Source organism: Medicago sativa, chromosome 1, assembly GCF_051527215.1.
Source record: "Medicago sativa cultivar Bolivia chromosome 1, Bolivia_mono, whole genome shotgun sequence".
Classification (NCBI taxonomy): Eukaryota; Viridiplantae; Streptophyta; class Magnoliopsida; order Fabales; family Fabaceae; genus Medicago; species Medicago sativa.
The window spans coordinates 20,585,417-20,657,505 of record NC_140749.1 but is presented as its reverse complement, the minus strand read 5'-3'; the positions used below and the strand labels follow the sequence as shown (position 1 = coordinate 20,657,505).

Sequence of the window (72,089 nt, the reverse complement as noted above, 5' to 3'; positions counted from 1 at the left end):
ACATTGCTCACGCATCACTATGAGCATCATATGAACTTCCTATTTGATTCTCTTCACCGGCTGTTCTTCTTCCTCTTCAACCTCTTCTTCTTCAACAATCTAAAGCTGCTTGATCTTCCTTTCCTTGGAGGCTTCAATAGCTAGAACCTTAGGACGAACACTAGATGCACCACTTCTGGTCTAAGTGGGCATCAGAGTTATCCTCATCTAATATTTCCCCAGCTCCTGTTTGGGTTGTCAAAATAAGATTGTTTATGAGATCTATCATATTTTTATGGAGGTATTGAGTTAGACTACTAATTAAGTGTTTATTTAGCGCATTAATAATTTTTTCCCTAATATATTAAGCATTAATATTAAAAGGGTCATGTTAACCAGTGCTCCGGGGCACTGGTTAAGGAAGCCAAAAGAGGAAATTTTAAATAAAAAAACATATTTTTTCAGCTTTTAAATCTCTGAATGCAAATCCTACTATATTTGACCCTTAACCGGTGCCCCGGGGGCACCGGTTAACATTTCCCATATTAAAAAAAATATAAATTGATGTGTACACGTGAATGAGTAAGCGTCTATTTCAACCTTTTTTGAAGAAGCGTCTATATCAAATTAAATAATAAAATCTTTTACCCGACACGTTTCAGATTTGAATTGCTCCTTAAAAAAAAGGATTTAGATTGTGTCCATTGTGACTGCATAAAGTCAATCATATATGATTCATCTGATCAAGATCAAATAATTTAGATTTTAATGCATAATTTAATCGAACAATTCAAATGCGTGTAGTGACACAGTTGCGATCGCACCAAACACAATCTAGATCCTAATTAAACAACTTTTTTAGGTGAAACCTAATTAATCAAGTGTTAAAGATGCGAATCCATAACCGAAGACATAACTATAAAGTAAGGGTAGTGTTAACTTGTGCCCTTAGGGCACATGTTAAGAAAGTCAAAAGAAGAAATATTCTCTAAAATTTTGTGCATTTAATGGATTAAAAAGTTAAAAATTAAATGCAATGCACATATTCCAATATATTATTTCTATATTTGAATCATTAACCTGTGCCTTTAGGGTAAAAGTTAACATTTCCCATTAAGTAATTAAACAACCATCCATTTATTTATATAGACCCTCGCCTACTTTAATGCGAATCCACTTAAAATCTTGACTAAACTATGACCTGCCATCATATTAGCAAATAAACGTATTCCTAAGCTTAATGCGCGAAAACTATAAGAGATTAGCTCAAGGAGTACTAAAAAAGGTGCTAACGGCAGTGGTACTCCTGCGGGATGTGATATTGACTCGTAGATTTACAATCCAACAACTCTAATTTACACAATCGAGATTGACCGTTGTTTCGCAATATTTCAATCTCGACTATTCATTTTCGATCAGACGATCGACTACAGTTACAGCCGTGGAACCCACATTCGCACATTTACAACGGTCAAATTCCACATTACACTTGGAAGTAGCAAATTCTTACCCCACTTCCTTAATGTGTGTATCTACCTACTATCACAATCATCATTGCCTTCATAACTCACTCACATCACTAACTTTCCGTTTTTAAACTCACCGTCGTTTTTACAAATACGCACCACCGAACATGACCGCACCGCCAACACCAAATGCCGCTCTCACACCCGCCGCCGCGCACGCTACCATCTCATCGCCGACGATCCTCTTCGTCGTCGTACCTCCATACCGCCACTAACTCCGCCTCCTCCATGTCGCCGCCGGAATCCCCCTCCCTCCATCCCCATCACATCCTCATCGTAGCGCTGTTTTTCGCCGCCGTTTCTCTCTCCACCTTACTCCTCTTCAGAGACGCTGATTACTCTCACTTCGCTTCCTCTTATTCCTTCCGTTTTCCAACCGTTTTTCCCTCCGCTTCCAACGATTCCGCCACGGTGAGTTACATCGTTTTTTTTTTCCTTCTTGTTGTTGAAATTGTGATTTAGAATGTGTATTGATTAGATTATCTTAATTTGATTTTAGTAACTGTTGTAAGAATAAAATGTGATGGTTGTTCAGGCTGAAATTGGATAAATTGAAACAATACTATAGAATTTAGATTGTAGTATCATTTTATAATATGATGTGATACTATAGCGGAATTTGGGCAAATCATTATTGTTCTTGTGATACACTAATTAGTATACAATATTGTAAAACAGAGGCTATAGAGGTACTACAATACTGTTGCATAGCGGAATTTGAACAAACCGCTATTTTCTGCGATTCACAATTGATAACACTACGAAAAACACATACGAGGGTCGTACTGGCTAACTACTAGTACTAACAAAAGACATATTTAGATACGTTTTTAGGGTAAACAGTCATTTTGGTTTTGAATGTGAAAGACGTTATCAATCTAGTCCTCAAGTGTATCGAATTTTTTTAGTGGCTTAATGAGGAATGCGGTAACTTTAAACTTGTTTGAGGGTTTTGAGGTGGGTAACAATGGGTTGACGGTATCTCATTTGCAATATGCGGATGACACTCTTTGCATAGGTAAAGCTACGGTGGCTAATCTTTGGACTATGAAGGCTTTGCTTCGGGGTTTCGAAAAGGTGTCGGGGTTGAAAATCAATTTTTCAAAGAGCTCCTTGATAGGAGTGAATGCTCCTTCGGAGTTTATGGCGATGGCTTGTGATTTCTTGGATTGTAGAGAAGCCCATCTTCCGTTCATATACTTGGGTCTCCCGGTTGGGGCGAGTGCAAGGAAAGTTTCTACTTGGGATCCGATGTTGGAAGTTCTAAGTGGGAGATTGAACTCTTGGAGCCATAGATATATTAGCTTTGGAGGGAGAATTGTGCTTCTCAACTCGGTGTTAAATTCGATTCCTATTTTCTACCTCTCTTTCTTGAAATTGCCGGTGAAGATGTGGAAGATTATTGTCAAAATCCAAAGAGATTTTCTTTGGGGTGGAGTGGGAGGGGGTAAGAAGATTAGTTGGGTGAAATGGAAGTCGGTTTGTCAAGACAAGAAGATTGGTGGCTTAGGTGTCAAAGATGTGAGGTTGGTGAATGCGAGTTTATTAGCAAAGTGGCGTTGGAGATTGTTAGATGGTGAAAATACTTTATGGAAAGAGGTGCTAAGGGAGAAATATGGCACTAGTTTTGATAGTTTGTTGGAGGGGGTGAGGCGGTGATTCAAAATAATCCATTTTGTGGTGATTCAAAATAATATGGCACTAGCTTTGATATTTTGTTGGAGGGGGGTGAGGTGGTGATTCAAAATAATGCATCTTTGTGGTAGAAGGAGATAGTGAGATTAGATGATTTTGGGGGACAAAGGTGGTTCACATCGGAGCTCCGAAGAAGAGTGGGTAATGGTTTAAATACAAGCTTTTGGAAGGTTAAGTGGTGTGGTGACATGCCCTTTAAACTCAAATATCCTAGACTTTTCTCCTTATCAAGTCAAAAGGAGGCTTCTATCGGAGATTTGGTGTCGAATGGGGAGTGGTCTCTCCTTTGGCGAAGAACACTTTTTGTTTGGGAGGACCAATTGGTGGTGGAATTATTGGCGGAGTTGGAGGGAAGGACATGGAGTGACGAGGAGGACCGGTGGAGGTGGGAGCTCGAAGATATAGGGATATTCACGGTTAAATCGGCCTATTCAAAATTAGAACGTTTGTTCTTAATGGATGATTTACGGCGGGAAGAGGAAAGAATGGTGTTCTCTAATTTATGGAAAAGCCCGGCTCCCTCTAAAGCAATAGCATTCTCTTGGAAACTATTTCTTAACCGGGTGCCAACTAGAGATAATCTTAGTTTTAGGAATGTGTTACCGGTGGATGCTCCTAATTCTTGTGTGATGTGTGATGAGGAGGTCGAATCGGCCCGTCATCTATTTATTCATTATGAGGTGGCCATGGAGGTTTGGCATGAGGTGATGAGGTGGTTTGGTAATTCCTTTATAACTCCTCCGGATTTTTCATTCATTGGGAGTGTTGGAGTGGAATGGAAAGAAACAAGAAAATCCGGAAGGGTCTTTGGCTTGTTTGGCATACTACTATGTGGGTTTTGTGGAGAGCTAGAAATGACAAAATTTTCAATAATTTGAATTGGGAGGTAGGGGAACTCATAGAGGAGATTAAAGTATTATCTTGGCGTTGGTTGTTGACTCGGATTAAAACATCGATTTGTATGCATTACGAATGGAAGTGGAATCTGAAGGCGTGCCTATTAAGGTAATTGTGAGCTGCTGGGTTTTAGGTGGTGGTGAGCGCTGTTGGCGTCTGTTAGGGTGGTTTTGGAGCTGCTGTCTAGGACGTTCAGCTTCTGCAGGTAGGCTGCTTTGCGCCTGTGTTGTGCAGCAGTGGTTTCACTGGCCAGCGGTTGAGCTTTTTTTCCATTTTCTGGTGGGGTAGGCTAGTCAGTTGCTTGTCTGTGGGGTGCTGTTTGGTGGGCAGTTCTGTTTAGTCTTTGCTTGGTGCTTGCGCCTCTTTAGCAGTTTCGTTTTTTGGGGTGTGTTTTTGGTAGAGGTTCCTCATATATACGTTCCTACCTTGTTAGGTGTTCCGCATATATACGGCACCTTTGTATTGTTTTCTTTGTGGTCCAAGATTTTGTGATTCTTTCACTTGCTTGGCTTAATAAATTTTGCCGTTTCAAAAAAAAAAAAAAAAAAACACGTCCCAAGTGTCTCTTTTGTTAGTAATTTTATGGACTAAATTGGCCAACGAAAAACACATTCGACGACTAAACTAACTAACTAAAATCACATTTGAGGACCAAAATGACTAACAAAGGAAACATTTAGGTATGGTTTTGTAATTTTCATACATTCAAGGGCTACTGTGAAAGCGCTTCGCATATTCAGGGACTGAAATAAATATTTACATTGTGTTTTTATAGTTCTAATACACTCAAGCACTATATCAACATCGACTCACTCAAATACCAAAATGGCTAGTTACTAATTGTTTGCTTGAGAAAGATTGATGACTGTCATGAAAATGGAGAATTTTTTAATTTTATTTTTTGGGATTTTTACACTTCTAATGATTGGTTGTGGTTGTGGAGTAGTTGAAGGTGGAGGATGGGTTATTTAAGTACAGTATTTAAAATGCAATCAAATGTGAATGATTAGTTAAGTGTATATGCCGATTTTTGTTATAATTTGTCAAGCCCTTGGGCCGCATACTGAGTTTTTAAAGAAAAAAAGATTGCTGCTTTGGAATATATTGATTTCTTCATTGCAAAATATGAGCAAGACTAGATGTTTTAAATCACTTTAATCATTTTTAGATACATCAATTTTTAAGTTATGTTTTCCTGATATTGAGTTCTCGTCAGTTAGTTGTATTGTTGGTCAGTAAGATGGGAAGTGGACGGAATTGTCCTTGCAAGATGCAAGAGTTTCTATAATTAGGTCACTTTTTGGTCTTGTGAACATAGTCAATTCAATATTGTTTGTTTTTCAACACAATTCTTTCTTGCTCAATTTAGGTTCATAAACATCGCATGCCTGACAAAACATTATTTCAACTAGATTGTAATTATCATTGACACTTTTATATCCCATTCCCTCTCCTCCACTACGGTTGAATCAGTCAATCATGGGGCATGTTATTCAGTAAAGAAGATTAGGCTAGCCTGACAAAATAACATGCTTTTGAAAAGTTGGCTAGGCCAAGTGAAATTATTGGGCCGAACTTTTTGGTAACCGTAAGGACAAACTGGATTGTCCTTGACCCTTTTTCATGTTTGAAGTTTGGGAAGATCTACCAAAATGGACAGTCTGAGCCCAACTGACAGATCTTATTGTTATTGTGGTTTTTTTGTGTAATTCACCCACACAAGAAGTTTTCGCATATTTTATTCTTTTGGAATTGATTGTTCTGCAGACTAGGAATGAATATCCACTTGAAAAGATTCTGAATGAGGCTGCCATGGAAGATAGAACTGTTATATTGACCACATTAAATGAAGCATGGGCAGCACCAAATTCAGTCATTGATCTTTTCCTGGAGAGCTTTAGAATTGGAGTTCGTACTCGTAGGCTTTTGAATCATTTAGTAATTATTGCATTGGACCAGAAGGCATTTGTACGCTGTCAGGCTATACACACCTATTGCTTTTTGCTTGTTAGTGAAGGTAATGATTTTCATGAAGAGGCATTCTTTATGACTCCTCTCTATTTGAAGATGATGTGGAGAAGGATTGATTTCCTGCGTTCAGTTCTTGAGATGGGATACAATTTTGTGTTCACGGTATGTATTTCAATTTTCAATCACTGACCTTTTGTGTGTAGTCCTTATGGCCTTGTTTTGTGAACCTTGGGAACATTAAATAGTTCCATTGCAGTTAAATTTACAGCTATGTTTTTTTTTTTTTTTTTTAATATCATTGTATCTTGGGTGTTTATTTTGTTTTTCAAATAACTGAAAAAATCTATATAAAAAGCTAGGTACATTCCTAAGGTGTCTTAAAAAATCTATAAAAAGCTAGGTACATTCCTAAGGTGTTTTAATTAGAAACCTGTTCTGTATTTCTCTTCTAGGATGCCGATATCATGTGGTTTAGGGACCCATTTCCACGGTTTCACGACGATGCAGATTTCCAGATAGCATGTGATCATTTCACAGGTTTCTTTGACGATGTACATAACAGACCCAATGGAGGGTTCAACTTTGTCAGGTCCAATAATAGGTCAATAGAGTTTTACAAATTTTGGTACTCCTCACAAGACACCTATCCCGGATACCACGATCAGGATGTCCTCAATTTCATCAAGGTTGACCCTTACATTTTTGATATTGGGCTGAAGATGAAATTCCTGGATACAGCTTATTTTGGTGGGCTTTGTGAACCAAGTAGAGATTTAAATCAAGTTTGTACAATGCATGCAAATTGTTGTTATGGTATGGATAATAAGCTTCACGATCTTAAAATTATGCTTCAGGATTGGAGACACTATTTGACCTTGCCTCCAAGTTTAAAGAGATTGTCAATTATATCCTGGAGAGTTCCTCAGAAATGCAGGTTGGCCATGTACTCCAGCTTTTTCATACTTATATTTTAATCTTGTTTTTGTTTACCATTCTTCGTATGCTTTTTTCATTAATGGGTTCTTATTGGGGTAAAATTTCACTCAGCCTTGATGCCCTCAAGCCCAGTGATTCACCAGAAAAGAGTGTTCAAGAAGATTAAAGGTCTCATTGCACATGTTAGTTTCCAATGCATCAATTGGACATTCAGCTGAAATGCGCTACACGAAAGATTTTTTTTATTTTTTTTTAGGTTAGATATTTTTTCAGCTTAGCTACTGTAAACGATAAGAATTGGATTATAATGCTATTAATGTATAGACAGCTCTAGCCAATATAAATTTGAAAAGAAATGTCAATTTTGCTAAACTAACTATTGAAGGAGGTATCTTTACACTCACGATTTAAAAGATATAACATACTCTTCAATTCATTGAATATGTCTGTGTTTTACCCAGTTTTGTACAACATTATGGTGATTGTCCATTTTGTATCCTCCTAATTATATAGTACCACAGAAGATCCAAGAGAGTTATAACTAGTTAAAATTTGACTACAACTAGCTGTGGCGAACAATTGTAGTGATTTGATAGCTAGTTTTTGAATATGTCTGATGGTGAGCAGAAGCTGATAGGAAGGAAGGCCTTCAACCACTTCGGGGAGAATACCCTGAAGCAAATTCATATCAACGATCATGATGGCCTTTGGTATGCAGATGCCATTGGGACGTGAACCCTTCTCTTGCTTATGTTTCCTCACTCTGAAGCTTGTAATTCAAACATGTCTGGATAAATGTAGCCATTGTAGACTCCATTCTACCAGGAATTTTTGCCAAATTGATTTGCCATTATAAAGATGTTTTCAAATCATATCTTATTCAATGTAAAACTCTCAACTCACATCCCTCACGCCAAGTTCTAGACATCTGGCGCGTGATCTGAGTGACCTGATAGTGGGTGGCCTAATAGATATTAGGAGGGCTATGATATCATCTCAAAATTTAGGTCGAACCAACTTAACCATACAAAACCTGCTTATAAACTGAGATGTCTTCCATCTGTACGAGACTTTCAACAACATCAAAGAATTCATTTACACACTGCTTGAGTGATCATTATAATACATGAGTCATAAGTTGTTGAAATGTGGTTGGCCTGTTTGTTAGTCCAGAAGGCTTCACAAGTCATTCAAAATGGCCCTTGCGTGTTCTTTGCCGCAAACACGGTGCCATTGAAGGCCTTAATGCAATGTGGGTGTGCCTTGTGGCCGTGTTTCACTTTGAAATTGCTCGATTGCGATCACGAGAGCTTATCTACTAATCTACAACAACCATGTTTTGGTGTTTTCTAGGCACGACTCATCATTTATAGGCCATGAATTGTAAGTTTTCATCCACAACCTCATGTTTTTCCAGCTAAAATCTAATAGACTTGAAGAAATTGACAAAAGACCCGCGAAAAAGAAGAAATGAGCGGCTATCATGTTTTAACACTAACCGAAGAAAAACTTTAAATTTAGGGTTTCCCATGCTTGACAATGAATCAAAGATGATGAGAATTTCGCTCCTCACAAGTGAAACATAATCTCTTCTCTCACTTGACATGCACTTTAGCAGGGGTTAATTTAGTGTTTTTTATTCTTTTTCGCAATCAATCAAATGATGAAGAGGTCCATGCAAACCAACTGTCTTATTTTCTTAATGTATCGAATAAAGCTTAATCCCATCCCTTAATCAATTCACAACTGAGTTTCAGAGGCAAATTCTCATAAATGAGGATCAAAATCTTAAAGCCCTTTTTAAGGTTTGATCTTATACAAATATAAACATTTATGTGGTCTAAGTTTACCACATTTCTTAAAACCGCAAATAATTTTAGAAAGGGTCTTACTATTAGAGTTTTAGTAACAATAGTTAATTTTCCAGCCCTTTGTTAGCTTTTCACAGCTGTATGTTACAGCTCTTAGTTAACTTTTCACAGCTATTATACATCAGCTGCTCTGCTATATATAAGCAAGAGCCTCTCTATTGTAACCAAGTGAAGAATATTTAATACAACATCAGAAACAATATTTCTTCTCTTTCAATTTTCCTTTTCTGTTTTCAATATGATATCACAGAGCTAGGTTTCGGTTATGGGGGATTCATCGCAAAATTCTCCTCCACCACCACCACCACCTCCTCCACCGTCACCACCCTTGGTTCACAACACTGTTCCTCTTAGTACGGTGCCACCACCTCTTATTACTTTTCAATTGAAGATTTCCGAGAAATTAGATGAGAAAAATTTTCTCGTGTGGCAACAACAAATCGAACCAGTGGTAAACGCTCACAATCTTCAAAGTTTTTTGTACTATGCTGAGATTCCTGATGAATTCATCAAGGATTCTATCACGAACTCTTTCTCTGAAAATCCTCCGTATTGCACATGGATTCAGCAAGATCAGTGGCTGTTATCATGGCTTCAGTCTACGATCTCAAGTTCTGTTATGACACGTATTTTTGGATGCACACATGCTTCACAATTGTGGCAACGAATTCAAGATCACTTTCAGAAGCTCACGCGTGCGAGAGCTCGTCAATTACGATCTGAACTACGTGCAACGACGCTTGATGATCGATCTGTTGATGATTATCTTCAACGTATCAAGCATCTGGTTGATTCATTAGCCTCTGTTGGAGATTCAATTCCCTCGCAACAACACATTGATGTTATTCTTGAAGGGCTTCCGCGTGATTATGAGCCCGGTATCTCTGTTATTGAGAGTAAGTTTGAGGATATTCTGTTGGAAGAGCTTGAAGCTCTTCTCATCGCACATGAGATGCGTATGTCTAAGTTTGATAAACAGATTAAGCTTGATTCTGCTTCAATTAATCTTACTCCAGCGAAATCTGTCATCGGGTCCATTCCTTCGCCTTCGCCTCCCGGTTTGTCTTCTCAAGCTAATCTTGTTGTTCACACCGATTCCATTGATTCAACCTCCAACTCCCATTTCCCTAGCTATGGCAGTGGTTTTCGTGGACGTGGCGGTCGAAATGGCCGTGGACGTGGGCGAGGACGCTTTGGCAACGTTCAATGCCAAGTATGCTTCAAGTTTGGACATCTTGCTTCCATGTGTTATCATAGGTTTGATCAACAATATCAGGTACCAATTCCCCATGATTTTTAGGGTTATGCACGGGGTCCCTATGGTATATCTTCTCAAGGTGGAGCTCCTCTTTATGGTTATACCAATCCTCTGATTCGTCCCCAATTTCCCTCACCTATTCGCCCTCAAGCCAATCTGCAACCCAACGCTATGCTTGCTAATTCCTTTCCCTCATTCAACAATGCTTGGTTCCCAGACTTTGGAGCCTCCTTTCATGTGACCAATAGTTCTCAGAACATTCAACAACAGGTCCCCTTTGAAGGTCCTGACCAGATCTTCATAGGGAATGGCCAAGGTTTGAAAATTTTATCCTCTGGTTCTTCTCAATTTTGCCCACATACTAACCTAATTCTTCTCTAGTGCTACATAATCTTCTTCATGCTCCTTCTATCACCAAAAACTTAATCAGTGTTAGTAAGTTTGCTAGGGATAATCATGTTTTCTTTGAGTTCCATCCTAACTTTTTCCTTGTCAAATCTCAGGCCAACAAGGAAGTTCTTCTTTATGGCAATGTAGGTCGTGATGGACTTTACGAGTTCCCTCATCTCAAACTCCAGTCTCCAGCTTCATGTCTTGTCAGCAGTTCTTCTAGTTTTGAACCATCTAGTTATCCTTCCCCTGTAATAAATACTCTCTGTAAGAGTGCTCAGTTTAATTGGCATCTCAGATTAGGCCATCCCAATCCCCACTCTATGTAAACTATCTTAGATTTTGTAATATTCGTTCTTCAAATAAGAATGATATTTTCTGCTCTGCCTGTTGTATGGGAAAAGCTCACCGTTTACACTCTCCTCTTTCCACTACACAATACACTGCACCTTTAGAATTGATTTACAGTGATCTTTGGGGTCCTGCTCCTGTTGTTTCTTCTAATCAATTTAAATATTACATTTCATTCATAGATGCTGCTACTAGGTTCACATGGATATATCTTTAAAAAAAAATCTGATGATCTTAATATTTTTAAACAATTTAAATCCATGGTTGAGCTTCAGTTTGGTTTTTCCATCAAATCTATTCAAACTAATTGGGGGGGGGGTGAATTTCGACCCTTTACTAAGTACCTATCTGATTTAAGCATCATTCATCGATTGATTTTTCCCCACACACATCATCAAAATGGGGTGGTTGAGCGTAAACACAGACACATTGTTGGTTTAGGATTAACCTTACTCAGTCATGCCTCCCTTCCCCTTAAATTCTGGGATTATGCTTTTCTTACAGCAGTATATCTGATCAATAGGCTTCCTACTGCTTCTCTGCACAATGCTATTCCCTACACTGTTTTATTCAAGCAAACACCTGACTATTATTTTCTTAAAGTGTTTGGATGTGCATGTTTCCCTCTATTAAGACCCTACAACACTCACAAGTTCGAATTTAGGTCCCATGAGTGCCTTTTTCTTGGTTATTCTACCTCTCATAAGGGGTACAAATGTCTCTCACATAGTGGAAGACTTTTTATCTCCAAAGATGTCCTATTCAATGAGTCTAGATTCCCATATAACGACTTATTTGTTCCCAACTCTGAGTCATCTCAGTCTTTGTCCAAAGTCTTTATTTCTGTTCCTCCCTTTCCTGCAGTACCAGTTCCACCCATTGCCCCTATTCTTGTTTCCACTCCATTCTCTCCTATGGTCAGTACAAATCCTATTAATATTTCCTCACCATTGCAGCACTCCACCAATCAATTCCCTACTTCACCACTACATCAGTCATCTTCTACCTCTTCACCTAGACCTCAACCTACATCCTTACCACTCTCTCCCACCATCTCTCACCTATCCCTAGATTCTTCTCATCTCCCTTCCGACTCTTCAGTTTATCCAGCTACTACAATAGCCAATTCCCACTCATAATCACCTAGCCCTCCACCTCTTCAAACCATTAACCCTGCCAACACTCATCCCATGCAAACTAGACTCAAAACTGGCATCCCTTTACCTAAACTACATCCATCTATCTTTCTTGCCCAGACTGAACCTCACACAGTTAAACAAGCCCTAGAGGATCCTAAGTGGTTGGCAGCTATGCAAGAGGAATACTCTGCCCTTGAGAAAAATAAAACATGGTCCCTTGTGCCTCTTCCCCCCAACAGGCAAGCAATTGGCTGCAAATGGGTGTTCCGCGTCAAACAAAATATTGATGGCACAGTGAACAAGTATAAAGCAAGGTTGGTTGCTAAAGGCTTTCACCAACAACATGGTTTTGACTTTCATGAGACATTCTCACCAGTCATCAAACATGTTACCATTAGACTAATTCTCACACTGGCTCTCACAAATCATTGGAAAATTCAGCAATTGGACATTAACAATGCATTTTTGAATGGGTTTCTTGATGAGGAGGTCTACATGGATCAACCTCCTGGCTTCTCTAATGGTAATTCTCAATTAGTGTGCAAGTTGCACAAGGCTTTATATGGCCTCAAACAGGCCCCACGTCAGTGGTTTGAAAGACTCAAAGGGACTCTTATCAGTTTTCATTTTGTGGCCAACAAATGTGATTCATCTCTTTTCAGCTACAATTCTAATGGTTGATGCGTGTATGTTCTTGTATACGTGGATGATATAATCATCACATGCAATTCTTCTTCCTTCATTCAAACTATTACCAACAAGCTTCACAAGGTTTTTGCTCTCAAGCAATTAGGTTCCCTTGATTATTTTCTTGGTATAGAAGTCAAAGCACAAACTGATGGCTCTTTGTTGTTATCTCAGGGCAAGTACATATGTGACTTGCTAACCAAGACTAATATGACTAGTGCTAGCCCTGTTTCTACTCCTATGGTATCTACTGCAAAGCTCACAAAAACTGACTCTCCTAATTTCTTTGACCCTACCTTGTATAGGTCTGTAGTTGGTGCACTTTAGTATGTAACCATTACCAGACCCGAACTTAGTTTCTCAGTAAACAAGGTTTGCCAATTCATGGCTAATCCTCTTGATATGCATTGGCAAGCTGTCAAAAGGATACTCAGATACTTAGCCGGTACTCAACATCTTGGCCTGCATCTTTCCCCAACCTCTTCATCCCTACCTCTTCCTTTGTATGGTTACTGTGATGCAGACTGGGCTGCAGATCCAGATGATCGTCGTTCTACCTCTGGTGCTGCAGTATTTTTAGGACCTAATCTTCTCTCTTGGCGGTCCAAGAAACAGACTGTTGTTGCTCGCTCTAGTGCAGAAGCAGAATACCGCAGTCTATCTCTCATCACTGCAGATGTAACACCCCGTTTTCCCAACGTAGAAATTTCATAAATAAATCAGAGTTTTTCAACATAAAACGGAATGTCACATTCTTTTCTTAAAAATCATAAATGGAATAAATAATAATTTATCCTTCAAAAATCATTCAACATAAGTATTTCTAAACTTTGCAGCGGAATTAGTTCAACATCATAAAAATAGTCTTTGGCACAAGGGCCTCAATATAAAATTTCATAAAACTTATTTCAACATCAATTCTTGAAAGATTCATAAAGTAATACGTAAGGAACAGAAAGTAAAGACATAATCCCATCCCGTTACGTATCAGAGCACCTAAGACACACTTGTGAGGAGTCCACTCACGACCGCAACTAATCCTGGTTACCTGCAAGTTACCCATACAAAGAGCAACATTTCCAAGCAGAGGGGTGAGATTTCTCAAACAATAATATAAAGCATATAAATCATATAAAATACATTCAACAACTTAAACATCTTATAATTCATTAATCATATCTAACAACTTAAACTTTCTTAACTAGTGTCACTATTCTTCCTATATTAGTCATATACTTCATCTTATATTATCAATAATATCACATACATCATCACATATCATCATTAGTAAACATGTAACATCATATCATAAATCACATAGCTTCCTACCATAAATCACATAGCATCTTATCATAAATCACATAGCATCTTATCATAAACAACTTCATAATCAATCATCATAAGCAACTTCGTAATCAATCATCATACACATCATAATCATTCATCATCTTAACCATCATAATCATTCATAAAGCACTTCATTAATAGCTCATCAACTTGACATCTTAACATCTCGATAACTTGACATCTTAACAACTTGACCTGACAATGCATCTAGACTCGACTATGCAACTTTTAACGTCTTAAACCATCTTTGATCATCATGAAAATGCAAATGCATGTGGTACCATTTTAGGGCATAAGCCCTCATCATCGTGGTTGAGCATAAATATACTCCTAGGGCATAAGCCCTCATCGTCGTGGTTGAGCAAAAGCTCCATCGTCGTGGTTGAGCAAAAAGCTCCATCGTCGTGGTTGAGCAAAAAGCTCCATCGTCGTGGTTGAGCAAAAGCTCCATCGTCGTGGTTGAGCAAAAGCTCCAGGGCATGAGCCCTCATCTTTAAATGAGTATGCATGGACTCAACATCTTACGTCTTAGAAACTTTATGAACATCTATGACATCCTAACATCTTGATATCTTGACAACATAACATCTTAACAACTTGATGACTTCATAACGACTCGACGACTTAACAACTCTTATCATCTTAACGTCTTAACATCTTAACATCTTGACAACATATGGATCACATAAATAATTCATGTCATATCATAATATAACAATATCAAATGATAATAAACAACATCTTAAAACATCATATTCATCAATCATAAACAACTTCATATAACATCGTATTTAAACATCGACAATAATTCACTATGTATCTTTGTAAAAACATAATAAATTATCCACAACATATTTTCATGTCAAACCAAAGCTACTGGAAAGATATCACAAATATCAACAACTTTCATGTTTAGAACAAAGATCAATTCAAAACAGAAACATATGAACAAAACGCAAAAACATGAAACAGAGAATGCTGTCACCGTACAATTTCGCGAAGACCTCCCTGTAGTATTTTAATCATAACTCAAAGACCAAACATTATTTTCACGTCAAACCAAAGCCAATAGAAAGCTAACAAAATTATCTAAAACTTTCATGTTTACGCCTAAGACCAATTCTGTACCGATCAATACCAGTTTTTATTTTAAATTCGGAAAAGTTGTGCTGAAAGTCCATAAAAATTCACTGTGACCTACGTGTAGTAATTTGACCATAACTCAAACTCTATAAATCCTATTGACGTGAGACCAACGGCATTAGAAAGCTAACATCCATACCTACAACTTTCGTGTTTACACCTAAGACCAATTCGGCACCGATCAATTCCAGTTTTAATATCAAAATTCGGGCTGAATGTAGATTTTCTCCAAGTTTCACCTAATCTCATGGTTCTAACCTCAAAACTACTTCCAATAATCATCCTATGGATTATCTAAGGTCTGTACATAATTTCTACATCAATTCAATAAGTTTTCATCTTCTAATCATCAAATCTCTTTCAAAACCCTAATTCTCAAATTCTCACAAACTCTCCCCAACTTGTTAGATGTAATCTAATAACAACTTAATATTAATATAAGATAGTCTCACCCTCACCTTAGATTAATTCCTGAATCAGCAGCAGCGTTCTTTTCCTAAGGTCTTCTCCTCTTCTCTTGACTTTTCTCTTCTCCTCTCTTCTTTCTTGTTCTCCTCTTTTCCAAAAAGCGGTTTAAGGTAAACTCTTTCCAATCTAAGCTTCTCTATTTATAATACTAAAATATTCTTCCCAAATCTATTTAGGCCCAACAACTTATTCTTCTTTCTATTCTAACCCCCAATTCCACTCACACTAATAATCCTCATAATCTTATTTATTTCTAAATTAAATATATCTCTCACAAATAACAAATATATTTCTACACCAAATAACAAATATATCTCTAACAAATAACAAATATATTTTTACACCAAATAACAAATATATCTCTAACAAATAACAAATATATATTATTCTAGTAAATACCAACTCATCAAAATAAATCGACTAAATCATAAAAAGATATCTAATCTCAAAATTACCTTCAAATCTACTTACTCTAATAATTCTCATATTCTAATAAATAATAGAATAATGCCACATAATAAAATACTAACACCTCATATAAATAAATAAATCACATAAATAGACTCTAACTTAATAAAAATAATTAAATAAAAAGGAGGGCGTTACAACTCTCCCCAACTTAAAAGAATTTCGTCCTCGAAATTCAAGCACAATAGAAAATAAATTTAGTCATTACTTTTTCAAACAAAACACAAAAACCACATCAAGTTAGTCAGTTAAACATGATCACATAAAAACATAACTACTAACTAGAAAACACGACGACACGACTCAACGACTCACCTACTTGGCCGGACGGACCGACCTGCTCTGATACCAATTGTAACACCCCGTTTTCCCAACGTAGAAATTTCATAAATAAATCAGAGTTTTTCAACATAAAACGGAATGTCACATTCTTTTCTTAAAAATCATAAATGGAATAAATAATAATTTATCCTTCAAAAATCATTCAACATAAGTATTTCTAAACTTTGCAGCGGAATTAGTTCAACATCATAAAAATAGTCTTTGGCACAAGGGCCTCAATATAAAATTTCATAAAACTTATTTCAACATCAATTCTTGAAAGATTCATAAAGTAATACGTAAGGAACAGAAAGTAAAGACATAATCCCATCCCGTTACGTATCAGAGCACCTAAGACACACTTGTGAGGAGTCCACTCACGACCGCAACTAATCCTGGTTACCTGCAAGTTACCCATACGAAGAGCAACATTTCCAAGCAGAGGGGTGAGATTTCTCAAACAATAATATAAAGCATATAAATCATATAAAATACATTCAACAACTTAAACATCTTATAATTCATTAATCATATCTAACAACTTAAACTTTCTTAACTAGTGTCACTATTCTTCCTATATTAGTCATATACTTCATCTTATATTATCAATAATATCACATACATCATCACATATCATCATTAGTAAACATGTAACATCATATCATAAATCACATAGCTTCCTACCATAAATCACATAGCATCTTATCATAAATCACATAGCATCTTATCATAAACAACTTCATAATCAATCATCATAAGCAACTTCGTAATCAATCATCATACACATCATAATCATTCATCATCTTAACCATCATAATCATTCATAAAGCACTTCATTAATAGCTCATCAACTTGACATCTTAACATCTCGATAACTTGACATCTTAACAACTTGACCTGACAATGCATCTAGACTCGACTATGCAACTTTTAACGTCTTAAACCATCTTTGATCATCATGAAAATGCAAATGCATGTGGTACCATTTTAGGGCATAAGCCCTCATCATCGTGGTTGAGCATAAATATACTCCTAGGGCATAAGCCCTCATCGTCGTGGTTGAGCAAAAGCTCCATCGTCGTGGTTGAGCAAAAAGCTCCATCGTCGTGGTTGAGCAAAAAGCTCCATCGTCGTGGTTGAGCAAAAGCTCCATCGTCGTGGTTGAGCAAAAGCTCCAGGGCATGAGCCCTCATCTTTAAATGAGTATGCATGGACTCAACATCTTACGTCTTAGAAACTTTATGAACATCTATGACATCCTAACATCTTGATATCTTGACAACATAACATCTTAACAACTTGATGACTTCATAACGACTCGACGACTTAACAACTCTTATCATCTTAACGTCTTAACATCTTAACATCTTGACAACATATGGATCACATAAATAATTCATGTCATATCATAATATAACAATATCAAATGATAATAAACAACATCTTAAAACATCATATTCATCAATCATAAACAACTTCATATAACATCGTATTTAAACATCGACAATAATTCACTATGTATCTTTGTAAAAACATAATAAATTATCCACAACATATTTTCATGTCAAACCAAAGCTACTGGAAAGATATCACAAATATCAACAACTTTCATGTTTAGAACAAAGATCAATTCAAAACAGAAACATATGAACAAAACGCAAAAACATGAAACAGAGAATGCTGTCACCGTACAATTTCGCGAAGACCTCCCTGTAGTATTTTAATCATAACTCAAAGACCAAACATTATTTTCACGTCAAACCAAAGCCACTAGAAAGCTAACAAAATTATCTAAAACTTTCATGTTTACGCCTAAGACCAATTCTGTACCGATCAATACCAGTTTTTATTTTAAATTCGGAAAAGTTGTGCTGAAAGTCCATAAAAATTCACTGTGACCTACGTGTAGTAATTTGACCATAACTCAAACTCTATAAATCCTATTGACGTGAGACCAACGGCATTAGAAAGCTAACATCCATACCTACAACTTTCGTGTTTACACCTAAGACCAATTCGGCACCGATCAATTCCAGTTTTAATATCAAAATTCGGGCTGAATGTAGATTTTCTCCAAGTTTCACCTAATCTCATGGTTCTAACCTCAAAACTACTTCCAATAATCATCCTATGGATTATCTAAGGTCTGTACATAATTTCTACATCAATTCAATAAGTTTTCATCTTCTAATCATCAAATCTCTTTCAAAACCCTAATTCTCAAATTCTCACAAACTCTCCCCAACTTGTTAGATGTAATCTAATAACAACTTAATATTAATATAAGATAGTCTCACCCTCACCTTAGATTAATTCCTGAATCAGCAGCAGCGTTCTTTTCCTAAGGTCTTCTCCTCTTCTCTTGACTTTTCTCTTCTCCTCTCTTCTTTCTTGTTCTCCTCTTTTCCAAAAAGCGGTTTAAGGTAAACTCTTTCCAATCTAAGCTTCTCTATTTATAATACTAAAATATTCTTCCCAAATCTATTTAGGCCCAACAACTTATTCTTCTTTCTATTCTAACCCCCAATTCCACTCACACTAATAATCCTCATAATCTTATTTATTTCTAAATTAAATATATCTCTCACAAATAACAAATATATTTCTACACCAAATAACAAATATATCTCTAACAAATAACAAATATATTTTTACACCAAATAACAAATATATCTCTAACAAATAACAAATATATATTATTCTAGTAAATACCAACTCATCAAAATAAATCGACTAAATCATAAAAAGATATCTAATCTCAAAATTACCTTCAAATCTACTTACTCTAATAATTCTCATATTCTAATAAATAATAGAATAATGCCACATAATAAAATACTAACACCTCATATAAATAAATAAATCACATAAATAGACTCTAACTTAATAAAAATAATTAAATAAAAAGGAGGGCGTTACAACTCTCCCCAACTTAAAAGAATTTCGTCCTCGAAATTCAAGCACAATAGAAAATAAATTTAGTCATTACTTTTTCAAACAAAACACAAAAACCACATCAAGTTAGTCAGTTAAACATGATCACATAAAAACATAACTACTAACTAGAAAACACGACGACACGACTCAACGACTCACCTACTTGGCCGGACGGACCGACCTGCTCTGATACCAATTGTAACACCCCGTTTTCCCAACGTAGAAATTTCATAAATAAATCAGAGTTTTTCAACATAAAACGGAATGTCACATTCTTTTCTTAAAAATCATAAATGGAATAAATAATAATTTATCCTTCAAAAATCATTCAACATAAGTATTTCTAAACTTTGCAGCGGAATTAGTTCAACATCATAAAAATAGTCTTTGGCACAAGGGCCTCAATATAAAATTTCATAAAACTTATTTCAACATCAATTCTTGAAAGATTCATAAAGTAATACGTAAGGAACAGAAAGTAAAGACATAATCCCATCCCGTTACGTATCAGAGCACCTAAGACACACTTGTGAGGAGTCCACTCACGACCGCAACTAATCCTGGTTACCTGCAAGTTACCCATACGAAGAGCAACATTTCCAAGCAGAGGGGTGAGATTTCTCAAACAATAATATAAAGCATATAAATCATATAAAATACATTCAACAACTTAAACATCTTATAATTCATTAATCATATCTAACAACTTAAACTTTCTTAACTAGTGTCACTATTCTTCCTATATTAGTCATATACTTCATCTTATATTATCAATAATATCACATACATCATCACATATCATCATTAGTAAACATGTAACATCATATCATAAATCACATAGCTTCCTACCATAAATCACATAGCATCTTATCATAAATCACATAGCATCTTATCATAAACAACTTCATAATCAATCATCATAAGCAACTTCGTAATCAATCATCATACACATCATAATCATTCATCATCTTAACCATCATAATCATTCATAAAGCACTTCATTAATAGCTCATCAACTTGACATCTTAACATCTCGATAACTTGACATCTTAACAACTTGACCTGACAATGCATCTAGACTCGACTATGCAACTTTTAACGTCTTAAACCATCTTTGATCATCATGAAAATGCAAATGCATGTGGTACCATTTTAGGGCATAAGCCCTCATCATCGTGGTTGAGCATAAATATACTCCTAGGGCATAAGCCCTCATCGTCGTGGTTGAGCAAAAGCTCCATCGTCGTGGTTGAGCAAAAAGCTCCATCGTCGTGGTTGAGCAAAAAGCTCCATCGTCGTGGTTGAGCAAAAGCTCCATCGTCGTGGTTGAGCAAAAGCTCCAGGGCATGAGCCCTCATCTTTAAATGAGTATGCATGGACTCAACATCTTACGTCTTAGAAACTTTATGAACATCTATGACATCCTAACATCTTGATATCTTGACAACATAACATCTTAACAACTTGATGACTTCATAACGACTCGACGACTTAACAACTCTTATCATCTTAACGTCTTAACATCTTAACATCTTGACAACATATGGATCACATAAATAATTCATGTCATATCATAATATAACAATATCAAATGATAATAAACAACATCTTAAAACATCATATTCATCAATCATAAACAACTTCATATAACATCGTATTTAAACATCGACAATAATTCACTATGTATCTTTGTAAAAACATAATAAATTATCCACAACATATTTTCATGTCAAACCAAAGCTACTGGAAAGATATCACAAATATCAACAACTTTCATGTTTAGAACAAAGATCAATTCAAAACAGAAACATATGAACAAAACGCAAAAACATGAAACAGAGAATGCTGTCACCGTACAATTTCGCGAAGACCTCCCTGTAGTATTTTAATCATAACTCAAAGACCAAACATTATTTTCACGTCAAACCAAAGCCACTAGAAAGCTAACAAAATTATCTAAAACTTTCATGTTTACGCCTAAGACCAATTCTGTACCGATCAATACCAGTTTTTATTTTAAATTCGGAAAAGTTGTGCTGAAAGTCCATAAAAATTCACTGTGACCTACGTGTAGTAATTTGACCATAACTCAAACTCTATAAATCCTATTGACGTGAGACCAACGGCATTAGAAAGCTAACATCCATACCTACAACTTTCGTGTTTACACCTAAGACCAATTCGGCACCGATCAATTCCAGTTTTAATATCAAAATTCGGGCTGAATGTAGATTTTCTCCAAGTTTCACCTAATCTCATGGTTCTAACCTCAAAACTACTTCCAATAATCATCCTATGGATTATCTAAGGTCTGTACATAATTTCTACATCAATTCAATAAGTTTTCATCTTCTAATCATCAAATCTCTTTCAAAACCCTAATTCTCAAATTCTCACAAACTCTCCCCAACTTGTTAGATGTAATCTAATAACAACTTAATATTAATATAAGATAGTCTCACCCTCACCTTAGATTAATTCCTGAATCAGCAGCAGCGTTCTTTTCCTAAGGTCTTCTCCTCTTCTCTTGACTTTTCTCTTCTCCTCTCTTCTTTCTTGTTCTCCTCTTTTCCAAAAAGCGGTTTAAGGTAAACTCTTTCCAATCTAAGCTTCTCTATTTATAATACTAAAATATTCTTCCCAAATCTATTTAGGCCCAACAACTTATTCTTCTTTCTATTCTAACCCCCAATTCCACTCACACTAATAATCCTCATAATCTTATTTATTTCTAAATTAAATATATCTCTCACAAATAACAAATATATTTCTACACCAAATAACAAATATATCTCTAACAAATAACAAATATATTTTTACACCAAATAACAAATATATCTCTAACAAATAACAAATATATATTATTCTAGTAAATACCAACTCATCAAAATAAATCGACTAAATCATAAAAAGATATCTAATCTCAAAATTACCTTCAAATCTACTTACTCTAATAATTCTCATATTCTAATAAATAATAGAATAATGCCACATAATAAAATACTAACACCTCATATAAATAAATAAATCACATAAATAGACTCTAACTTAATAAAAATAATTAAATAAAAAGGAGGGCGTTACAGCAGAGATTCTTTGGCTTACTACTCTCCTCACCGAATTGAAGATTCCCACTCAATCTCCCCTCATCTACTGTGACAACCAAAACACAATTGCTATGGCCCACAATCCTATGCTTCATTCCAGAACAAAGCACATGGAAATTGATTTGTTCATTGTTAGGGAAAAAGTCTTAAACAAACAGCTTGACATCCTGCACATTCTTGATGTTGATCAAAAAGCTGACATATTCACAAAACCCCTCTCCTCTACGAAGTTTCTGGAGCTTAGAGACAAGATCAATGTGGCTGCTTCCTCTTTAGCTCTACAGCCACCATGATCTTGTTGGGGGGGGGGGGGGGGGGGGGGGGGGGGTATTAGAGTTTTAGTAACAATAGTTAATTTTCCAGCCCTTTGTTAGCTTTTCACAGCTGTATGTTACAACTCTTGGTTAACTTTTCACAACTGTTATACATCAGCTGCTCTGCTATAAGCCTCTTGCCTATATATAAGCAAGAGCCTCTCTATTGTAACCAAGTGAAGAATATTTAATACAACATCAGAAACAATATTTCTTCTCTTTCAATTTTCCTTTTCTGTTTTCAATACTTACTAACAAATGCCTCCAGAATAACTCTTTAAACATTTTAACTTAAGGAATTATTTTTTTAAAAATTAAATATTTTAATTTTCAATGCATTAAATAAACAAACTTTTTAAAAAGCTTATCATTTCAAGTTCTTAAAGAGTGCCCATTGAATGGGAAAAAAATTGTATTTTCTTTCTTCTTTTCGGATGTGTACTTTCAAAATGCTTTTGGGCGGGTAAAGTTGATCACATATGAGAGGAAAAATATAGAGAATTTTGTTTCGATCCTATACATATCTCACGCAATCCAAAATCCTTGTTATGTTTCCGTTTGAATTATATCATTTGAAATGGTTTTTCGACATTTTAGATTATATAATTTGAAAGTCTTCATAATGCAAAAAGAGAAAAATTTGCCATTATATAATCTGAAAGTCTTCATAATGCAAAAAGAGAAAAATTTGCCATTAAACCACAGAATTTCAACAACATAATTTAACCACAACAAATTTAACAACAAAATACAACAAAGTAAAACAACAATGATAATAATTGAAAGAGTTGTGTTATTTGAACAACCATTTAATTGACAACTTTTGGGACAACCATAATTTTACAAAGAAAAAGAGGTATTGGCACAAAAACCAAAACAATAGAGAGAGAAAGTAAAAACATAATGTGAGTATGAGAGAGAAAGTTGTCACAAAAGTTGTCAAAAAGTGGTTGTACAAATATCATTTCTCTAATTGAAACAACATAATTAAACACAAGCAAGATCATGAATCCACCAAACTAAATTCTTCATCGGATCCATCATTGTCTTTTACAATTTTATAAGACAGGTATGCCATTTTTCAAGATTTTGAAAATGTTTTGTTCTCATTATTTTTTGAAATGCATTCTTCCCATTTTTTCTCTTTTCTTATCAATTTTTTTCTTTTATATGATTCTTTCATCTTTTTATTAGCAATTTAAAATAAACACAAATTTTAGAAAATGAAAAATCGAGTTTGTTTCTAGAAAGTAAACAACCCCTACTACATTAATGATGTAAATTTTGTAATTTTACTTATTTGCATATCACATTCTGCTTCAATATATTTTTTTTTAATCTATATATCAACTTTGAAATTTAATTGGTCATACATATTTAGTGATGCCCATATCTATCATACAGTGAAAAGTCGTTCAATGTAGTACAACTGATTCTATAATTTATATTCATGTCTCAAAATCATTAAAACATAAAAATCAACTAGAAATTGTAAAAGAAATTTGACATGTTTGTAATAATTAACTTGTGGGATAAGGTAGACGATTCTAGGTTAGGCTAGATAAAGGAGGTAGTATCTACCTGCTCCTTCAACATGCATTTTCTTGCACGTCTTTATTCAACAAATGTACTTTATATACTTTGAATTTATTAGCAGTGGCAAGCATTTTGTTACCATAATTCAAACGTTGAAAATTCTACTAAACTTTTTTCTGGTGAAGAAATGTGTGTCGAGTTAGAATTCTCTTTATTTTCTCTTCTTTTATTAGTACATCATCCGGTCATTATTATAAGAAAAAATCTACATTTTACATTCATTTATAATGATATATATGGTATTTATTATGGACCACATACATTATTTAATGAATGAGTCTAAAATATTGATTTTTGTTTATAGTAATAGTGACCAAATGATGTATTTCTTTGTTATTACAATTTTTTAATATAATGTTTGGACTCATTTTATGTTACATTATTGTGCTTATACTTCTAAAACTATAGTGATTGAAAAAATGGGAATAATAAAAAATAGAGAGGATACTAACTCCATTAAGCACCCATTTTCTTCCCCTTTATTTATTTGTGTGGCTCCAAGTCTTTACTATATTTAACAAAAGTGACAACATAATTACATAATTAAATTAAACTATTTGCATGGTGGAATTTTCACCAAACAAAGTATGTTGCAAAAGTTTCAAGAGCTGCTAAAAGTCTTAAAGATAGAGAATATGCATCTTTTTTTTCCTTTGTGCACTGTGGTTTGTGGGTTACTTGAAGGCAAAATGGGATAAAGCTAAATATACGAATGATATATGTTATAAGGGAATCACTTACAACACACAATTAATAATTGGGAATCACTTTCAATGACACTTAGTCAAGTGATTGAAAAAGAGGCATCAAATAAAAACATTTTTCGTCCAATATATGCTTTCCAACTCAAAACAAGTATAATCATACATTGTTTGGAATACAAATTTTTTATGAATCTGACAAGTTTGGTTAACCAAAAAGGTTTCTTAATTTTATCCCAAAGAAAATGGCCCTCTATTTCTCCTCAGAAAATTCTAACTTTGGTGGCAAGGTATCTCAATTATATCAACTAACTCAACTTAGAAGAAGAAATCTTTGGTGGCAAGGCATCTTATTAAATTATTCCCAAGATGGCTTTCCATGTAACATAACGGTTTGTTTCAACCACACTTATTTCTTTTATCTTTATAATATTTTTGATGTATCTATTTTTTTTTGCTATATCCAATAATTTTGACAAATAAGATGAAAATTAACTCCCCTTTATACTAATCGATGTCGTTCCTATTGCATGAGATTCTCCCTGTTACAATGAAATTAAACTGTTTTTTTAATTAAATATTTAGATAATATTTTTAAAATGATAATAGTGTAAATAAAATAGTTAAAATGAAATATATAATTGGAAGTAAAAGTATCAAATATAAACTAAATATTCCTTTATATATATAAATATAGATAAATAGATAATTGAAGCTAGTTTTCCTTGGGTCTGGTTATGGTGCATAAGCAAAATTTATGCACCATGCATAAGCCCAAACCGGATCCGGCCCAGTAAACCAAGCCCAGACGAATATTGCTTTCTCCACCCGCGAAATTACTTTCTCCACCCGCGAAACTTGCTTTCTCCACCAGCGAAATTACTTTCTCTACCTAGACCAAGACAAAACAAAAAATAACGGACACTTTTTTATTCAATGCGCCTGTAACAACTTCTCCGACGCCTGTAACAACTTCCGGCACCGGCGTTACCAACTTCAAACACACCGTCGACGTTTTCCACCATCATCATCACCGTCGTAGTTCACATTCATCATCTCCGTCGTCCTTTTCTGCAAATTTCATCATCACCGTTCGCATTTCCTACTTTTTTCACCGTAAGTTCCGTAACCGCCACCGTAACCGTTTTCATCGAGAATCATCACCACCGCACTTCATCTTCTTCAACATAAACTTCGTGCAGAAACTGAACTTCATGAAACCATCTTCTTCGTCATTACGGTTTTGAAACTGAACTTCAAAATCAACAAAACTCATCAAAAATGAAATATAAACAGGTTAGAACTTATCTTGTGCTTTAAAATAATTAAAATGTGTTTTGAAAGAGATTTTGTTAGTTGAAAACCATTTCTGTTTAGTTTGGAAAGTAACTGAATCTGTGAAACCCTAAATTGACATTCTAATTTTGAATTGTGGAAAATGAAATAATATTAATGGTTTCAGAGTGATTAAATATGCTGATTATAGTATGTTTTGTATAAAAAATATGCCAAAACCATTTGCCTGTGGAAATGGTTTCTGCGAGTTTCACTCTGAAACCATTTTCCTGTGGAAATGGTTTCAAAGTGTCATGATATAAATTGTGTTGTAGATCTTGTTCAATTATACTGTTGTTGTTGTTTGTTTGTTCATGATATAAATTAATCATGTAGATCTTGTTACTATTGGAAAATTGTTCATGTAGATCTTGTTCATGATGTTAGTTGTACTTTGTAAGCACTTGTGATGGGCAAATGGTTTTGGTAAACTCTGGAAAATATGTTAAAATCATTATGCTGGGCAAATGGTTTTGGTCCGTTGTACTTCAAAACCATTGTGCTGAGCAAATGGTTTTGGTCAGTTGTACTCCAAAACAATTGTCTGTATTTAATGGTTATATTTGTTCATCCAGGTGGAAAAAACTACAGAGGAAGATACAATTCCATCATTCAGTTTAGGGATTACACAAATGCAGGAGGAAGAGGAAAAGAATATCAATGACTCATCATCTGCTGGGCAAAGTGCAAAGAAACAAGAGAGTAAGGGCAAAGAAAAGAAGGAGCACATAACCAGGAGTAACAAAAAGAAACAAGAGAGTCAAAAACTATTGGAGGATAAACCAAATAATGTGACTGGTTCATCATCTGGTGGTTCACCAGCCACCATCTCCTTTTGACGAGTTGTCATTAGATAATTCTTTAAATCCGAAAACCGAAAAGGAAGATTTTCCGTGCCTCCAACTCCTTGGCCCATAACTTCATAAGCAAACTTCCCTTCTTGAATCCTTCTTTGTTACAAACATAACGCAAATAATGTACCTTATCCGATTTCTTATTGTTTGAATTGTTCTTAGACTTCAAAAAACTCCTAACAGAAAATCCAGTATTATATGCATAATCAAAATAAAAATCTTCAATCTCCTTAATAGATGTAAAGACCAAAGACTTCCATGATTCTTTATCATTATAGGAATGACATCGAGAACTATCCGCATCAATAACTGAATTTTCAACCGTCAATTGTCCACTCTCAGATGAAGTTGATATCAAATCCATTTAAAACAGCACCAAACACTAATAAGAACAAAAAAACCATTAGATAGGATAGATTGAAACTAATGAAAACTCTGAAAAACTATGCTAAAACCATTGGCCCGTGGAAATGGTTTTGATAAGTTTTACTCTAAAACCATTGGCCTGTGGAAATGGTTGTGGTGAGTAATAAGCTAAATTCATACTGCATCATTAATTTTAAATGATTCAATCATCAGTTTTATAGCATTGAGTTAAAAATTCAAAGATTGAATATTCAAATTGAGTTAAGAACATCACAGATTGAATCAAATTAACATTATTGATCATTTACTTCAGTTGATACAAATGCAGTAATCAAAAAAAGTAAAATATCAAATATTGCAATGATTCAATCAAGTAAAATTCAGTTTACTTCAGTTTTATAGCATAAGTTTTATAGAATCATTTTTCAATTCAATGATCCTTTACATCAGTTTACTTCAGTTTTATAGCATCAGTTTTCAATTCAATGTTTCAACAGTAATTTTATATAGTCAACATTAATTTTCAATGATTCAACCATAAGCTTTGTATGTAAAAATCTATTCTAAAACCATTGGCCTGTGGATATGGTTTTGGTAAGTTATACTCAAAAACCATTGCCCTGTGCATATGGTTTTGGTGAGTAATCATCAGTTTTATAGCATTGAGTTAATAAATCACAGGTTGAATATTCACATTGAGATAAAAACATCACATATTAAATATTCACATTGCATCAGAGATTGAATGATTCAAATCTGTGATTTAACCTCACATTGAATGAGTTAAAAATCACAGATTAAAACATCATAGAATCATTGCAATGATTGAATGAGTTAAACTGATGATTACTCCAAAACAGTGAGAATAGTGAGAATAGCGGTGCCGGCGATGGATTTCTGTGATGAATCAAATTGGAGAGTCGGAAGAATCGGAAGAATCAGCGGTGCCGGCGATGGATTTCTGTGATGAAATCAGTGAGAATCAGTGAGAATCGGAAGAATCGGAAGAATCAGTGAGAATCGGAAGAATCGGAAGAAACAGTGAGAATCAGAAGAATGAAGATGGAGAAAGCGAGTAAGGGTGAATGACGTCGAAGAGAAGGAGGAGAATCACGTCGCAGAAGCAAGCGACGCTGAGAATCACGTCGGAATGGCAGGAAACCGGTGAGAAACCGGTGAGAATCTTGATTGCGCCGGCGACGGAATCTGAAAACGGTGACAATCGGAAAAAAGAGACGAAACACTGTAGCAAACAGAAAGCATAAGATTAAAACACGTGTACAAAATCTGACGGTTATGATATGTTTGAGCTGAAGCATCAGATTATAACACCTGTCCTTAATCTAATGGTTCAGATTGGCTTATGCATGGTGCATATAAATAGGCTTATGCATAATAACTTTTGCCGTTTTCCTTGCCCTCACACCAAAAAGAACTCATGTTTTCCCTTTGTAACAAAAAATAAATAAATAAACTCTTGCTAAAATAAAATAAAATAAAATAACATAACTCATGTTTCGAGAGTGTATTCAAACCCCATCAACTATATGAAAGTAAATATTTGCACATGTAAAATTACGTGTGTGCGTGTGTGCGTGTGTTATTTTGTTGTTGACAAAAAGTGGTTTAATTTTCTTGAATGCATTACGAACTCATATTTGGGGCGAAGAAAGTAGCCTCCTAATAATTACATACCCTCACATGCCATTGTTTCTTCTCTTTAGATCGATGGGCGGGGATGAGAAGAAATTGAGGGAAAAAAGAAAGAAATCTATAATTTGATTCTCTTTATTTTAATAAAGCATTGAAAATAAATATAAGATCATTGATCAACAAAAAATTCAGTGGAAAAGAGAGAGAAACTAAATAGATGATAGATTATCCATAAGTTATTAATTTTTCTAGATTATCCATAAGTTATTAATTTTTCTTTAAGTTTATTAAGATAAGATACCAATTTTAGTATGTAAAAAAATCAAATCAAATCAAAATAAAAGATGTGACAGATCATTTGATAATCCATAAGGATTAGTTGGAAAGGCCCACAAGGCAAATGGAGAGAAAAAATATTTCAGACACACAACAAGGTGGCACAGACACAAAGCATCGTGAACAAAGAATATAATTCTTAGCAATAATTTTTTCTTTCTTTCTATTATTACACAACCAAATAAACATTTTTTTTTTAAGGAACACAAAACTTTCTAAATATACTAAAAATAAGGTAAGATTACACTCGTGATCTTTCAATTTAATTTTAATGATTTAGTAATTTAATTTTTTATGTAAGAATTTTCAAACTTTAAATCTATAATTTTATTTTTTGTAATCTCTCAATCTTCACATCTATGATTTATTTTCTCGTGAGCTCTCAATATTCAAATTTCAATTGCGTGATACAATAATGCAGACATAACATAAAAATCCATAGTTTCACGACTATAATTGCGATTGGGAAACCGTAATACAAGAATGACTCGTAAAAAGATTATTGTTGAAAAAGTTGCTATCCTTTGTGTCGCATGCACATGCAAGATGCCTTAATACATAGCATCTTTTTTTTTTCTTTCTAATTTCACAGGGTGTAATTTAAAAAAACACAAACAGTGTGTGACTTTTGTAGCATTATATATTCTCCACAATGTCTAACCATTAGCTACATGCACCAAAGAAATAGAACTAAAAATAGCAATAGGTGTGTGATCAAATAAGTAATCATAATAATGATGATGAGGAAGCAAAAAAAAGTAGAGAAGAAAACAAACACCTTCCTACTAGAAAAATCACCAACTAAGGAATACCAAATCACAGCTCCAAGTCATGATGATCAATATTATTCCAAAGTCACAACTATAGTCACAAAAAAATCACCTCCTCCAATTGAATTTCCTACTTCTCCACAACTCATATTTGGAGAAGAAATAATTCATTTTAGTCATCCACAACACCCTCTCTCAATGGTGGACCTTCCTGACCTCTTTATTTGTGTAGGGTGTAAAGAATATGGCTCTGGCAAGAGATTTGTTTGTCAACAATGTAATTATCAACTTCATGACTTTTGTGCTTTGGCTCCTCCTGCCCTTAAGGCTCATCCTTTCCATTCCCAACATGCAATGTTGTTCCATTCCAAACCAGGTACTAACTATCTCCATAAATTTTACCAATTAATAGTTGAATTATTTGATTATATGATTTATAACTTTGTTGTTAACAAATTATTATAGTTTAAATATAATGATTTTTTTTCTGTGACAGAATTTTAATATAATGATTAAATGAAGTACTAATTCGTATTTACATTTGAAATTATTACAAGTTGTAGATGTCTATGATACATTTTTTTAATAAAAAAACAAACTCTTTAAGCATCTAGCAATTACTCACAGAGACACCTATCAGACAATAGCTGTTCGTTGTTAAATGATAGTTAACAATTGTTTCATAGTTTCTAAATCGGTAAAATCACCTATTAAATTGGTTCATTTAAATCGGTAACCGATTTAAAAAGTGCCGGAACGATAGTTAACTAGTGTTTTATATGTCTATAAGTAATCGGTAGATCTCTAAAGAGCAGTCTTAAAATTAAACTTGCTCTCTTTTAATAAGTTTGTATTTTTCGATCTTTGTAAGAGATCCCCATATATTGTGGCATTAAATAGGCTTTTGCTTTCCTCAGTTTTATTTTTTGTAAATCCAATATTTTCCATTTTATTTACTTTTTATGCATGGCATATTGGCATTTCTTTTGGCGCATAGTGGCATATTCTTAAACAATGATTAGTTCAAATTCTAATCTTTACTCTAATATTTTTTTTTTGTTTTTGTGATGTGGCCGGGGTTTGAACCCCAGACCTTGCATATATTATGCATTGTCCCTACCAACTGAGTTAAGCTCACGGGGACACAATTATACTAATTTTAACTAATACGGAGCTCTTTAAAACAAAGCCTAATTGAGTCAATCATTCAGTTTGAAAGAATGAATTAAAACAGAAAAAATTGAAAGAATTAAAATATGAGAATATATCCCCCCATGTCACAATTTCATCTAATGAAATCTCCACCATCAATAATAATAAAATATAGATGGATAGTTTAAAATAGACTAAATTACAATAGATGTCCTTTAAGTTTGAGGTTTGTAACAAATTGGTTCTTTAAGTTATTTTGCTCTCACACAAGTCCTTTAAGTTTGAGGTTTGTAACAGATTAATGATCCTTTAAGTTATTTTGGTCACACATAAGTCCTTTAAGTTTGTAAACATTTTCGATTTAGTCCTTCCTTCTGCCATATCATTGTTTGGTTAACTTAAGGACTAAATTGAAAACGTTTACAAACTTAAAGGACTTATGTGTGACCAAAATAACTTAAAGGACCAATATGTTACAAATCTCAAACTTAAAGGACTTATGTGTGATCAAAATAACTTAAATGACTAATCTGTTACAAACCTCAAACTTAAAGGACTCTTGGTGTAATTTAGCCTTTAAAATATAATAAATAGGAAATGGAAGATTTTATGGTGGAGCTAAAGAGTGGTGAAGCTTGAACTAACTTTTTTAGCGAATCAAAATAAATATGGCTTAATTGCAGTTTTAAAAATAAATGTTAAATATATTTTGATCCCTATAAATATTTCAACTTTTCATTTTAGTTCCTCTAAAAAATTTCTTCCACTTTTAGTCCTCCAAAAAAATTTCATCTTCACTTTTGGTCCCTCATTTAAAGTAAACTCAAATTGTGTACATCCCTACTCTTTAACATTGCATATGGTTCTTGATTTCATTCTCATTATGGCGTGCATGAATTTTATATATTTCAGTGAAAAGTGGAAAGACAAAATCCAAATGCGACGTTTGTGGCAAACCAACAAAAGGCTATACATTCATATGCACTGCATGCGCTTTCCAAATGCATCCATGTTGTGCCATGCTCAACACAGAAATTGAATTCCCAAATCATCCACACACTCTCAAACTTACACATTCAACAACCACCACCGGGGCCGCAACAAACACCGATCTTTCCAACACGATCGTTTGCAACGAGTGCAAGAAACGAAGGTCGGGGAAAGTGTATCGGTGCACGGTGTGTAACTACAATCTTCATGCATTTTGTGCTAAGAATAAAGTTAATGGTCTTCAAGCTAATGGTATTAGGCTTCCTGAAAAACCAAGTGTTCTTTCTGCTGCTGCTAAAGTTGCTTCTCAAGTTGTGATTGAATTTATTGGTGGGTTTGTTGAAGGTATTGGTGAAAGTATGGGTGAAGTTCTTGTTCAAAATATTACCAAAGGAGGAAATGGAACTCTAACCAGTGCTAATAATAATACTACTACAAAACCTCGTAAATAATATTTTTTACTATATATCTTCTCATGTTTTTCTCTAGTCCATGGAGGAGAAGGAATAGTACATAAAAACAAGTATTTTAGAACCATATGAGGATTAATTAATTTGGAATTCAACGGTTAAATATTACACACATTCATAGCGTGAGTTAGCAGCTTGAAGCTATTGTATCAAAATCGGATGTCTTTCATTTTTATTCAAGTCGACATCAGTATAATCGATGTATCGGGCTTAAAATTATGGGTAATGTTTGATGGATACTCCACCGACTCATTCTACACATAAGATGGGAATGTGGGCCCACTTGAGTAGAATGGATGGATGAGGTATACACCAAACATTACCTTAAAATTATATTTATTGATCTGACTTTGATCAAAAAGCCTCTCAATTGCTACAAATGATTGCGTGAAATCTCAATTGAAGAAAATCCAAATTCCCTTGTGATTTTATCATTAAGGTTCATTTTACTTGTTGTTTGTCTTTCTCCTAGAAATGAGAACAAACGGAAATAGACTCGTGTGTGTGTATATATATATATATATGTATGTATGTATGTATGTATGTATGTATGTAAGAATATTGTGTATCACTAGTTAGGCAGTAGTACAGCTTCATATTTATTTTATTTTTTTCTGCTGAAAGTTTGTTTGGTAACATTTGTGTGTAAACTGAAAAATTTGATATGAAGATAATGTATGTATTTGTCATTTATTTTGTAAAGATTCTATAAAAACTAGCGAAAAGATGGGCACCCACGTTCTCGTTTTTCTGCTCTTTTTATTGCGCTAACGTTTGAAAATAATGAACGGTGTTTTTTTATGAAATTTTGATTTTGATTAAAACTAAAAATATAAATGTTTGTTGCTTTCAAGTTATAACTGACCATAATTATCTATTTCAATGACACCAACAATATAACAAAAAAATATAATCTAAATTCTTTTTTTAATGACACCAACAACAATCTTTATTATAGAAAAAGTTGTTTAAATGTATAATTGGGATAATTAAAAAATAAATATAAATATACTCATCTAGTTTGTTACACTTTTTAAATGATAAAGGAAAGAACTAGACATATATGTATTCATATCATCCTTAAAAAAAATGTATTCATATCGTGTTTGTTACATTTTTTTTAATAGTTAAATTTATTCTTATCTATTTGTTACATGTATTATTTGTATTGAAAATTGAGGGCATTTTTGGAAAGAAAAAGTCAGCTCAAAAAAGCTGAAGGGTTATTTTGTTTATATATAGTATAGATGTTAATGAGGTGCCCTAGTATGGTCGCTTTTAAAATAGTACAATGTTGAACTTGTAACATGTTATATCATGTTTTCATGTGTTCTTTATTTTTATTTCTTTTTATCCAATACCAATCATTCCTCCACGGATTTTTAAATTTATTTTTATTTCTTTTTATCCAATACCAATCATTCCTCCACGGATTTTTAAAATTTGAAGAAAAGAATCTAGAAACTGTTTCAATAAAGAAAGAAAAAAAAGTTCTTATGGATTTAATTTACAAGCTTGCATCCATCTAATGAATTAGCACTAGGTTCTATGGGTGTCCATAACGAAGTAGTGACTAAGGCGCTCGTTGCATATGAATGACAATGACAAAAAAGGTAAAGAGGAAAAGTCTGAAGAAAACTAAAATAAACAAAGATTTTGATGCTAATCTGGAGCCAACAGACCTTAGCGGAAAAAAGAAAAGAACATGATGATTAAAAATTATATTCTCGAATTTATTCTGATAATATTTACGAAATCGAACCCGCTGATGGTGTTGGTTTGGGATATGCATCAAAGTCTCATTTCAATTTCCAAGATGTCAATTTGGGTGGTTTAGTTACTATGCCTTTAAATGACTTCTAAAATGGACTGCTCGGATTAGAGGGTTATTGAGCTGGATACCAAGTTTTAAAACCCTTACCTCAATCCCATAATGCATACTCCTCCCCATAACAAGATCTCCAGCTTCCAACTTCTAATGAAAAACCTGCATCAGATTCTTATCCTGCTCGCCATGACCCGAGAGAATAATTACATCACCTTCATCAATATCACCATCATACCTACCGGAAATAATCATAATAGTAGCAATCGGTTCACCATTTGAACTCATACTCCCAGGCAAATAATTGATCTCAACTTGTGGTTCACCATGTAAATCAACCACACATAACTCCATTCTATACAAAAACACATCGCCAATACAAATTCCAGGATTCGCACCAACGATACTCTTATCACGATTCAGCCACAAACCATGGCTCCTCATTGTAGTAAATGCTTTCAAATCACTTCTCACTCTTGTAGCATTAAAATTTCCTTCTTCTTTAGCCATAGCCAAAACAAACCGAATCATACATCATCCCAGTCCTCCAAACAATGTCCCGAAACAGACGCTTATCTAGTAACCCTAGATTCGTCATTCGAACAAGCAGGGCATTGTGGTAATTATTCTAAGCAGTAGAAACCGAAACAAAGGCTCTTGTGTCTTGATCTTCATCAATAACATCATTGTTTTGGGTTTGTTGTTCTAATCCTTCGGTGAATCGCAATTCACCAAAGGATTAGAACAACAAACCCAAAACAATGATGTTATTGGTGAAGATCAAGACACAAGAGCCTTTGTTTCGATTTCTACTTCTCATAAACATTAGAGATAATCTTGTGCTTCACACATGGGAGAGTACGAAGATAGGAGGCGGAAGATTCAATTATCTATGGCGACCAGGTTAAAATGACGGTTTTTCTAGGCTAGGAGGTTATGAGGATACGTCCAAGATAACTCCCTGGAAGTTCTCTTCCAAGGAAAGTAGGTTGAGCATAAAAGGATCATTGGGGACTCTAAGAAGGGGACCACTTTTACAAATATGGATGAGTTCTAGTTCCAATGATATGGTGTATACCATATCGTAATTTATTTAGTCGAAAGAAAGCGTACTAGAGATTCATTGGTGCGGCGGTGCTATGCTAGCTCATTGTAGAGGTAGTTCTTAGGTGAGAGTACATTGATATTAAAAAAGAGAGAGCCTAGAGATAACTCTCTAGAAGAGTCAATTTCCATTAGTAATGGCATGTCGTTCCCCTTATATAGGGGTTCCCAACCATAACCATTTTCGTGAATCTCGACAAAGAATGCGCTAGTTAGTTAGAGATCGTATCAACATTATGGGCATAACAATTCTCTTGTACGGCTAGGTGCAAGGAGGATGGGAAATACTTGTGTGACATTAATGTCACGATGACATTAAATCTGGGTCACACATTGGGTGACATTAGATGTGTTGTGTGGCCCAGATGCAATGGCAATGACAATGTGTGGCCCAGATGCAATGGTACGGTGACATTAATGTCACCAAAGTGCCACCCGTGCAAGGAATATCTTTTGTGGTCCGCCAATCCGAAGTAGATTATGGATTATTGGACCATTATGTTTTGGGCAGCCGATATGAGATTAAGCATAGTCCAAAACAACAATTTTTAATACAAAATTTAAAATATATAATGAAAATTCAGCAAAACTTTTCGAATGCAAGACACAAGTCTCAAACTAGTTATCCATTAAAAAAAAAGTCTCAAACTAGTTATAAATACAATGACTTATGTGAATAGTTTATCTCATTAATATTGAGGGTGTAATTCTCAGTTTTCTATGATGCAATAGTTTATCATATCACACAGTGAACTTGGACTGTTTTATCCTGGATGTGGCACGGTCGATAGTCTGACTTTCACAAATTTTGATCAGTGTCGCAAAACGTCAAAAAGTGAACAATCTGATTGTGTTCAATGTATTTTCGAATTACAAAACCAACAATAGCTTCGGTGGCTGAGCATTCTTTTTCTGAATAAGCTTTAAAAATTCAAATTTAACAGTTTGAAAATCCAAAACCCAACGACATGGAGTATGTAAACAGTCGTCAACGAGAGAAAGCTGTTATGACATATTAGGGCGGGCAGTCCTTAGAACAATCATATACACACTTCCCATACATTAACGGTGACATCATTGAGAAGAAGCTGTTATTACATGTCATTGTAGCACAATCGAGTTTGCAGTGAAAATTGTTTGCTTTAGATGCAGATGCAAGAATTAATACAATCATTGTCATTATCATGACCATAGTCATAACATTTTTCATCTCACTCTTTGCCATAGTTTTTATTTAAGTTTGGTTAGACAATCTAAGTGGAATAAAACAACCTCCATTTATAATCACAAAGAAAACTCATGCCGATGATTTTATTAAAAAGTAATAATAAAATAAATTATACGTTTTATTTGAAATGTTATTATTTGGCAAACATTTTTGTTGCATTGAAAATCAATTCACTCATGGTTTCATTCTCATTTAACTGCACCTTGATTGAATTAATTGGCTTAATGGTATGAAGAAGGTTTTGACAAAGACAAAGCGGTTTCAGCACTGTTCCCATTTTGGTTATATAAACCCTATGTTTTGACGGATTGCATTTGTATGATGTTATGTCGAATGACATTGGTTAATTTAAGTGTGATACGTGACGATACAATTATTTTAGGAAAATGTTAAAAAATTTCCTTGAAGCATTGGTTAAGACGATACAAACAGAAATATTGTGTTGAAAAATGATATAAAAGGAGAATATGATTAACAATGACCTTAGTGATGACTTTGAAGATTACATTATAGAGACTGATGGGCATGAGTTTCTTAACTCTTGTAGGGTTGTTTTCTTTAGGAATAAGAAGAATAAGCAATCTCTAAGCAATTTTATCATCGATATTTCTACTACAAAATGGACAAGGGAAAACATAGACGACTGAGGAATACCAAAGTTTACCGTTATGAGTTACCAACATAGTCACAACTTGGTAATAAATATCTATAATATCAATTATATAAGGACAGTCACACAATTTCAACAACCAAACACCCCCTTCATGACCTCGAGCAATGACGTAAAAGTGAAAAATTATTACCAGTTGAACTTTAAAAGAACTTATAATATGTTGAGAATGTAAAATTAGAAACTTTTTAATGGCAATGTAAAAGTGCAAATATTTTAAAATTTTAGGTGTTTATTTTAAGAGCGATGCTAGCGTCACTCGTTTCTACACACGCCAACAAATACACCCACTACTATGCTGCCACGTCATTATTCTAATTAAATAGTGTTACAGGCAACCGGTACAGCTTGTTTCTAAATTACCCACATTTTCTCTCTCAAACCACCGGTCACCACTATCTCACCAAGCATCAGAGCCGGAAATCGTCGGTAGTCTTAGAAATTGTGGTTAAGCCTAACATAATCCTGCAAAACTGACTTCTGAGGTGAGGATTGTCCTCACTTATAAATACATTGTCATGTCATCTCTTATCCGATGTGGGACTCTTAACACACCCCTCACGACAAGCATTAATGGGCTTGGTTCATGGACATAAATGATGGGTGGTCTGATAGCATAAACTTGAGAGTATTACTTTTCCCATCTTATGCCTTTCCTCGTGCGCCCTATTTTTTTTTTCCAATTTTATCCCTGGTCCGGATTTCATATTCCGGAATGAATTGTTAGTATTTTTCAGATGTTTCCGGATTTTAAAATCCAGAATAGTATTTTAGCAGAAGTAAAATTAAAATAAAATGCGAATAAAAATAATAAACACAAATAAAAAGACATAAGAATAAAAAGAAATCATTTTATTAAAATATGAACAATATATTACAATAATTTTCAAGCTTTCAAGCTTTTTAAGCTTATTACATCCTAAAACTATTTCTAATCCTATCCTATTACATAAGTTATACCAGTGGCTCCAGCTCTAACTCCAGCCACTGATGAAGAGGAAAGAGGGTGGGAGGAAAGAAGATGGCGGGGAAGAAGAAAAGTTGTTGGTGGGGAGACAGAGGGGGCACATGTGCCTCTAGGGAACAAGAGACCATGATAGTCAACATGACACCCAGGCAAACCAACCTCAGATTCAGACTCACCCTTACCCTATTGACCGATCATATGACCCTTGATGGATTTCCAAAGAGGCCTCTTTCTATGAAAGGCCAACGATGGAAACACATCGTTGTAGAAGAGGATAAGAGAGAAAGAAGAAGGTGTGAGAAATTGTAGGAGAGGACCATATTTATAGGGGAGGGGGGATAAAAAAACGGTGGGGAAGCCATCAATGCCGGTCAAAAAACGTGTTTTTACACTTGACCACCGCCCAAAACGTTTGAAAAACGTTTTCTTTGTGGTGCAGACCACCGGCCAAAAGCTTCTGATGCAATCCGGAATATATAATCCGGAATGCACATACATTCCGGAAAAAGACGATAATGGGGTGGATCAAAGGAGAACTTCCGCCTTTGTGTATGGTGAGGGTTGGTTCGGATTTTAGAATCAGGAATTAATTCAGCATTTGATTCTTCTATGTGGCCCACGTTGCACCGACAATTTTTTTGGTCCACAGCACCCAAATACCTCTATAAATAGGGGTTCCTGATTTCATTACAAGTAAACTACACCAGGAAAAAAAATCATGGAATTCCCTGGCTTTGATCCGAACACCAAGCTAGCGGCAGTCTACTACAACGGTGGAACACCACCTCATCTGTTTAGGATTCGCGACGATGTCACCCTCTCTGGGCTGAAGGATGAGCTAGATCAAATCAACCGTCAACTCAACCACAGAGACACGAGGAGGGTGGTCGGTGTTGAATATCGATGTCCATTGTCCGACTCAGCCGGATCTCTACGCTTAAGCCGGATGAAGCTCACAAACGATGGCGACGTGAGAACCATGTTCTCTGTCTTTGGTCAGCACAGCGCTAGAGGACCGATCGAGTTGGACGCTTCGTTGGTTAGATCTGCTGAACAAATTCTGAAAAGTTTGCACCGGCCCAGGAACTACGAAGAGATCAGGGCTCTGCTGGAGGGTCCAGAGGAGGAAGAAGTTAATTTAGATGATCCGTGATAATGTGTTATGTTTTAATTAATTGCATGTTTTATGTTGTTTTAATTGCGTGTTAGTTATGTGTTGTTGAATTAAGTTGTTGCATTATGTTTTAATTGCGTGTTAGTTATGTGTTGTTGAGATTAATTGCGTGTTTTGTTATGTTTTAATTTACGGCAAAGATGTTCCTTTAATCGATAAAATCACCAAATATATGCTTTTCGGATTACTAAATCCGGAAAAACATAGGGCGTAAGTGTATTCCGAAAAACAAAATCCGGAATGCCTCAGTATAAGATTCTTTTGTATGGACCACATTGCACTAAGAGTTTATATGGTCCACAACATCCAAGGACCTCTATAAATACATCCTCTCCAGTTTTCACCTTCAATACCATCAAAACACACAAACACACCAAAGCAAACCATGCAAATTTTTGTCATCAAGCTGAGGATCTTTCTCATGCTGTTTTAAATATATAGATATCTATATAACGGCATGATGAAGATCCTCAGCATGCTGTCAAAAATATATAGATAGTCCTTGATGCCTCCTTGATAGATAGATAACTCAAAAATATCAAGAGGTTTCTATGAGTTAGATCTTGCTGCCTGCCAGATGAATATGTCATTTGGCAAGGCAGCAGGATCTAACTCAAAGAAATCCTCTTGAAAACACCTTGCCTTTCTTCATTGTGTTGCAGATCTAACTCCAAAGAAGAGGTTCTTATGAACTCGATCATGTCGGCCTGCCGATCGTAACATTTCAGTTGGCAGGCCGGCAGGATCGAGTTCAAAAGCTCCTCTTCGAACCACCTTCCCAAAAGAATCATCATTTATGCTATTCTGGTGCCGTTCGGACTATATAATCCGGAAATACTGCATGCATTCCGGATTATAAAATCCGGAACCACTCAGTAACAATTTGGCCGGTGACGTTTCACCAAAGCTTTGGCCGGTTAGTGGAGTTTGAAAGCGTTTTTTGGACGGTTTTGAATGAAAAACACGTTTTATTTGACTTCCAAATGACCTAGGACTTGTTTAAGGCTATAAAAAGGCTTGGATCTTCAACATTTTCCTTCATTCTTCTTCACCTCCTTTCTTACATTTTCTTCAAAAAAAATTTAGTTTTTTAGGTAGCTTTTAGGAGTGTTTGTGGTGTCATGGTCATTGTTGACCGCTCATACGACCCCTGCAATTGCATTGCAGCTTATGCGGGGGTCGTATAACGGTCAACAGAGACCCTTGACATCAAAGAAAGCCACAAAATATTCATATCGTATTTGTGCGAATTTTATATTCCGGAAACACTAACAATCTGGTTCGGAATATGTAATCCGGACCAGGGGTATTTTTGGAATTTTTGCAGGGCGCGCGAGAAGGCAGTAGTGTGGGAAAAGTACCCTCCAATATTTGCAGGGCGCGCGAGAAGCAGTAGGGTGGGAAAAGAAAGTAAATCTCTAAACTCGATATCATCTTATCTTAGAAATCATGGTTGGGCCTAACACAACCCCAAAAAATCGGTTTGTGAGGTAAGGATTATCCCTACTTATAAAAATATTGTCAGGTTATCTCTTATCCGATGTGGGACTCTTAACAAGTAGTTAGGTGGCGTTGATAGAGTACCACACCACTTGATCGTCACTTGTAAAATTACTCTCATGATTGAGAACAAGGTTGAGCAGTGTGGTCGGGATGAGTAGTAATAGAAACATGAGTAGAGGTAATGTGATTGTGATTGTGAGGGAAGAAGAAGAAGAAGAAATAAAAATATATATAAGTTTACGCAAAGAGCCGGTTAACATGTGAGTGATCAATAATCTTAAGCAACGTGACCCGCTAGTTGAGCCTGTGACACCATTAAAGCATGGTAATAAATAGAGTAATGATATTTTGACAATAACAATAACATAACGACTGTAACACGATTTCAACAACCAAACACCCCTAGCATGCAGTGAAGAAAAAGTGAAAAACTATTACCAATTGAATTTTAAAATAACTTATAACAAGGAGGAAATGTAAAATAAAAAAATAAAATATGGTAGTGTAAAATTAGACACAGATTAAAATTTTAAGAATCTATTTTAATATCTAAATAATATGTTTAGAAAATTATGAGAATGTTACAATTTCTATATCAACTTCAATGGATACTGGAATAAACTGATAAAAGATTTAATCCTTAGTCATAGATCAATAGATAAATATTATAGCATCTCATTAGTATTTAGTAACAAGAAGGAAGAAGAAATTGTATACCTTTGAATTAGGTTCATGAAGGATAACTGCCAACAAGTATGAGAGGGATGACTATCATCATACAGTCTAACTTTAGGTTTTCAACATATTGTTCAGTATCTTAACTGTCTGATGAGATGACGTTTAAATAGCTAAATGGCTTAAGGCAGGGACCTCTCATTGGACTTAGCTAAATGGTTCAACTCATCACGGTCCATTTAGAAACAATAGCTCAATCACACATATTCCTCAACTAACTAATGTTTAACACATTATACCATAATTTATATTAAAAGATTAATTTATAATAATTGATTATTGTCGATTCGTAATTGATTAATTAAATAATTAATCCAAGATAAACTTCACATGCTGGCCAAGTAGCCTATAAATGGTAAGGAATCCACAACGACCATCACCAGTGACATCCACGAGATCTTCAATAAAAAGTCAACATTCTAAAAGAAAAACAATGAACCTTTAGTTGAATGTCGGTACACTTTGTGCATCTTTTGTCTTAACTTTTTTTTGGTGGTGTTTCAGGTATTATGTTCAATGTATTTTCAAATTATTTAGATTTTGATTCCATCTATTATTCAAACCATTTTATTTTTATAAATCAATTTGGTGTGAAAAAAAAGAGGATAATTATTTCTTATAGGATTTTTATTTTTATTCTACTCCTTCATTGTGGTATTTTATTTGTGATTTATTTTAAAATTAATTTTGTATTATATTAATTAGTTTTTTTTTGAAGGATTATATTAATTAGTTTTTGTTTTTTTACTTGGACGTGGTCATATATAGTAGTAAAAAAAACTAGACGTTTTTTTTACCCAATTGTCACATAGGTTGCAGATTACTCCTAACTACTTGGCTTTAGTGGCTCTATCTGAGAGAAATAAATAGAATTACGTGAGGTGTATAGGATGAGCAGTATGTGAAAATAACAAGTGTGACTTAATTCATGATAGGTAGTTTTTATCCATGATGTTATTCCCCTAAATTTTTGCTGCAAGTTACCATTCCATAAGGACTTGATGAGTCATTTCTTCCTTTGCTCTCCAATATAATCGGCTTGCACCCAACAAAAGTGGAAGAACTTACTCCCTTTTTATTTCATCAAATCATATAGTTTAATATCAAACCCAACTGAATCCTCGTTCTTTGACACTCATAGTTTCATACTCCTCTCTCACCCACGTTAATCTCTCCCTCTCTATTTTAATTCCCTACTATATTCACTTTCAAAATAAAGAAGGAAATAATAGTAACAATTCCATTCCATGTACGCAATCCAAAAGTTAGCCCTCACCCTTTTCCGGTAGTCCCACGTACAAGCAATTCATGCCTTTATGTCAAATGATATTCTATTTGGTACATATTGGGTTCAAATTATTCTCATTCATTCTTCCTTCCCTTTTTACCATAAAAACCACCCATGACAATTTATTTACATTAATGATCAAAGTAGTAGAAAATCAAGTTTCCCCTTACTCTAATCTCTCGTGGAACACCCCTAAATCCTCAAATTTCTTTATACAAAAACCTATTAAAAGAGAATGAAACTGAGTTGCCACACCCACACCACACGTCATGATCATCACCCTTTCCTTTGTGCAAGTTCTAAGGTACTCCATTGTCTCATTCTTTCTTTACATGGTAAAATCTAATATTTTATAAGAGTGGCTATCTTAATTAAGTTTTATATGATAGTTGTGTATGCTGTGATGTGGAATGATAATTGTATTTTATTTTATTATGTTTATATGTTTTTGTGATGCTGAGAAAGTCATGTTAGATTTTGATTAACTAAGGAAAATGAAAAAAGATGAAAACGTGATTTTGATTGAAAAGACTGTTTTTGATCATGTTCTTGGTGATGTGAGATATATAATTATTTCTGTGTGGTGCCTTTGTGGCGGGTAAATATCATATTGCATTGTTGTGCCTAAGTGGCGGGTTTTAGTCTGCATTTTCATGATCATGCATGGCATATGCATCTGCGTGGTGCCTTAGTGGCGGGAATTTGCAATTATATTATGTGTGGATGCCTTAGTGGCGGGAATTGCAATTATATTTCTGTGTGGTGCCTGTGTGGCGGGTTATATCCTGATCATATAGTTATAAGAGCAATTTGATTGATAAGTTTTGATATTATCTATTTTATGACATTGTTTCTGGGGCCTTGAGTATGAACCAATTTAGATAAAGAAATTGACCCTTACACTAACATTTTAGGTACCAAAGAAGAGATAGTCTATGCTTTGAAGTTTTTGCTTGAAGTGCGTACGGGGACAAATTGGGTTTTTATTTGAATTGTAATTTTAGAAGTGATTTTTGAAGGATATTTATTCTATGAATTTTAATTAAATTATGTTATTATGTTAAGAATTTTGTATAGGCTATACTAAGGATTTATTTTTGATGATAAAAAAAATAATAGTTGTGATTTTCTAAAAGTGAGAATGATTTAGGCGTAATGTCTTGGATCAAAATCTGGGGCGTTAGATTAACATTACTAAATTTGGAATAAGCATAACTAGTGTTGACATGTTAGCATGGGCGGATCCACCGTGAGGCATGGTGTGGCAAGTGCCACACCAGATTATTACCCCCTTTTTTTCAAGGTTTCCTATATTAATTGTATATATAGCGCGCTTCACGAGGCATGGTGTGGCAAGTGCCACACCAGATTATTACCCCCCTTTTTTCAAGGTTTCCTATATTAATTGTATATATAGCGCGCTTCACATTTTTTTTCAAGGTTTCCTATATTAATTGTATATATAGCGCGCTTCACATATTTTGCACAAGGGATTCGAACACAAGACCAGTAAGAAAATAATGCCTGCATTTACCACTGTGACATGATGTTGGATGCGGTTAAAAATTTCACCATCATATATAAGTTCTAAATGTTCAAATTTGAAAATTTTCTTTGTTGAGTTCAAAATTTTGATTTTCCTTAAAATGCCAATTAGTTTCATTCATAATTTTGCCACACCAAAATGGTATGTCTGGATCCGCCCCTGCATGTTAGGCCGGATAGTCTGATAGAGAGCTAAAACTACTTTGCTGGAATTGAAGAAAATAAGCAATAAATAAACAAAATAAAATAAAATAAAATAACATTTTGTTTCATTTGATTGTTTTGCACAGTGTGTCAGAAACACTATATATAAAAAGGATAATGGATAATAATCTTAATGAGCTTAAAGACTAAAAACCTAACTAAAAGTCCCAATAAAAACAAATCAAAGGAAATACAAACTACACCCACTTGCTATTTACTAAAGAATTATGCTCTTCTCCCAACACATTTTTCTCGCGCCCTGCAGCCTTGCCGAAAATGTCCCTGCGTTAGTTAAGTAACGCAAGTGTTAAACTTTGCGTGACTTAACTAACGATGCGTGAGTTAACTAACGCAGCGTTAGTTAACTCACGCTACGTGCTGTTTCAAACAAGGCAGAACACCTCATTTCATCATTTGTCATCTAAAATCTAAAAAAATCTCAAAAATCTCTCTCAAATAACCCAAATTCAAAATTCCTTTAAGTTCAAATCAAACAACACTCCAAGAACAAGTAAGTTTTCATAATCAAACTCCATTAAGCTTTTATGTTTATATGTTATATTTTATCGACCACCTTAGATTTTTTTTTTTTTAGATTTAGATTTGTTTAAATTTTGTTTTTTTTGGCAAGAAATCATACAATGTTTACATGAAAATGACTTGTGTTGCTTAATTGTTTAGATGTTTGCATGTTTATGTTGTAGTTTTGAGTTTTAGAGAATTTTTTTAGATTTAGGGTTTGTTTAAATTTTAATTTTTTTTTGTTGCAAGAAATGACTATATTTACATGTAAATGACTTATATTGTTTAAATGTTTAGATGTTTGCATGTTTATGTTGTAGTTATGAGTTTTAGGGTTTATGTATAATTTACACTCCAAGTGTTTGATGGAATGTTTTGAATGAGATTTTCATTGATTGTTTTTAATTTCTTATTGTGTACATTTGAAGCAATGGCAGGGTGGATCGACGTTCATGCACAATTCAACAGCGGAGAACCTCAGAGGTTAAAGGTTCGGTGCCTTGGTGTAACGTCAAGAGGTCTCAATGATCAACGGAATGAATTCAACCACAGAGTCAACCCTAGAGACACAACGAGGGTGAAATACGTTCGGTATAAACGTCCAACGCTCGACGAGGGGAGAATAACATTCACTTGGGTGGAATTAACGAACGACGATAACATGAAGACCGTGTTTTGGGAGCACAGCATGTTCCTGTGGGTTGATATGCGGGTAACGTTGCTGAGATCAACTGAAGATATTATCAACAGTCTGATTCCGCCAGAAGATCATGATTATGTAGAGATCGTGATTAGGTAGTGAATGCATCTTCCAACTACAACAATTGTCTTCCTTTGAATGGGGTAATTCAAACTTGTTAAACGGCAGGACTCAAACATTCGATCGGCATTTCTATTGTTCCTTTCAAAAGATTAAATTCTTGTTAGGCTGGTTTAAATGAAGGTATTGAAGTGTAAGGGATGAACCTCATTCATTTGACACTTGAATACCGTCCTTTAAACCAGTCTAACAAGAATTTAATCTTTTGAATGGAACAATAGAAATGTCGGACGAATGTCAGAGTCTTGCTGTTTAGCAGGTTTGAATTTACCTCATTCAGAGGTAAGACAATTGTTGTAGTTGGAAGGTACATTCCCGAATGTAATGTAATGTAATGTAATGTAATGTGATAACATATATAGTTGATTCTGCATAATACATGTTGTTTTGAATGGAACAATAATTAATTTATTCACTTTTCGAATTTATTTATTCATCACACAATTTTAATTATTCAAATTCACGTTAGATTTAATTTTTCTTAACTCTTGTAGGGTTGTTTTCTTTAGGAATAAGAAGAAGAAGAAGCAATCTTTAAGCAATTTTATTTTATCATCAATATTTCTACTACCAAATGGATAAGGGAAAACATAGACGACTCAGGAATACCAAACTCTACCATTATGAGTTACCAACATAGTCACAACTTGGTAATAAATATCTACAATATCAATTATATATAAGGACAGCACACAATTTCAACAACCAAACACCCCCTTCATGACCTCGAGCAATGCGTGAAAGTGAAAAATTAAATTTTTTTTTTGAAGGAAAAAAGTGAAAAATTATTACCAGTTTAACTTTAAAAGAACTTATAATATGTTGAGAATGTAAAATTAGAAACTTCGTTATGGCAATGTAAAAGTGCAAATATTTTAAAATTTTAGGTGTTTATTTCAAGAGTGATGCTAGCGTCACTCGTTTCTACACACACCAACAAACACACCCACTACTATGCGGCCACGTCATTATTATTCTAAATAAATAGTGTTACATGCAACCGGTACAATTTGCTTCTAAATTACCCACATTTTCTCTCTTAAACCACTAGTCGCCACTATCTCACCTTGCATCAGAGTTGGAGGTCGTCGGTATAGTTAGGCGGCGTGGGTAGAGTACCACTAGTTGAGCGTGTGATGGAAACCCTTTGTTCAAGCGATTGTCAGTAGCATCACTCTGATTTTAATAGAGTGAATCATCAACTTCGTCCCTGAATTTGCAAGCATCAGCCAAAATCGTCCCCAATTTTTGCGAAATATCAATTTCCTCCCTGAATTTCTCTCACGTCCATCAAAATGGTCCCTCCGTCAAAAAGGTCCGTTAGTGATGCTGAGCTGGCTCCCTGCATGTTGTGTTGTCATGTACACGTGTCAAAAAGGAAGCCACGTGCACAAGGACTAAATTGATGGAAACGCAAAAAATTGAGTTTTCACTTTTTGAATGCAATTTTTTCTGTTTTTCCATTTTTACCCCTGTTTTCACGTGTACAAGGACTAAATTGAAGAACGAAACGGTCTTTGGTTAAGGTAAGTCCTACATCCATCTCACCTTCTCCTCCTATTCGTTTTCACCATTTTTTTTGGCCTTTTTTTTTATTTTTCGTTTTTAGTTTTAATGATTTCATTTTAAGTTTTAATGATTTTGATTTTGTTTTCGTTTTTTATTTATTTTGTATTTTGTTCTACAAAGCTTGCCTTTCAAGGATCAAACTGATTGTTAGTTATATAATTCAAGGACTGATTTGATGTTTTTTAACATAATCTAGGGATCGATTTGATGGATAGCCATAAAATTTAAGGACTAATCTGATGTAAATATTTTGACAGAAAGGTTACATGAAGATTCATCTTCAACCTCTTTTCATTACAACATTACACACGTCTAGTACAATTTAGAAGCATGTTCACAAACTCAAACCATGACTATCAAAAACTTAATCAACCTAAGCTCAATTCTTAAAGTATCAACTTTGTCCATCAACCTCACCCTCCAAACAACTTCATTCTCACTTTCCTTTGACTTGAACATGAAGATCGATTTTCTAAACATTTTTTACCCATACACCCACCCCCATCATTTCAGATTCAATTAAAACAGTTTTGTTTGAAGGAATTTTGGGGATTTTTTGATTTCAGATTCAATCAAAAAATTAGGGTTTGAGGTTATTTCAATTGGGGAAGAACGTTACCACTAATTATTGGAAGAATTTTTGGGAATTTTGGAGTGTGGATTAAAGATTGTAAAATTAGGGTTCCAATTTTATACATTTGGGGAAGAAATAGCCATTGGGGAAGAGAGACGTTGGGGAAGATGACATTCTTACATTTTCTGCAAATTAGCCAAATTAGTCCTTGAAAATGTTGGTTACAATCGGCCATATTAGTCCCTGCTTGTGTGGCGTCTGACATGGCAGTCCATGTAAGAGGTTAACGGCCATGTCAGCTCCGTTAACACCCCAATTAATTGAAAGGACGAAATTGATTGACATTTTACAAATTCAGGGACGAAATTGATATTTCGCAAAATTTGGGGACGATTTTGGCTGATGCTTGCAAATTCAGGGACGAAGTTGATGATTCACTCTATTTTAATATCTAAAAAATTGTTTAAATTGGAAATGTTACTATTTGGTGGGAAAAGAATCTAAAAAATTTCCATTCTTAACCTTGGAGGACAAAAGAATCTCATCAAAGTCTCTCACAAAAGAATCTCATTAAAGTCTCTCGTAAGAGCATCCACAATGGAGACCCTCAAATTGAAGGTCTTAAGCGGGTCCCACTTGTACACATCACTTTTTATTATTTTATAATAACAGTACCTAATAGGTACTCGGTCACTCCAATAGAGATCTTCTAACAAAAAGTCTAAATGGGTCCCACCACTAACTCTTAATCATTTAAATTCCACCACTAACATATTATTTTAATTAAAAAGTGTGTGGGGACCACTTAAAGATGAGGGTCTTAAGAGCATCCACAATGGTAGTTCCCTAACCAGGACTCCTTAAATGGACCCTACGTGACACATCATTTATTTATAATTTTCTAATAAAAGTACCTATTGAGGACTCAATGATTCCAATGGCAATGCACTAACAAGGACACCAATAAAAGGTACTTAAATATGTCTCACTATCTTTACATCATTAAACAACAATAATTTAAATATTACTTCTTTTTACGAGTGGGACCAAAAAGTACACATTTTATTACTCTTTTATGCAAGTGGAACCAAGTAATACACATTTTATTACTTTTTTAAACGTGGGACCCGTTAGTTACTCAAGAGAGACAGGGTCTTAATATAGTTGTCTGTTCCTTAACGGGGACTCATTTTTTCTTCCTCCAATGGGGGGTCCTTAACGGGGAGTGGTCCTTGTTAAGTAAGGACCCCCCATTGGAGATGCTCTAAGTTAGACCTCATGTCTTAGAAGACCCCCAAATTTGTTTCCCACAATGGGAGTACCTATTAGGTACTAGGTCTTAAATGGTGAAGATCTCACCATTGTAGATACTCAAGGACCAATCCATCTATATGAGTTTTGAGGCTATCCAAGTATTTGCATAGCTATTGATGATCATAAGGATAAAGGCAATCATAAATTCAAAAACCAACGATATGGAGTATGTAAAAGATGGACAATATGAGCAGACTGATGTTAACATTACTGAATTTGGAATAAGCATAACTAGTGGTGACATGTTAGGCCGGGCAGTCTGATAGAGAGCCAGAACCATTTTGCTGGAATTAAAGAAATTAAACAATAACACAGTAAAGAATAATGGATAATAATCCTAATGAGTTTAAAGACAAAGACTAAAGGCTTAGCTAATAGACCTACTAAAAACAAATAAAAGGAAAGACAAACTAATATAATTTTACTCTTAAACTAAATATCTAAATTATTTATTTTAGTTTAATCAATAAGGGTTTCTCTATCATGTGTAAATTTGTACATGTTAAAAAGTTTAAACATGTGCAATAAATAATTAATTGTTGTTTTTCAATAAACTAATATAATTTTACTCTTAAACTATATCTAAATTATTTATGAGTTTAATTGTGGTAGGCTGACAGTCCAAAACAATTTTGCACACACGACCAATCAAAACATTTTGAATTGTCACGTCAATTAAAAACATAATAATTTAATTGACGTGACAATTTAAAATGTTTTGATTGGTCGTATTTGCAAAATTATTTTGGACTGTCAACCCACCACAATTAAACTCATTATTTATTTGTATAAAACTTTTGAATAATTTGCTCAAAAAAAAATTGAATAAATAATTGTTGTTTTTCAATAAAAAAAAGTTACTGTTATTAGATGTTTTAACATGTGCAATGTTGTACATATTAGACAACTCAATTATTCTCTATACTGTATATCACAGTCCCGTAAACATTCAGCTAAACACTTCATATACGCCAACGGCCTAAACAACAGGTCTATGTAGAAGCCTACCTTTTGACAGTCATAATTTACCAAACTTCCACAATCCGATCTGCAGCGACGTTTGTATTTTTCTAATTCAGATATTGCATGTGCAAAAACAAACATACTCATCGCCATTATCATGACCATAGTCATAACAACATTTTTCATCTTGCTCTTTCACATAGGTTCTTCTTTTAAGTTTGGTTGGACAATCTAAGTGGAACAAACAACCTCCATTTATAATTATAGAAAAATATATGTTCAACTTAGTAGAGAACTCATGCTGATGATTTTCTTAAAAAATAAATAGAAAAAAATTATACGTTTTATTTGAAACGTTATTTATTATTTGCAAACATTTTTGTTGCATTGATAATCAATTCACTCATGTTCTCATCAGTGGCGGAGCCAGGAAAAAAGTTTGGGGTGGGCCGCTAAAATAAACGATAAATTACAAACATTAATATATAAACATAAAATTTACGTCGTAAATAAAAAAAACAAAAGCACAAAGTTGACAAAAAAAAATTAAATTACATACCTTAAAAATTTTATAAAGACATACACATAAAACAACAAAACACCTATGAATTCAAAAATCAACAAGATACGGTAAAATAATTTCAAATTCGAAGTGAAAAAACTGAGATGAGGAGTGTGAGAGTGAGAGAGACTGCAATGAAGGCTTTCACCTTGGTTATGACAACGCCGATTGGGTGAATTGAAAGCGGAATAGGAAAGGACGGTAAAAAGAGATGAAGTTAATATTGAAAATTGCATGAAACACCATGTTAGAAGAGCCTGAGGGAAGGAAGGACCATGCTTGACTAATGGAGAGGGTGGGCCATTTTGGATTTTTCTTTTATACAAGGGGTGTATTAGTATTTTCTTTATTGAAAAAAAATTGTTTTGTTTTTGGGAGGGTGGGCCATGGCCCACCTCAGCCCATACCAAGCTCCGCCACTGGTTCTCATTCTCATTTAACTGCACCTTGATTGAATTAATTGGCTTAATGGTCTTAAGAAGGTTTTGACAAAGACAAAATGGTTTCAGCATTGTTCACATTTTGGTTATACTGCCATATGCTTTGACGGATTGCATTTTATGATGTAATGTCACAACATTGACTAATTTAAGTGTGACACATGATAACACAATTTTTTTAACATTTTTTTTTTTAGCAACAATTTTTTTAAACATAAAAAGATGTGAAAAAGAGAGAGAATAATTGAATTGACTTATTTGTCACAGTTGAATTAGTCAATGTCAATAACATTCTCTTCTTAATGGTACGCAAATGGAGTTCTTGCTTTGACACACCAAAAGGACCATAATACTATGGGCTAATTAATATGGATTAATTCAAAGTTAAACCTTCATTTTTGTTAAAGAAAAGTTAAATCTCCGTGTTTTTAGTAAGTTTTAATAAAATAATATTTTTCTCAATATTTTATAATATAAAATTTATTTTTTATTATAAAAATGATAAATATTTAGTTTTGGATATTTGTTAGAAATTCATATTAAACATATCCTAGAATATTATTATTTTGGAAGAACATCCTAGAATATTCTATATGTTAATTTCGGCTATTTAATCATTTTTTGAATGACAAATACTATATATATATATATATATATATATATATATATATATATATATAAAAGATATGGCAAAACATCATTGTCAATAAATGTTAGGTTAAAGTGAACTTTTCCACCCAACTTTAAAAAACTTGCAATTTTGACCCTCTAAGTGCAGAAACTACAATTTTGGCACCCTAAGATTTAGCCCAATTGCAACTTTAATCATTTTGGTCAATTTTGACCGGTCAATGCCTACGTGGCATGCCACGTGTGTAATTATTGAATTAATAAAAATTAAAAAAGCATATTATCATTTTTTTAATTAAATAAATGAAAATGAAATTAAAAAAATTAAAAAAATCAGAAAAAATTAAAAATAAAACCCAAATCTTAATCTTTTATTTCTTCTTCCTCTCAATCTCAAGAACAACAACAATTGACCCTGCATATGAGAGATCCATGTACAATCCTTATTCTTCTTCTCCTCCCATCTCTTTCTCTGACCAGCATCAATTCCAACAACAACCACCACCCAAAAAAATGCACCAGCAGTTGTTCCAAACCAATACCTAAACCGGCCACACCTTAGAGCACCATTATCGGTTGACTTTTGCCATGGTTTCACTTTTCCCAAAGCCAATGTGTCAGTGTGGTAAAGATATTTGGCTTTTTGGCAATGGCATATTGAGGCAACCGTAGCACTGCATTACTACCGTGGCTTTGTTCTTTGCTGAGCTTATAAACTAATATAAAATTAATTATCACCTCAAAAGGTGCTATATATTAATATAAAATATAATTGTGATGTATATTGTAGAGTTTTGTGGGACCCATTTTAAAGGTTTGGAGAGTAGTATGAATATTTAGAAAATGTAGCTGAGTGGTTTAAATAATAGGGAAGCGTGAGATAATATAATGAATCTGAAGAGAAAAAGAGCACGAGTATTGAAAGGTCCACATTTAGTTACACTGGTATCACCACTTTGTATCCGTTAAGTATAACTAATTTCCTAAATCTCTGTGAAGCGATAACTGACAATATATTTTCTCTGCAACATACTCTATTATACGATTGGAAAAAAGCATCAGATTAAAACATTACACTGCAACTCATTGTATCTACAAAATGCATGCGATCAGTTCAGCTTATGTTTTAAAGTTTGGTGATTGTTAAACCATAGTAGTTACAGTACACATAATATTTTCTACTAAACTTTGTCACTTAATGATGAGCAGAACTCTATTTGACATCTTAGTGTAGTAAATTGTTGACTGATATCTATTATGTTATCATTCCGAGCAACCTTCTATGAACAACGTACCTTATTATAATCTCATTGCTTATGACATTATTACCATCAATCATAACTTCATATATGTTACGTATAGCTAATATTCTAATTTTTCAAGAAGCAAGAACTGATGCAATTATTCACGCAAGATAATCTAAGAAACTATGTTATCTTATCCATCAGTGCATCTAATATCTTAAATTACGGTGACTATTAAACCAAGATTGCAGTTACAAGGCACAAAATGCATTCAAATAAACTTTGCCTTTTTTCTCCTGGAAAGGAAATTTTTCAACATCTACCCATAGTCAATTCATAACTGATCTCAAGTTAGTTATTATTCAAATCATAATTCTATGTTTCCCTGTGTAGCGGCGAGTATCCAAAATGATTAAGATATTTGTTTCAAACAACTATTCGAAAACTAATCTTTGTGGACAAACTACCATATATTTAATGTCAGTTTCAACAAATGAAACACTTGTATTTGTTAGTATATGGTGGAGATGGTTCTCATATTTTAGATTGCGGCGAATTTTTGAATCATTCAAATCATCCTAAATACAATGTTGTTTACAAGGAAATTTTTCGTAATGTACCAGCATGATTTGTTCCCTTTTTTTAAGTTGTATTATTATTTTTAACATTGTATTTGCACAAATATATTATGAATTAACAGTATAATTGAATATTTTGTTTGCCATCAATATGACCCGTGCTGCAGCACGTGTGCAAGGTCTAGTTAGCTGTAATACTACCATCAACACTATGATTTCCAAAGTTTCTTTATCCGACAATCTCACCAAAAAAACTTTTGCTGTAAATATGCAAGAATTTTCTATCATGAAGTCCTGCAAAGTTTTTATCCGACCACCCAAAGCTCCTATAACTAAAGAAATCATCTGGACTCCTCCTTTGCATTCTTGGATCAAAATCAATACGGATGGTGCCGCTGTCAAAAATCCTGATAAAGCTGCAGCAGGAGGTATATTTCGGAACTTAGAAGGTCTTTGTCTTGGAGGATTCTCTCAATTTTTGGGTAATGGGAATGCTCTCTATGCCGAACTGTTTTCTGCTATGAATGCTATAGAATTAGCTTCTTCAATGGGTTTCTCCAATGTTTGGCTTGAGTCAGATTCTCAACTTGTTATTCTTGCTTTCATGTCTATCTCCATTGGTCCTTGGAGCCTTAGAAATAGGTGGGAAAACTGTCTCAAGTTAACTCACAACATGAGGTTCTGTGCCACTCACATTTACAGGGAAGGAAACTCTTGTGCAGATAGCCTGGCGAACTTTGGTTTAACTTTGTCTTCTTTAGATTCATTTTGGTTTGATGGTGTCCCTGACTTTGTTAGGGGAGAGTGCATCAAGAATAGGTTGGGAATGCCCAACTTTAGATACATCACATTTTGAAAAGGTCTTTGGTTTTTTCCCCGTTTCTATTTGTACTCTTTTTTTCTTTTATCTAATGAAATGAGCTGATGCACCTTTGCCAAAAAAAAAAAAAAAGAATTTAGATTGCATATGGGTCGAAGAAACTTCGCCTTGTATTTCTGCAGTCTTGGCATTTGATTTATTGCCAGACTTTCGTTAATGAAATTGTGTTTAACGTCAAAAAAAAAAAAGTTAAGGCTTCAAACTATGGCTTCAATCAATGCTAGGGTCACCCTTGAAATCTTTAACAATTACTACTCATCATATTTATAGAATTTTAACTCTTCTTGAAACCATTGTTTGGAACAAAATTTTGTTTAAATTTGAATATAACAAGAAACAAACTTTGTTTAAAAAACCACACTTTAGTATTCCAAATATATAACATTAATTTGTTTTATTGAAAAAGATAAAAGTAGTTAACAAAGGGTATAATTGAAAAATCGTACCCTTAAAATACCAAAAAGACAGTTAAATAAGAACGGAAAATTTATCCTAAAACGACACTTAAAAAGAAACGGAGGGAGTAATTCTCTATGCACTCCAAATAACTTAAAATCAACAATAATAAAAAAAAATTATAAATAATTCATCACATAAAAAAGTGTTTTCCTAAAAAAGAAAATCACATAAAAAAGTGTATATTTATAATCAAGTATATTGAAAAGAATAAAATACATTTAGCTTGATAAAAAATATAATATTAGGACATATGAAGAGCAAGGCACAGGCTAAGGACGTTTTTCTAAAATTCCTAGGGAGCGCAAAGTTCACTGCTGACAATTTAAAAAAAATCAAAAGAAATGCAAAAATTCTTACAAAGGGAATTGAACTGGAAACATTGATGCAAAGAGCTCCTGGTACTTACCACTGGTACACACTTGACAAGTTGTCATATGTTGTACGGAATAATATTTATCATATACTTTTAAACTATTATAGGTGCATATATCTATTTTAAAAATGGGTAATAGTCTGGTGTGGCAAGTGCCACACCATGCCTCATGGTGGATCCGCCCATGAACATGAGAGATGATTGATGTAATTTACTAAGATACCAGACACCAACATTGGCAAGTGTTGATTGAATGGTATATTTGTTCACTTCCTATTTTTCAGCCACACCTCCTTGAATAGTGGCAAATAGTGCACTGTGATTGACTGCTCTTTATTCTTGAAGATATCGTGAGAGTAAACCATCAATTTCGTCCCTGAATTTTCAGGGATCGGCCAAATTCGTCCCCCAATTTAACGAAATATCAAAATAGTCCCTGAATTTGTCTGACGTTCATCAATTTCGTCCCTCCGTCCAAAAGGTCCGTTAGTGTGCTGTGTTGGCTTGTACACGTGACAACAAGGAAGCCACGTGTACAGGGACTAAATTGATGGAAAATATGAAAATTTCAGTTTTCACTTGTTTAACTTCATTTTTCTGCAATTCCTTTTTTACCCCTATGTTTCCCATTACCATACATCCTCACATTTCATACAGAACACATCAACTAAGTCCCTGTCTGTTCTTCTTCCCTCCATTTTCACTTCTCCAAGATCATCATCCTCTCCAATGATCAAGCTTGCATTTTTTAAGGAAGATTTCGTCTGTTTTGAAGGTAACTTCGTTCATCTTCTTCTCCTTTTTCTCTGTTCGTTTTCGCCCATTTTTTTTCTTCCGTTTTTATGATTTTCGTTTTCATATTTTTATCATTTTATCATTTAGTTATGACTTATTACTATTTTGATTGGTATCTACTGCCTTTTTTATGTTGTTCTGCAAATTTATGCCTCAAGGATCAACATGATTTTTGTTAATATAATTCAGGGACTTTTTTTGATGGTTTTTTAAAATAATTCAGGGATCGATTTGATAGTAACACAAATAATTCAGGGACTAATCTGATGGTAAAATTATAACCGATACGCAACATTCCATTCATCTTCAACCTCTTTTCATGGTAAAATCATTACAACTCTACACAACCTTAGAAATATACATTAGCATGTTGCAAAACTCAAACAAACAGATTATAACTATCATAAACTTAATCACCCTAAACTCACTTCCTATACAATCAACTTTGTCCATCAACCTTGCCCTCCAAACCTCGTCATTGCCATTTTCCTTAGCCTTAAGCATGGACTGAACCTTCTTCATCATTCTTGTCTTTCTTCCATGAGCAGCACAAATTCCATTGTTTTTAAAGTAACCTAGTTCTTCAGCTTCATCAACCCGCACAATATTCAAGCACTCTCACATCACCGACATGGAGGATGAAGATGAAACTTGACTTTGATAGCTCTTATTGCCCATATGACCACCCCCATCATTTTAGATTCAATTTCAACAGTTTTGCTTGAATGAATTTTGCAGATTTTGGTTTTCAGATTCAATAAAAAAAAATTAGGGTTTGCAATTTTTTGATTTAGGGAAGAACGTGACCCTTAATTATTGGAAGAAAATTTGGAGATTTTGGAGTGTAGATTACACATTGTAAAATTAGGGTTCCAATTTTATATATTTGGGGAAGAAATAGCCATTGGAGAAGGAAGAGAGACGTTGGGGAAGAAGAGCAATTTTCTGAAATTCAATCAACTTAGTCCTTGAAAATTTAGGTCATTATCGGCCAACTTAGTCCCTGCTTACATGGCATCTGACATGTGAGAGGTTAACAGCCTCGTCAGCACCGTTAACCCTCCATTTGGACGGAGGGACAAAATTGACGGACATTTTACAAATTCAGGGACTATTTTGATATTTCGTTAAATTGAGGGACGAATTTGGCCGGGACCAAGTTTATGATTTACTCGATATCGTGATGTTATTTTTCTAGAGATATATCACTGCTCTTGGTATTGAAGGAATGTACATACTAATACTACGAGTTTTTACATGAAATAATACAAACTTCTAAATCATTTATTACTTCCCTGATATGGTTTGTTTTGTGGCCTATGAGAATGTTCACATTCCATCAACAGTTTTTGAAACTGTGTTTGATCTTAAAATTCAAATCTTAAAATCATTTGATGTTGATTGGAGATCCAAACATAAGGACCATTCCTTCAACAGATAGAGTAATAACAACATGAGTTAGCTAATACTTATGAAATAGATAGATGTTTTACCTGTTGTGTTTTCCGAGTCTCAAATTTTTCCCAGACTCCAAAACTAAAAGATTATTATGATCTATCTCATCACACATCTACTTGGAAGCTCTTTTATTTAATAATAATATAAAGGAAATGAACTATAAGCGATACATGCATGGTTTTACAATTATCAAAATTTTGCTCAATGAAGGTAGTTGATGGCTATATGAAAAGTTTGGGGCGATCCTTTGTGTGACCCTCACCACTCTATCTCATTAGAGTTGGGGATCAACTTGTATAGTTTAAGAGTGAAAGCCTTTGATCATCACACTAGTGTTACTAACGTTCCTTTGATTCACATCATTTTCCTCATGGGACTACCAAACCAACTTTGAATGCCCCGTTTAAGCTCCCCCACATTCATCTACTCAATTAAATCAAATTAATTACTAAGTGAACTCTGATATTTTCATGATTTGCAATATTGACATAAAAGACACCTGAAATTTATTCTTCAGTTGTCCCGCCAAATTTTTCATTTTAGGAGGAACAAGGCCTGTAATTCAGCATCCATGCATCTCTTTCCCAAGTACACTCCTCCCATGTTTTTTTGCCTTACCTATGTTAGCCTCACTTGATTCTGTCTGTCTGTAGCCTCACTTGATTCTGCCGCAGTCATCGTTTGAGCTTAGTATATTTTTTAGGCTTAATTGCACTTTTGGCCCCCTATCTTTTCAAAAGTTGCGATTTTGGCCCCCTAACTAATTAAAATACAAAACAACCCCCTATGTATTGGATCTTTGCCAGTTTTGGCCCCAAGGCCACTTTTGACTTGGTCTTCGCTGACGTGGCACCCACAATGGTCGACATGTGGCACCTCACTTAAGGGATGTGGGTGCCACGTCAGCGAAGACTAAGTCAAAAGTGACCTTGGGGGCCAAAACTACCAAAGATCCAATACATAGGGGGCTGTTTTGTATTTTAATTAGTTAGGGGGCCAAAATCGCAACTTTTGAAAAGATAGGGGGCCAAAAGTGCAATTAAACCTATTTTTTATCACTCGAAAATGCTAATTAATTATCGCAGAATATTCTTGTCATTAATCAATAGTATATTTGTAATTATTTATAATTAAATTTATCTATGTCTATCATTATTCATAGGTTTGACTAAACCTATTATTATTGTTGATACCGAGAATGATAGAAACAACTTCAAAACCCCTGCTTGAGAATCCGGTCTTTGAGAAGGAGCTACTTGTGTTCTTGTTCGAGAATCTGCATCCGGTCGAATCAGTTGTGAGAGTGAAAAGGGCTTACGACGAATAGGCTCTTTGATGGGACATTACTGGGTCATTATAAATATCATACATATTGGGAAAAACCCAAGTCCCACATCGGATAGATGAGACTCTTGATGAGAGTGATGGGCGTGAGGGGGTGTATTGGGAAGATGAGAGTGATGGGCGTGAGGGGGGTGTAGGTTCAGATTGTAACCTCAGAGGGGGGGGGGGGGGGTGAATTAGGTTTCTAGGAATATTGATTAATTTTTCAGAGTTTAGTGTTCTTGATAAATTTTTCGGTAAATAATGATGAAGGTATAAATGCGGAAAAATAAAAGAGCAAGGGAAGAAGAAAAGACACAAGAGAGTTTATAGTGGTTCCCCTCTAAACCTTAGGGTCAGTCCACTCCCTTCACACCCTGCGAAGGAATTCACTATGTTAGAATCTTTGTTACAAGCAATCTCACCCCAAGACCCCCTAACAATCTTTCTAACATAAACACAAGAAAGAAACTCTCTCTCTTGATTACAACACAAACACCAAACACTTTTGATGGACTTTGAATCTTCCCGAATCAAAGAACCTTTTACAACAATCACAAGATAGCACCCCACTATCTTTAACAATAATTCTCACCAACAATGGTAAGAAACTTTACAACAAAGTAATTGAAGAATAACAAATGTATGGCTGTATATCTTTATCAATATCACTCTAACAAATGGACTTGTGCTCAGAAAACTTTTTAATAAATGTTAAAGTGTATGCAAAGTTTTCCAAACAATTTGAATGAAAGTTTAAAAGCAAGTGATATTGAAAATGTCAATTGAGATAATGAAAGTAGTTATGTGTAAATTGCTTTGATTCTCAATTGAATTTATAGAGGCTAAAAAGATGTTTATGAAACAATGCTATTTTTTCAAAAAGAGTTATCAATGAATAGAAACATATTTGAATGGCACCTATTCATAAAAATGAGTATGAAATGCTTTTTGAAAAAATTGCCGTTGTACAATTAAAATGGTCCGTTAAAAATCAATTATGCCATATTTACACTCTTTGCTCATGATCAATTAGCATGTTAATTATTTGTATGTGAAAAGATCAGTTAGCATGTAAAAAGAAAATACGTTGCAAAAAGTGACCGTTGGCATTTGAACTTAATTTTGCCAAAATACATGCCACTATGAAATCATGTCTATAAAATTTAAAATGCAAGATTCATAATTGATTTTTCAAAGAGAACATGCTGAAACAAATTTAGTGCAATATAAGAACATTTATATGAGGCATAATTGATTATATGATTTTTCAAAGTCAAAAATAATTTTTCTAATCAAAATATTTTCATGCAAAAATATTTTAATGCAAAATCACATTTATATGAAAAACATTATGAGTGTGTGATTTATTTTCATGAGTATTAACATTGCATCATATGGAGACTTAGAAAAATGTTAGGAATTATTTTCTGAGCATTCTAAGTTGTTCCATAAGTTAAGAATGATAAATCAAAAAATAAGGACCATACTTACAAAAATACAACTATGAAGCCTAAGTCCCATTTCTTCATTCTTCAACTTGAGCCTCCATGGTTTTTCTTCTTTTGTGATGTGAGTTTGTTATCATCAAAACCCAGCCAAGTATAAGAAGGAAATCTTCTTCACATGGGGTGTATTGGGAAAACCCAAGTCCCACATCGGATAGATGAGACGGATAGATGAGACCAAAGAGTGCTGGGCGTGAGGGGGGTGTATTGGGAAAAACCCAAGTCCCACATCGGATAGATGAGACTCTTGATGAGAGTTTATAAAGAGGAGGCACTCCTCACCTCACAAGTCGGTTTTGTAAGGTTGAGTTAGGCCCCAAATTTCAACAATACATAAGAGAAGAAAAAGGGTAAGTAAAAGAAAGGCATTGCGTCCTTCTCTTTTCCAGTACAAGAGTTCCTATTTTGTGCCCAAGACGAAGGATGTATTGATTGCCCGACTATCGGCAAGAGTTGATTGACTTCCAAGAACTCCTGCAACGTTTTTGGTTTCCTTCTTAGTTTTTAATATATCTTTGGTCACATCCAGTACAAGAGTTCCTATTTTCTGCCCAAGACGAAGGATGTATTGATAAGGCATTGCGTCCTTCTCTTTTCCAGTACAAGAGTTCCTATTTTGTGCCCAAGACGAAGGATGTATTGATTGCCCGACTATCGGCAAGAGTTGATTGACTTCCAAGAACTCCTGCAACGTTTTTGGTTTCTTTCTTAGTTTTTAATATATCTTTGGTCACTTTCTTTGTGCAAGTAATCTTAGTTTGCTTCGAGCACAGGGCTTCACAAGTCAAGTAACGGATCCCATTACTGTAGGGCTTCTCGCCTGCTCCAATAGAGATCTTCCCGCCTTTCAGATAAAACCTAGTGAAAACTTGTTTTATAGGTTGGTTTGAATGGGGGGTTGCTCCTATCTTGACTCGATGCTTGGTCACTAGCAGATTTGTCCCTCCGCAGATTCGTAGACCCACTAAAGTCAAGGTAGGTCAAAGAAAGGACTATCTCTGGTGGATCTTCTAACTTCAGTATGTGGTCGTAGAGAAGGATAATAACCTCATTTCGGGGTTGGAGAGGTCGGAGAAGCCTTTGATTGACATAGTTTCCTTTGGCAAACACTCTCCTCTTGCCCGCACCAGACTCAACTGAATGCAAGAACCCGCAGGATAGGAAAATAAGTCATCAATACTGTCAAACTCCATCAGAATACTTTATGGAATTGTAACAAAACTATTGGCTGATGTATTGGATAGCCAATCATTGCATTCACCATGAGGTGGTAATGCATGACCATAAAAAAGGTCGTTGATCCTTTCGATGTAAGCTTCTGCGTCATTCCTAATGCTAAACGGAGCATAGCGAACCAGAGTCACTATGATGTAAAATTGGCAAATATGCCTCTTTCACGGCGAGACTGACTAGGTCGCTTACGATCCGTTGGCATAGCCTTTCAAGTTGGTTCCCACGAGATTCTCTGGTAAAGGGGGCATGAGAGGGATTGATATAGGTACCGATTGACTAGTTTACGTATTAACCCCAATCTCTGACTTCTGAAAATTTGTGAACGTTAGACATAGGATCAGTTATGCTAGGAAACAAAGACGGAAAAATCCGTTTTGCTAACTTAATCGCTCTAGATAAACTAAAGAACGATAAGTAGTGTTTAACGAGCATATCAGCTTTATCATCCCTTTTATAGATAGATTTGTTGTCTATGAAAGGATGGTATGATCCTAAGGTAACCTGATCTAGTGAGTAATACGTGTACATATAGTTTAGTATGAATACCATACGAGGTAATCCCACCGTACGCTTGTTGAAGTGTTATTGTGCACTGCTTCAGATATAAAGCAGTAAACAGAGCGTCGCGCGCGCCTGACCGGCGATTCAAACTACATGCTTGGCAAAGAGATATGCTCTGATACAGACCTCCTTGGTTAGGTTAGACCATCAGTGACTACTAAAATAAACTTATTACACATTGACTTTAGTAGCCTCAGATCTTCCACCATTGATAGAATACGGTAGAGGTCCCAAATTTCATTGTTTAAGAATAAGGAAGGGAAGTATCAAAACAAACCCTCAGTCAAAAAGGATTTTTAATTAGTGGCTCATATCCGAAAATCCAAATCAGCGACGAAACACAATGCAAAAGCAAGAGGACACAGTACCATAAAATAATTATGTGAATTTGTTTATATACAAAAGCAAAACCTAAAACCAAATTCAAAACAAAATCAACAAAATTATGTGATCTGCACATTCATGGTTATCACACAATCGACCATCACAACAAAAAATATATATAGCCGAAACAAAATCAGGCACCATCAGCGTTATCGAATATTTCCGATAATCAAAATTTAAATTAAGGTTCTAAATCATATAATATTAGGTTGTAACACGTGTAAACAATTTAATCATAAAGATCAAATTATTATATGAAATTAGAACACGTTTACTTGGAAACCATGATCACCGAATTCACCGAGATTTGAGACAAAGTCTTCCCTTGCCTTTCACTTGCTCCAAACTTAAGGTTTTCAATGGAGCAAACCGCCAATGAGCATAATAGTCAAAGTGATGGCAAGGATATCTAGCCTCTCTATCTATAACCGTGCAACTCTAGTAACTATCCATCATAGGCCATAGTGTTTGGGTCTACACTATATATTTGTACACAAATTCTTATCTTTGTTTATTAATTTTGTTAAGTCTGCAGTAATTTAACCTAATATTTTCCCGCTTGCTGTATTAGGTTAGCATAATTTAACCTAACAAATTCCATCTAAAAACATGCATCACACTAATTTCATTCCTATCCTCTTGCCTTTTTTATTTTTTATTTTACAATATTTTTTACACTTATCTTCTTATATATAAAAGTTAATCCGGGTGATTATTTTAGCCTTAATTTTAACCTAAACCCTAATGATTGGATTTACTGTTTTAACTCTAATGCTTATTTTCAAATATAACCTTATCTGCTTCTTACTCTTTCTCCTTGATCTTAAACAACTTATTCCTACTCTTTCTCCTTGATCTTAAACAACTTCCTCCTACTCTTTCTCTTAATCCTACTCACCAACACTCTATAATTGCTTGATGAATGTTTAGCAGTCCTAGTATTAACCGATACTGGTTTCTATTTATAATTTCTATTTTTAATTTCCGTTACAAACATTACAAGCAGATTATAAGACAAGGGTTTCACACATATATGCTAAAATGTCACTACAATTTGTTTAATTCTTTTATTTCCAATACTGTCAACAATAGTAATTTGTTTTCTACGGTATGTATATATGCTAATTCCCTTTCTTAAAATTTCACCGTTCTACATTTTCGTTAGTTATTTTAGTACGCAACTACGCAATATCGAGGGTTACTTCAAGGGATGGTTTAAAGATGTTGATCAATGATAAGGACGACCAAGATACTGATGTGACATCAAGTGTGGTCTACATAGAAGTTTTCCGTAATGTGTAGCACATTGTTTTGTTGTATTGTTGTTATTGCATATTGGTACTATTTTTATGTTGACAGACGTTGGATTTTCTTTTCTTCAATAAACTATGTCATTAAATTTATATGTTATGTTACCGTAACAGGGTCGATGTCGTGGAAATTGTTTAATATGGTACATTAGAAAGGTTTCTGGCAATTTATTTTATGAATTGAATTATACTATTTTTTCGATTCAAGTAAAATGTTTACTTTCATAATTGCGTAGTATTTGTTCTTTCGTAACGCACGGGTCGATGGTTTAGTTTAATACTAAAAAAAATGCATCGCACCAATTTTATGCCTTTTTTCTTTTTTTTTTTTGACAATATTTGGTACACTTTTTTTTTTAAGGAAATATTTTGTACACTTATTTAAACTAAAAAAATGCATCGCACCAATTTCATGCATTTTTTTTACAATATTTTGTACACTTTTATTTTTAAGGAAATATTTTGTACACTTAATTAATACTAAAAAAATGCATCGCATCAGTCCTTATTTATTAATTTTATTAGGTCTACAACAACTTAATCTAATAATTTCCCTCTCAAATGCTGCATTAGGTTAGCAGCAATTTAACCTAACAAATTCCATCTAAAATTCAGCACACCAATTTAAACTAACAAATTTCCTCTATAATGTAGTAATCCCTGATATTTCTCCTCACTGATGAGTTTTTCATTCATATCCTGTTGAGTCATCGTTTTTATATATCTATTGTTTCTTTAGACTTTTTTTTTTGGACAAGTTGTACACTTATTTAATACGTTTACAAACAGAATACCCTAATTTCCATGCAAACTCGGCTACCCTAATTTCCATGCAAACTCGGCTATATATAGCAAACTCTAAACCATGTTTCTCTAAAAATAAAATAAAAAACCTAAACCGTTGTATATTACCCAGTTATTCATCTCACCGTATATATTTATTTTTAAGATATTATATAAATAAATTCAATTAATATACTTACATGTGTATTTGTTCATACAAACTTATTTAAAATCTAACCCGAGCAACGCCGGGTCTCTAAACTAGTTATTTATTAACTTTATTAGGTCTGCAGCAACTTAACCTAATAATTTCCCTCTAAAATGCTGCATTAGGTTAGCAGCAATTTAACCTAACAAATTCCATCTAAAATGCAGCGCATCAATTTAACCTAACAAATTCCCTCTAAAATGCAGCAATCCCTAATATTTCTCCTCACTGATGAGCTTTTCATTCATATCCTGTTGTGTCATCGTTTGTATATATCTATTGTTTTTGTAGACTTTTTTTTTTGACAAGTTGTTGTACACTTATTTAATACGTTTACAAACAGAATACCCTAATTTCCATGCAAACCCGGCTACCATAATTTCCATTTAAACTCGGCTATATATAGCAAACCCTAACCTGTGTTTCTCTAAACAAAACCTAAACCGTGTTAAATTACACAGACAGCTGAAGAAGACAGCAGAAGAATCATATTGTTTTATGTAATGAGAATATGAATTGCATCTTTTCTTTCTTCTGATGTCGTTTTATAGACCATTTAGTTTTTTTTTATTTTTTAGGTATTTCACTTTTAGAATTTGAGGCAAATCATGCGAGCGTGCAACATTGGAGGCAGGAATTTGAAAATATGATTTTGTTTAAGTTTGAATTTGATGCAGAAAGGTCAACCATATTAAGGATATAAAATTATAAAATCGTTTCTGGGTAAAATTTCTTTTTCAACTTCTATCTGTTCCTTTTTCACATAGATTTCTTATAGAACAATTTTTTTTCCTCTTCTTCTTCATGTGTCTGTGTATATGCATGATCGCATATATAGTTGTGTCATGATCTCTATATTTTCCTTTTTTTTATAAACTATTTTTGTATTCATATGAATTTGAGTTATTTGATTTCACTTTCAAGAGACTTCAATAATAAAACTTTTGAAATGATTTTTCCTATGACAAAGTTTTGAACATTCTTCTTCTATTCTCGAAGTTGGTGTTTTGTGAAGCAACTTTAGTTAAAAAACTTCTTCAACCATATCTGTTTATGTCTTTATTTATTTCAGTTTGGAAATTTGGAACTTACACGGAAAAGTTGTTGCAACGTCTTTTATTTTGCCGTTGTTGATTCTTTCAACTTCTGCATTTGTTTCCTATTTCTCTTACTTTCCTGTTCTATTGTTGTGGTTGCAGTTATGAAAACATGTTGTCTTATAGTTTCATCGATAGGGGAATTTTTTTTTTTTTTCTTTGTTACTCATGATAAGGTGACCTATTTAATTGTCATAATGAGTTCTTCAATTGTGTTTTTTTTTTTTTTGGATTTTAAAGTGACTCCTACTATGATATTTTTGCATCAACTATAGAATAAATGCACAATGAGTTTTGAAAAAAAAAAATTCATATGCACATTTATGTAATATAACACATTAAATTAAATGTGTGATAGAATGAAGGTATTTGTCCCAAACTAAATTTGAGTATTACTCCAAGTTATATTCTTTTATTGGTCCAAGTTTGTCTTTACGATAAAGATGCAAAGAAGCCAAAGTAAAAAGAGGGGATTAGATGCATATTGAGGCAGATAATCAAAATGAGAAGGAATTCATACTAGGTTTCAATAGTAAATGTTTGGCTTAAGTTGATGTTATTTTCTCCAATTAGTTGTAATTGTAGCTCAATAAACTTTTGGTAATATATGTTAAGATTATTATTTTAAAGTTAAGTGTAACTCCATAGAGAATTTAATTAAGTCATGTGTTAAATTTTTTCCAATTATCATTTACATTTCTTTTTTAAGGCTTAATGACTTTAGTCACAACTGAAGTTATTTGCTTCTAATGAAATGTTAATGAGATTGTATGACCAATTTATAACAAAATATCCATACATCGAGTACTCATGTATATCATGTAGACTCAATATATATATATATATATATATATATATATATATATATATATATATATATATATATATATATATAAGATAATTGTAAACTTGAATATTAAAGAGCAAAAGCATTTATTTTAATTATAAATTTTGATAATTTTTTTTATAAATAATTGAATGATTTGTACATATTAAAAGACACATTAAAGGTACACATCATTCAATTAAACATGTCGACGACTAATAATATAGTCAATCTGATGCTTATATTTGAAAATCGAAACAAACTCGTGCATCGCACGGGTCGAGGTCTAGTTAGATTAAATGCTCAAAAGCTCAATATCTATTGATCACTTTTATTACGGCCTAAGCATCATCAAATGGATCACAACATCAGTCCGTTTTTATTAAAACCGAAACCAACAATTGATTGCATCCTACAAAATATTATAAGAAATTCTAACATTTCTATCATGTGCAAATTTGCACATGTTAAGAAGTTTAAAATAAAAATTTAGTATTGAAACTTATACATTTAATATTAAATATAAAACTTTTGAATAAATAATTGTTGTTTTTCAATAAAAAAACATGTGAAATGTTACACATATTAGAAAAACCCAATTAATATCTATGCTTTCTATCACAGTCCCCTAAACAGTCATTAATACACCTCATATAATCTAGCGGACCAAGCACCACCACGTCTATGAAGAAGCCTATCTTATCACAATGCTTTCTCATACAATACTGTTTGCATTTGTGTAATCCTTCAGATATTGCATGTGCAAAAACAAACATACTCATCGCCATCATCACCATAGTCATAACAACATTTTTCATCTTGCTCTTTGACATAGGTTCTTCTTTTAAGTTTGGTTGGACAATCTAAGTGGAGCAAGCAACCTCCATTTATAATCATAGAAAAATACATGTTCAACTTAGTAGAAAACTCATGCTGATGATTTTCTTAAAAAATATATATAAAAAAATTATACGTTTTATTTGTATCGTTATTTTTATTTTTTTAAGGAAAAACGTTATTTATTATTTGCAAACATTTTTGTTGCATTGATAATCAATTCACTCTTGGTCTCATTCTCATTTAACTGCACCTTGATTGAATTAATTGGCTTAATGGTCTGAAGAAGGTTTTGACAAAGACAAAAGGGTTTCAGCATAGTTCACATTTTGGTTATACTGCTTGCCTTGACGGATTACATTTTACTCCCTCCGTCCCTATACGTAAGTCCCATTTGTTTTATTCACCGTTTCTTAAAAAAAAAAATTTAGTGTAATTAATATGTTTGTTTTGTGTGTTAATATTACCAAATTGTCATTTGTTTGTATGTACATTAAATATAACTTTTCATATTTCAAGACAAATTAGTAGTATTAATTATGGGTATATTTAGAAGAAAAAATACTCCATCTGTTTCAAAATGAGTGTCGCTTTAGCCAATTGCACACAGATTAAGAAATAGAAAAAAATTGTCAAATGTCATACCAATTTTACCAAATTATCCTAATCAACCATTGGTTTGTTTTTCATTAAAGAAAAAGTAATACTTTGGAAGTAGTGTAACATATATTAATTGAAGGGTACAATTGAAAAGAAAAAGTTATTATTGCATTGGAAACTGAAAGCGACATTCATTTTGAAACAAATTTTTTTGGCTAAAACGACACTCATTTTGAAACGGAGGGAGTAATAAATACATCTAGTAATTTGAAAAGGAGTTTAGATTTAAGGACAAAATTAAAGTCAAATAGGTGCTTGTAACTAAGGACGGGGGAAGTATTATGTAATGTCACAACATTGATTAATTTAAGTGTGACACATGACAATATAAATTTTTTAAGGGTCATGTTAACTTGTGCCCTAAGGGTACGTGCAAGTTAAGGAGCTTAAAATGAAAAATTAAATTAAATTTTATATTGAAAATATAACTTTTGAAACTTTTAAGACATTGAATATGCAATTTCCAAGAAAATCTTCTACATTTGACTTCTTAACTTATGACTCAAGGGCATAAGTTAACATTTCCCAAAAATCCAATGATAATTACAACCGGAGATCTACTGATACGCAAAGCACTTGAGAGTGGAGACAGCCAACACACCTAAAACAGAAAGAAAAATGCCCCCAAGGACTAATCAAAGGTCACTCAGACACCAATAAACACCAAAACCAACATATACCAGAGAGGTAGCAGAGAAAGGGACCTTCAACCAAGCAAAAATAACTCTAAACACTGGGCACAACCTAAACCCCCAAAGCACGTATTAGATCAACCTCTGCCCACATCACCTTGAACCCTACTTGCGCCATCAATGAATTGGCTCCACCTTCCACTTACAAAGAGAGAGCAGTGGAAATGTTCGAAGCTAGAAAACTCGTTACTTTGCAAAAAAAAAAATATATCAAGGAACAAAAGCTAGCATACATAGGAGACAATTGATCTGAAATTCGATGATTTGTTTTTTTTTTTTGTACAAACCAAAATGAGATATATTGATAAAGAGCGGTGAAACACCCCGCACAAGGCGTGCTAATATTGAAACACCGCACAAATGTTACATAGTCGAAGTGCTGGAGAAAACAGACAAATAAATTACGAGTGAACACCCATACAAGGGAGCGGGTGTGTCCACCAATCATGATAACGGGTACAAAAATCATGCATGTTTAGCTTTCAGCCACAAAAAAGAATTTAGCTTGACTTTCTCGATGAGAACAGAAGGATGAGTTACCGCATTTTTGAAGATACGGTTATGTCGTTCCTTCCAGATAACCCAAACGCAAGCAAACCAAATTACCTTTAGAAATAAGTGAGTACACCGTGGCATCCCCGCCATGAATGAGAACTGACGATAATGATCACGCACCTCACAATGAGAAACTACAGATAAGACTAACCATTGCCAAACATGATACCACACGGTGTTTAAGATTCCGCAATCCAGGAGTAAGTGTTTTGTTGTTTCGGACACTCCACACCCGGATGCACAAGCCATGTCATTTGAATGAAGAATCCTTCGCCGCATCAAATTGTCTCAAGTCGGTAATCTATCTCTGAGAAGACGCCAAACGAATAACAACACCTTCACAGGAATAAACCTATGCCAGACATCAACAACGAGACTCCTGTCCACTTGAACACCAGAAATAGTAATGAAGCGATAGGCCTCTTGCACCGAATACCCATGAATAAGGTCTAGAAGCCATCTCCAAGTGTCAGAAACATTCACCTGCAAGACAATGTTATGCAATAATACCGAGCACTCTGTCACGCTATCCTCCTCCCAAGCTAATAAACGGCGTCTCCACACCCACGCCTCTCCCCCGCCCTCCCACCCTAACCTCTCCATCTCCTCCATCGTGCACTCCTTATTTACAGCCAAATCAAAGAGTCGAGGAAATTTGAAGCGCAGAGGCGTTTCCCCAATCCAAGGATCAAACCAAAATAAGGTAGTGCGACCGTCACCAACAACCCAACATATATTATCATCAAACCATCTCCCCACTCCCTCACCAACCCCCCACGGACACTACACAACGCTCTGAGAATAACCTATATTTTCCCTTGTTCCGAGATAGGAAGGATTCTCTGAGAATAAAATATGAAAGAGATAGACTAAATTTTGATATGATATGATATTTCTTGAGTTCATTCATTTGGATTCCTTACAATATATTTTCTCTGGACTCAACTATATATAAAAGTCCAAATGAGGTTTTTGGTTTTTAGTTTGGGTTGATTCGATTTCGGGTTTTCTATTAAATTGGTTTAATTTTGAAGGTGAAGTAAACAATTCAGTTGTGAAAATTGTTGTTCTGACTTTCAAACCTTCATAATGACGCATGGAAAAACCAAAAATACCCACAGCGGTAGTTAACTACCGTTGGGCGAACCGGCAGCAGTTAACTGTCGCTGAGGCCAGCGGTAGTTAACTGCCGCTGCGTGAGTTACATATTCTCAGAACCCAGCTTCCAGACACTCACTCTTTCATCACTCTCTCTCTCAAAATTTCAATTTTACTTCACTCTCTCTAAAAAAACTCTACCAAATCATCGAAATTTTTCTCCACTAAATCACAAGTAAGTAATCAGTTAGGCTATTGTCATAATTTTTAGTTAGTATATATGTTATAATTTTAGTTGTAGTTTAATTTTTAGTTTTTGATTTATTTATTTTAATAGAGTTATGTCGTAGATCTGAAATGCTATTAACAAATATCATGAATACTTGTTATAATGGAGTTATATAGTTTAAATTATAAAAAAAAATCGAATTTTATAAAAAATTTAGGGTTATTTTTATGATTTTTAGGGTTTATGTATAATTTACACTCCAAGTGTTTGATGAAATGTTTGAATGAGTTTTTCATTGATTGTTTTTAATTTTTTATTGTGTAGATTTGAAGC

At 34.2% G+C, this 72,089-nt stretch overlaps 6 protein-coding genes across 7 annotated transcripts; 4 read left to right on the top strand and 2 right to left on the bottom strand.

Moving 5' to 3' along the window:
- Positions 1-1,524: 1,524 nt before the first annotated feature.
- LOC146953508 (uncharacterized protein At4g15970-like) lies at positions 1,525-7,445 on the top strand. 2 transcript variants are annotated; one of them, XM_085710412.1, is made up of 5 exons: positions 1,525-1,916; positions 5,865-6,230; positions 6,521-6,833; positions 6,923-7,002; positions 7,116-7,445. In XM_085710412.1, exons 1-5 carry the CDS (start codon positions 1,635-1,637, stop codon positions 7,119-7,121), a joined length of 1,047 nt encoding a protein of 348 aa, XP_085566538.1. In that variant the 5' UTR covers positions 1,525-1,634; the 3' UTR covers positions 7,122-7,445. The 2 variants fall into 2 exon arrangements, with proteins under 2 accessions (XP_085566538.1, XP_085566530.1); XM_085710404.1 differs by having other exon boundaries at positions 1,655-1,916; positions 6,521-7,002.
- A 1,695-nt stretch (positions 7,446-9,140) lies between these two features.
- Positions 9,141-13,027, top strand: LOC146953507 (uncharacterized). The gene is made up of 6 exons (XM_085741568.1): positions 9,141-10,088; positions 10,176-10,449; positions 10,515-10,790; positions 11,739-11,791; positions 12,131-12,689; positions 12,807-13,027. The coding sequence occupies exons 1-6, from the start codon at positions 9,141-9,143 to the stop codon at positions 13,025-13,027; spliced, it is 2,331 nt and encodes a 776-aa protein (XP_085597694.1).
- A 14,271-nt stretch (positions 13,028-27,298) lies between these two features.
- LOC146953506 (uncharacterized) lies at positions 27,299-27,655 on the bottom strand. Its single transcript, XM_085741562.1, has one exon. It carries the CDS (start codon positions 27,653-27,655, stop codon positions 27,299-27,301), a length of 357 nt encoding a protein of 118 aa, XP_085597688.1.
- Positions 27,656-30,315: 2,660 nt separating this feature from the next.
- On the top strand, positions 30,316-33,730 carry LOC146953505 (protein VACUOLELESS GAMETOPHYTES-like). Its single transcript, XM_085710394.1, has 2 exons — positions 30,316-30,792; positions 32,481-33,730. The coding sequence occupies exons 1-2, from the start codon at positions 30,381-30,383 to the stop codon at positions 33,008-33,010; spliced, it is 942 nt and encodes a 313-aa protein (XP_085566520.1). The 5' UTR covers positions 30,316-30,380; the 3' UTR covers positions 33,011-33,730.
- Positions 33,731-39,540: 5,810 nt separating this feature from the next.
- Positions 39,541-40,627, top strand: LOC146953504 (uncharacterized). Its single transcript, XM_085741557.1, has 2 exons — positions 39,541-39,954; positions 40,517-40,627. Exons 1-2 carry the CDS (start codon positions 39,541-39,543, stop codon positions 40,625-40,627), a joined length of 525 nt encoding a protein of 174 aa, XP_085597683.1.
- A 30,090-nt stretch (positions 40,628-70,717) lies between these two features.
- LOC146953503 (uncharacterized) lies at positions 70,718-71,041 on the bottom strand. Its single transcript, XM_085741543.1, has one exon. The coding sequence runs from the start codon at positions 71,039-71,041 to the stop codon at positions 70,718-70,720; it is 324 nt and encodes a 107-aa protein (XP_085597669.1).
- Between the last annotated feature and the right edge of the window lie 1,048 nt (positions 71,042-72,089).

Bases quoted from the DNA above. Each gene is read 5' to 3' on its own strand.
- LOC146953508 (XM_085710404.1), top strand. From the start codon at position 1,734: ATGTCGCCGCCGGAATCCCCCTCCCTCCATCCCCATCACATCCTCATC. The intron at 1,917-5,864 runs GTGAGTTACATC...ATTGTTCTGCAG, and splicing joins CTTCCAACGATTCCGCCACG to ACTAGGAATGAATATCCACT. The intron at 6,231-6,520 runs GTATGTATTTCA...TTTCTCTTCTAG, and splicing joins GATACAATTTTGTGTTCACG to GATGCCGATATCATGTGGTT.
- LOC146953507 (XM_085741568.1), top strand. From the start codon at position 9,141: ATGGGGGATTCATCGCAAAATTCTCCTCCACCACCACCACCACCTCCT. The intron at 10,791-11,738 runs GTAAGAGTGCTC...CCTTTCCTGCAG, and splicing joins CCCTGTAATAAATACTCTCT to TACCAGTTCCACCCATTGCC. The intron at 12,690-12,806 runs GTTGATGCGTGT...TCAAGCAATTAG, and splicing joins TTTCAGCTACAATTCTAATG to GTTCCCTTGATTATTTTCTT.
- LOC146953506 (XM_085741562.1), bottom strand. From the start codon at position 27,655: ATGGATTTGATATCAACTTCATCTGAGAGTGGACAATTGACGGTTGAA.
- LOC146953505 (XM_085710394.1), top strand. From the start codon at position 30,381: ATGATGATGAGGAAGCAAAAAAAAGTAGAGAAGAAAACAAACACCTTC. The intron at 30,793-32,480 runs GTACTAACTATC...TATATATTTCAG, and splicing joins GTTGTTCCATTCCAAACCAG to TGAAAAGTGGAAAGACAAAA.
- LOC146953504 (XM_085741557.1), top strand. From the start codon at position 39,541: ATGGAATTCCCTGGCTTTGATCCGAACACCAAGCTAGCGGCAGTCTAC. The intron at 39,955-40,516 runs GTTAATTTAGAT...CCTCCTTGATAG, and splicing joins AGGGTCCAGAGGAGGAAGAA to ATAGATAACTCAAAAATATC.
- LOC146953503 (XM_085741543.1), bottom strand. From the start codon at position 71,041: ATGGAGGAGATGGAGAGGTTAGGGTGGGAGGGCGGGGGAGAGGCGTGG.